This window comes from Eleutherodactylus coqui, chromosome 1 (genome assembly GCF_035609145.1).
Source record: "Eleutherodactylus coqui strain aEleCoq1 chromosome 1, aEleCoq1.hap1, whole genome shotgun sequence".
Lineage (NCBI taxonomy): Eukaryota > Metazoa > Chordata > Amphibia > Anura > Eleutherodactylidae > Eleutherodactylus > Eleutherodactylus coqui.
Window position 1 is genome coordinate 194,523,379 of NC_089837.1, and position 72,089 is coordinate 194,595,467.

The 72,089-nt window shown below is 42.0% G+C and overlaps 1 protein-coding gene across 1 annotated transcript; it reads left to right on the top strand.

Moving 5' to 3' along the window:
• Positions 1-7,738: 7,738 nt before the first annotated feature.
• LOC136573339 (hormonally up-regulated neu tumor-associated kinase homolog A-like) lies at positions 7,739-51,737 on the top strand. Its single transcript, XM_066574667.1, has 9 exons — positions 7,739-7,975; positions 12,891-13,183; positions 18,102-18,157; positions 21,463-21,601; positions 24,243-24,370; positions 43,092-43,221; positions 46,496-46,673; positions 50,091-50,280; positions 51,082-51,737. The coding sequence occupies exons 1-9, from the start codon at positions 7,739-7,741 to the stop codon at positions 51,735-51,737; spliced, it is 2,007 nt and encodes a 668-aa protein (XP_066430764.1).
• The last annotated feature ends 20,352 nt before the right edge of the window (positions 51,738-72,089 follow it).

A 72,089-nucleotide genomic window follows, 5' to 3' on the forward strand; every position in this document is an offset into this window, starting at 1 on the left:
CAGGTCCCACTATTAAGCCACAATAGCGGCAAGAGTGCCCCCCCCCCCTGCCAACAACTTTTACTTCTGAAAAGCCCTCATTAGCAATGCATACCTTAGCTAAGCACCACACTACCTCCAACAAAGCACAATCACTGCCTGCATGACACTCCGCTGCCACTTCTCCTGGGTTACATGCTGCCCAACCCCCCCCCTGCACGACCCAGTGTCCACAGCGCACACCAAATTGTACCTGCGCAGCCTTCAGCTGCCCTCATGCCACACCACCCTCATGTCTATTTATAAGTGCGTCTGCCATGAGGAGGAACCGCAGGCACACACTGCAGAGGGTTGGCATGGCTAGGCAGCGACCCTCTTTAAAAGGGGCGGGGCGATAGCCCACAATGCTGTACAGAAGCAATGAGAAATCCAATCCTGTGCCACCTCCATCTGGAGCTGCACACGTGGGCATAGCAATGGGGAACCTAGGTGCCACACACTATTCATTCTGTCAAGGTGTCTGCATGCCCCAGTCAGACCGCGGTTTTTTATAAATAGTCACAGGCAGGTACAACTCTGCAATGGGAATTCCGTGTGCACCCACAGCATGGGTGGCTCCCTGGAACCCACCGGCTGTACATAAATGTATCCCATTGCAGTGCCCATCACAGCTGAGGTAACGTCCGATTAAATGCAGGTGGGCTTCGGCCCACACTGCATGCCCCAGTCAGACTGGGGTTCTTTAGAAGTAGACACATGCCGTTACAACTTCGTGTGGACCGACAGCATGGGTGGGTGCCAGGAAGCCACCGGCGGTACATAAATATATCCCATTGCATTGCCCAGCACAGCTGAGGTAATGTCATGTTTAATGCAGGTGGGCTTCGGCCCACACTGCATGCCCCAGTCAGACTGGGGTTCTTTAGAAGTGGACACATGTAGTTACAACTCCGTGTGGACCGACAGCATGGGTGGCTCCCTGGAACCCACCGGCGGTACATAAATATATCCCATTGCAGTGCCCAGCACAGCTCATGTAACGTCAGCTGTAATGCAGGTGGGCAAAAAATTAATTGGATTACACTGTAGGCGAGGGCCCCAAAAAATTGGTGTACCAACAGTACTAATGTACCTCAGAAAAATTGCCCATGCCCAACCAAGAGGGCAGGTGAAACCCATTAATCGCTTTGGTTAATGTGGCTTAATTGATAACTAGGCCTGGAGGCAGCCCAGTTAAAATAAAAATTGGTTCAGGTGCAAGTTTCAACGCTTTAATGAGCATTAAAACGTATAAAAATTGTTTACAAAAATGATATGACTGAGCCTTGTGGGCCTAAGAAAAATTGCCCGTTCGGCGTGATTACGTCAGGTTTCAGGAGGAGGAGCAGGAGGAGGAGGATAAATATTATACACAGATTGATGAAGCTAAAAGGTCCCCGTTTTTGATGGTGATAGAGAACAATGCTTCCATCCGCGGGTGCAGCCTACGTATTGTTTAGGTATCGCTGCTGTCCGCTGGTGGAGAAGAGAAGTCTGGGGAAATCCAGGCTTTGTCCATCTTGATGAGTGTAAGCCTGTCGGCACTGTCGGTTGACAGGCGGGTACGCTTATCCGTGATGATTCCCCCAGCCGCACTAAACACCCTCTCTGACAAGACGCTAGCCGCAGGACAAGCAAGCACCTCCAGGGCATACAGCGCGAGTTCAGGCCACGTGTCCAGCTTCGACACCCAGTAGTTGTAGGGGGCAGAGGAGTCACGGAGGACGGTCGTGCGATCGGCTACGTACTCCCTCACCATCCTTTTACAGTGCTCCCGCTGACTCAGCCTTGACTGGGGAGCGGTGACACAGTCTTGCTGGGGAGCCAGAAAGCTGTCAAAGGCCTTAGAGAGTGTTCCCCTGCCTGTGCTGTACATGCTGCCTGATCTCTGCGCCTCCCCTGCTACCTGGCCCTCGGAACTGCGCCTTCGGCCACTAGTGCTGTCGGATGGGAATTTTACCATCAGTTTGTCCGCCAGGGTCCTGTGGTATAGCATCACTCTCGAACCCCTTTCCTCTTCGGGTATGAGAGTGGAAAGGTTCTCCTTATACCGTGGGTCGAGCAGTGTGTACACCCAGTAATCCGTAGTGGCCAGAATGCGTTGAACGCGAGGGTCTCGAGAAAGGCATCCTAACATGAAGTCAGCCATGTTTGCCAGGGTACCTGTACGCAACACATGGCTGTCCTCACTAGGAAGATCACTTTCAGGATCCTCCTCCTCCTCCTCCTCCTCCTCAGGCCATACACGCTGAAAGGATGACAGGCAAGCAGCATGGGTACCCTCACCAGTGGGCCAAGCTGTCTCTTCCCCCTCCTCCTCATCCTCCTCATGCCCCTCCTCCTCCTCCTCCTCAACGCGCTGAGATATAGACAGGCGGGTGCTCTGACTATCCAGCGACATACTGTCTTCCCCCGCCTCTGTTTCCGAGCGCAAAGCGTCTGCCTTTATGCTTTGCAGGGAACTTCTCAAGAGGCATAGCAGAGGAATGGTGATGCTAATGATTGCAGCATCGCCGCTCACCATCTGGGTAGACTCCTCAAAGTTTCCAAGGACCTGGCAGATGTCTGCCAACCAGGCCCACTCTTCTGTAAAGAATTGAGGAGGCTGACTCCCACTGCGCCGCCCATGTTGGAGTTGGTATTCCACTATAGCTCTACGCTGCTCATAGAGCCTGGCCAACATGTGGAGCGTAGAGTTCCACCGTGTGGGCACGTTGCACAGCAGTCGGTGCACTGGCAGATGAAACCGATGTTGCAGGGTGCGCAGGATGGCAGCGTCCATGTGGGACTTGCGGAAATGTGTGCAGAGCCGGCGCACCTTTCCGAGCCGGTCTGACAAGCGTGGGTAGCTTTTCAGAAAGCGCTGAACCACCAAATTAAAGACGTGGGCCAGGCATGGCACGTGCGTGAGGCTGCCGAGCTGCAGAGCCGCCACCAGGTTACGGCCGTTGTCACACACGACCATGCCCGGTTGGAGGCTCAGCGGCGCAAGCCAGCGGTCGGTCTGCTCTGTCAGACCCTGCAGCAGTTCGTGGGCCGTGTGCCTCTTCTCTCCTAAGCTGAGTAGTTTCAACACGGCCTGCTGACGCTTGCCCACCGCTGTGCTGCTACGCCGCGCGACACCGACTGCTGGCGACGTGCTGCTGCTGACACATCTTGATTGCGAGACAGAGGTTGCGTAGGAGGAGGAGGGTGGTTTAGTGGAGGAAGCATACACCGCCGCAGATACCACCACCGAGCTGGGGCCCGCAATTCTGGGGGTGGGTAGGACGTGAGCGGTCCCAGGCTCTGACTTTGTCCCAGCCTCCACTAAATTCACCCAATGTGCCATCAGGGAGATATAGTGGCCCTGCCCGCCTGTGCTTGTCCACGTGTCCGTTGTTAAGTGGACCTTGGCAGTAACCGCGTTGGTGAGGGCGCGTACAATGTTGCGGGAGACGTGGTCGTGCAGGGCTGGGACGGCACATCGGGAAAAGTAGTGGCGACTGGGAACTGAGTAGCGCGGGGCCGCCGCCGCCATCATACCTTTGAAAGCCTCCGTTTTCACAACCCTATACGGCAGCATCTCCAGGCTGATGAATTTGGCTATGTGCACGTTTAACGCTTGAGCGTGCGGGTGCGTGGCGGCGTACTTGCGCTTGCGCTCCAACACTTGCGCTAGCGACGGCTGGACGGTTCGCTGAGAGACATTGGTGGATGGGGCCGAGCACAGCGGAGGTGAGGGTGTGGGTGCAGGCCAGGAGACGGTAGTGCCTGTGTCCTGAGAGCGGGGTTGGATCTCAGTGGCAGGTTGGGGCACAGGGGGAGAGGCAGTGGTGCAAACCGGAGGCGGTGAACGGCCTTCGTCCCACCTTGTGGGGTGCTTGGCCATCATATGTCTGCGCTTGCTAGTGGTGGTGAGGCTGGTGGTGGTGGCTCCCCGGCTGATCTTGGCGCTACAAAGGTTGCACACCACTGTTCGTCGGTCGTCTGCACTCTCAGTGAAAAACTGCCAGACCTTTGAGCACCTCGGCCTCGGCAGGGTGGCATGGCGCGAGGGGGCGCTTTGGGAAATCCTCTGTGCGCTCCTCCCTCGGACTTACTCCAATTACTACTACCTGAGTGATAGACAACTGTGTGTCATCGTCATCGTCCTCCTCACCCACTGAAAGCTCTTGAGACAGTTGCTGGAAGTCCCCAGCCTCATCCCCCGGACCCCGGGAACTTTCCAAAGGTTGGGCATCGGTCACGACAAACTCCTCCAGTGGGAGAGGAACCATTGCTGGCCATTTTGGGCAGGGGCCCGAGAACAGTTCCTGGGAGTCTGCTTGCTCCTCAGAATGTGTCATTGTAATGGAGTGAGGAGGCTGGGAGGAAGGAGGAGCAGCAGCCAGAGGATTCAGAGTTATAGCAGTGGACGGCGCAGAACTCTGGGTGGTCGATAGATTGCTGGATGCACTTTCTGCCATCCACGACAGGACCTGCTCACACTGCTCATTTTCTAATAAAGGTCTACCGCGTGGACCTATTAATTGTGAGATGAATGTGGGGACGCCAGAAACGTGCCTCTCTCCTAATCCCGCAGCAGTCGGCTGCGATACACCTGGATCAGGAGCTCGGCCTGTGCCCACACCCTGACTTGGGCCTCCGCGTCCTCGACCGCGTCCACGTCCTCTAGGCCTACCCCTACCCCTCAGCATGGTGTATTACCAGTAGTGCAGAAACAGAACGCTGTAATTAAATGTGCCGCTTATTGGCCTGTGGTTGGAGGCTGACTTCACTTACGGAACGCACAGCAGAGGCAGGAAAGAATTTTGTGCAAGCCTGCTGTAACACTTAACTGGCTGCGTATGAATTAGGACAACTACCCCCAGCAGAGACCCAGTACACTTGTGGACAGGAATACAGCGGTGATGTAAGAGGCAACACAGAGGCAGGAAAGAATTTTGCGCAAGCCTGCTGTAACACTTAGCTGGCTGCGTATGAATTAGGACAACTACCCCCAGCAGAGACCCTGTACACTGAGGACGGTCACAGGCAGCCCAAATAGATTTTTTTTCCCAAATGTTTTTGGAAAGGCCCACTGCCCATATACACTAAATTTGTCTTCTGTCCCTGCCTCACCACTACTGGCCCTGGACAATGTAAAATTACTGCAGGATGCAATGCTCTGCACGGCCGATATACAAAAAAAAAAAAATGTGCAACAGTGCAAAAAGCAGCCTCCACACTACTGCACACGGTTAGATGTGGCCCTAAGAAGGACCGTTGGGGTTCTTGAAGCCTAAAATAACTCCTGACGCTCTCCCTATAGCAGCTCCGGCACCAGCAGCACTGTCCCTGATCTCTGTCAGAATGCATCTTTGGCGAGCCGCTGGAGGGGCCGATTTATATACTCGGGTGACACCTGATCTCGCCAGCCACTCACTGCAGGGGGGTGGTATAGGGCTTGAACGTCGCAGGGGGAAGTTGTAATGCCTTCCCTGTCTTTCTATTGGCCAGAAAAGCGCGCTAACGTCTCAGAGATGAAAGTGAAAGTAACTCTAACATCGCGTGGTACTCGTCTCGAGTAACGAGCATCTCGAACACGCTAATACTCGAACGAGTATCAAGCTCGGACGAGTACGTTCGCTCATCTCTAGTTACAACCAATCACTAGAAAAAAGCAATTGAAGTGCCCATCCGAATGGCATCACTTCTCACTAGCTGAGACGGGCTCAACAGAAGATCTCTGGACCATTTCAAAAGTTTTTGTAAAGCACAGTTGCAATTTAACTTGGTTTTGGCTAAGTTAAATAGTCAAAAGCACAATACGCAATGGAGTATAAATGAAACTCTTGATCAAGCTTTAAATTGTAAGGCAGGAAAATTGGAAAGTTAAAGTGTGTGTAAAAAAACAAGAAATACTGTTCTAGTATGAAATGTGCTTGATTCATTCACTTCCATAAAGAAACCTAAATTGACATTTTCAGACCCTAATGAAAATGTTTTAACAGGCCTTAACTTTATGTGCAATTTATATTATTGGTATATTCTTATGTTGCAAAGGAACCTCTGAGCTGCCTCCTGCACTAGTTCCATTGTGGGGCTGTAAAATCTGCACTTTGTATAATTTTCCCCTGAAAATTCACACAGTGAAGTCATTGTACAATAATAGCTCTTACACTTATGTGGCTGAACATGATATCACATACAGTATCACACACAGATACACAGTGAGTTGACAGTTATAGATGGAGGGATATCATGGTACTGCAATAATAAACTGATATTTCTACACAGGGGTAACAAAAAAGTGATGTCATACAAATGACCAAGTAACAGCACAGGAATATTAGGTAGTTTGATGTAAGAGTGGCAGAAATAAGGCCTGTGGCAAACGAGTATATTCTGCACGCATATATGCATCCATAATATGGATGGCCGTCCCTGCCTGAAACGCAATCCTAGGCAGGCGGCCGTGCTTTGTCCGTGTGAAATCACAGGCAGAAAACAAATCGTGGCATGCTCTATTTCTGTGCGGGTCTCGCAGAGGCCCACACCAAAATGTCAGTGGTGACAGGCCGGCTCCTCTCTGCGCATGCGCCGGCTGGCTGGCAGCCGGCGCATAGCAGAGAATGAAGACGCCGGGAACGGGGAAGCCGGAGGCCTCTGCAGCGGAACGGGTCCGCATCCCGCTGCGAGAATTCTCGCAGCGGGATCTGACCTGGCTGTCTGCAGGCGGCCTAAGACACATATATATTTTTAAAAGTATGTGTACCTAAGAAGGTGATAATAAACTGTATATTATTAAATAGTTAATATGATGAAAGTTACTTACAGGAAATGTGACATACTTTAGCACTTCATGGTTATGTGTCTATTATACAAACCAACTGTTCAGCATCTCCTTCCAACCACTGTTATTCTCTAGTAATGCAGAATTATAATGAGACTTCTACTATATTAGTAGGATAGAATTTTACAATATTGGGGGGTGGGAGAGTCAGGATTGGATTCTTCACGTTGCAATATTCAATGTATGTATGTTTTTAAATTCATGTACCTATTTGTAGATGCTCAAATGAGCAGAAACACTAGATTTTCTCCTTAGGGAGAGCACCTGGAAGGTGAGTGAGCAAGGAGACTTATAGGGCCACTCATGCTCCTCTGGGTAATATGCAAATAAGGGAGATGGAACAATACCATCACAGAGCCACCTATTGAAAGGCAGCATTCCTGCAAGTCAATGTTAGACTCTTTATACGAGCCTTGTAACAATTCCCAGTCATTGTTACAAGGCTTGTATAAAGAGTGTCTAACATAGACTTGCAGGAATGCTGCCTTTCAATAGGTGGCGCTGCAGGGGTATTGTTCCATCTCGCTTATTTGGAAATGAGCAGATAAACACTCAGTAAATTGATTGATTAAGTGATGTGCATTGGCTTCCAACGCATTTAACATTTGGTCCTCTTCTTGTGCTATGTGAAAATGTGCCATCCATTCACGTTAATAGTGGTGTTAGATGTCACTATAACATGCAGCCTCATGGCATTCACTGACTGTGTGTATCAGGTTTGTCTAATAATCTACAGCCTGGATATGCTTGAGCAAATCTACATGACTGTGTGCAGGGACCATTGCGGCGATGTCTCTGTTCCTCGTTAAAGGACTGATATGCTTTTTTGGAATTACTACAAATAGAAATGTGTCCTTCTTTTACAACTATACTGAAATAGTTGTACTCCACCTGAGGTTAAAGATGCCTGCTGACGGAAATGCTGTTTTGGATGGAACCACATTTGGCAGTTTATTGACCAAATGTGAACGATGCAGCACAGAAATGCAGCTAGTCGCTTGTCTCTCCCAGATGCCGCAAGAGTCTGTGAAGAGCTTTCCTCACACTAAACGAGTGGGGAATTACTTGGTTGGAAGAATGATTAATAAAGGTTCATTTGCGAAAGTGATGGAAGGTTTACATGTTCCCACAAGGCAAAAGGTACAGTATGGCAATACATTTTTTTCAGAATGGCAACATTATTGTCAGTATAGTGTACTATTGTACAGGGATCAATCATATGATAAGATCTCCTGCCTGGCGGTGAAATAATAACATAATGTTTGCAGGCATCGTACTCTGTTGTTGCAATATACATAATTAACTTACATTACAGAAGGTTATATATTGTTTGCTTTATTATAAATGCCACTTTTCTTACTTCTGTTCAGTTTTTGTTTTTTTTTGTCTTAATTATGTAACAGATATTGTTTGCATACAGCACAGACAGAAACAGTAAACTTTAATGATATTATAGATTACCATTGTAGTCAGTCTAGCTCTGTCAGGTACAACATAGTATAGCCATGCTAGTGTTTATAAGTGTATATATAGAGCATCATCATCGTATGAAAACCGTCAGATATGTAGGTTTTTTTTAAACATAATCTTTGAAATATTTTGGTTTAAATAGTATTTTGTTTTACCCTGTTGTAACATGCAGTACAGAAACAAGTGTTAAGGGAAGTATGCTAACAGTGCTAATGCAGGTGTAGGTCATGCCCTTAAGACAGGGGAAGGAAGAATCAGAGAGGTGTGAAGGTGCACTAATGGAAGGGTCACTAGCTCATGTAACAGTGGCATCAATATTTAAGAATGGTCAAGTGGGTAGTTGTGTTGCATGGCTTTATATGGATAACCCAGTATCCAGTATACTGTTACTTGTTAACTGGATAGATAGATTAGATTCAAATTAATCTTTAAATTTCTTAAATTTTGTCCAATTTTGAACCAATGTTTATGGAGTATATTAACTTTTTATTTGTAATCTTGGATCCAAAAATCAAGCAAAATTTTGGTAACTCTTCAAATGCCATCTAATATATTCATCATTGTTACTAACTGAGATGAGACTGGCCAAAGGAGTAAATAAGAATCATGGCATAAATGAGCCACATCCACATAAGAATCTGATAACAAATAGCCATCAAATCCTATTTAGTGTAAAGAGTTCATCAAGCTACATAGTTTGAGTGTCTTGGCAACTTACTTTGTGTTGAAAGGTTTTGCATCTGAGATCACAGGTCTGTCATAGTGGTTAACTGCATAATAAGCAATCGATCAATCCGGGTCAATGATTTTTCTGTTTATATTGAAATTCACAACGGGGGATCAGTCATGCATATTAAAGAATTTGTTCATGCTAAGCAACAAGAAGCAACCAATTAAGGCAAGGACACATGAGGCAATTAGAATTATTGTCTTAGCGCCCTGCTGCTGGTACATCTATCTTGTATATATATTTACAGATGGAACAAAGTTTAACTTGATTCTGATAACTTCCTGCAACAAGTTATCTTGTCTTCATCCATTAAAAGGCCCTGGTTAGAGATGAGTGAGTGTACTCGCTAAGGCAAACTACTCGAGTGAGTATTGCCTTTTGCGAGTACCTGCCTCTCGTCTCAAAAGATTTGGGTGCCAGTGGGGGGTGGGGAGCGGGGAGGAACGGGGGGAAGATCTCTCTCTCTCTCCCCACCGCTCCCCCTTGCCCACTCCCGCAACTCACCGCTCACCCCCGCCAGCACCCGAATCTTTTAAGACAAGCAGGCAGGTACTCGCAAAAGGCAATACTCGCTCGAGTAATTTGCCTTAGCGAGTACACTCGCTCATCTCTAGCCGTGTTATCTTATCTTAACACAACAAAACTCATTGTAAAGCAATTCAAAGTGTAAATGCATTGTAGCACAGAAAGTTATCCCAAAGTTAAAAGTCATGTTACACTCTGATGTACTGCATATATAAAGTGGATATAAAAAGTCTACATATCCCTGTTAAAATGCCATGTTTTTGTCAGGTTAAAAAAATCAGACAAAGATAAAACATTTCAGATTTATTTCCACCATCAATGTGACCCGTTATCTGTACAATTCCATTGAATAACAAAATGAGAGCAGAGTGTAAAAATAAAAATAATAAAAAAATAATGTGGTTGCATAAATGTGAACACTCTTATATTTGGCGATTTGGTTGTATTCAGCCAATCACATTTAAATTCATGATAATTAGTAGTCAGCACTCCGCTGCCATGATTTACAGGTATTCTGATTTAGCTCATATAAAGTTCAGCTGTTTTAGTAGGATTTTTCTGACAATGTCTTAAGGCCCAATTACACGGGATGATTATTATTCAGAGTTGTTCAAATTCCCGTGCTTCTGCGAGAATTTGAGCGATACTCGTCCCATGTAAATGCATGTAGATACTAAACAAGAATTGTTCAGTTGTTCTGTTCTGCATGCAGAAAACTGAGCGACTAGCCGTTCAGTGTAAACAGTAGTCGTTCAGTTCTGAATGGCTGTCTGCTTAAAGTGATGATTGGAGGCAGGCAGGGAAAGAATGCTCCCTGGGCCGCTCTACCTCCATGCTGGCAGCGTTGTGAGCGATGCCAGCGATACATGCTCCTATGCAATAGCACAGGACTGAGTTTCACTGAGACATGGTGTTGGGCATCGTTTGCCTGACAGCTCATCCCGTGTTAATGGGGCTTACAGCACATAAATGAGTCTGGTTGTTGAAAGATATCAGTTAGGGAAGGGAAACAATACATTTACAAAGCATTACATATACCATGGAACATAGTGAAGACAGTAATCAAGAAATGGATTAAATTTGAAACAACAGTGACATTACCAAGATCTGGACATCCCTTAAAACTTGATGATAAGTCAATTAAAAATTGGTCAGGGAGGCTGCCAAGAGGCCTACAGCAACATTAAAGGAGCTCCAGGAATTTCTGGCAAGTACTGTTTCTGTAGTGTATGTAACAACCATCTCCCGTATTCTTCATATGTCTGGGCTGTGGAGTAGGGTGGCAAGACAGAAGCCTTTTATAACAAAGATAAACATGCAAGCCTGGCTATGTTTTGTCAAAACCTAAATCAAATCTTCCAAAAGTATGTGGGAGAATATGTTATGGTCTGATGAGACCAATGTTGAACTTTTTGGCCATAATTCCAAAAGTATGTTTGGTGCTGTTAGGCCGGCTACCCATGTCTGCTGCTTTCTTACTTTTCTGGGCAGATGCGGGCATCGCTCTGCTCCTCCTATGTGAGTGGGTCATAGCCATGTGAGTTCCATCAGCACTGTAGGAGTTAATCCTCCCCAGTGCTCTCAGCCCAGCTGCAAGGTTATAGGCTATTACCCTTCTATTTAGCTGAGCTGGGGATCTTTCTTCTTGCCTGAATATTGGTGTACATTTATCTCATTCACATTGCAAAGGTCTTCAGCTTCTGACTCCTGTGTCTGCCTGATTCTTAGATTTACTATCTGGATTACGATTATACTCTGCCTGCCCCGACATTGGACCCAATTCTGATTGATGTTTAAACTGTTTTGCGGTGCGTTGCACCAGTGTCACTGACTCCCGTGGGTCAGCTGCCAACTACAATGGGACTACTCCAGGAGTGAAGTCCACATCCCTGTACAGGGGTTATAAGGTGGATACCAGGGAACCATCAGGATAACCCCATTAGGATTAGCCCAACCAAACTGGTTAGTTGGCACAGTGGGTCGACACTCGCTTCAATGGAAGCCGTCGGTGAGGAAAACAGCAGAGAATGGAGCATGCTGGGATTTTTCAGGAAGTAGCAGGTCTCCATAGGAGGCTATGGGCAGTATTTGCTGCAAAATCCAGGGGCAGCCACCGGTCCCTGGATTCCGCTAATCCAGTCCGCCTGTGTGCAGGAGCCCCAAGTCTCACTTACATTCCTGCTGCTCAAGACACTGCTGTGTCAGTCGGTGCAGGCTGTTCCTGCCCCTTCTTTCTGCTTTCAGTGTAGTGCTGCTGAGAGAAAGGGGAAGAGCAGCCTGCACTGACTGAGAGATAGCACATCAGCATCTGGAGCAGATAAAATGCAAGTGAAACTTGTGCAGATGAACATTCAGGAGAATGGGCCACAGAGAGGGGACCCCAGGGTGAGGCCATAAAGGGGACACTAGTCCTATAAGGGACTACAGAGGGGACACTATTCTTGTGGGAAGCTACGGAGGAGACACTAGTCCTATGGGGGCCTCTGTATTTAAACTTGCAGAATTATAATTATGGGGGGTCCAATTCTATGCTTTTCTATTGGGCCCCATAACGTCTATGTACATCTCTGCCAATTATATATAGCTCATTCTCAGTCTTAGCTCATTTGTAGCTACATGGGATAAAACAGTAGAATAGTTAGTTATCATTCTAGAAAGACTGTTTTATCATATTAATATGCAACATTCTTTTATAATATAGTTTAGGCCCCCCACACAGTTTTCCAGGAAATAACTAATATGCTTTTTCACTACCATTGACAACTTCCAAGTTTACAAATATTTTTAGTCTCCATACACTCCACCTCATTTAGCCATTGTATTCCAAAAACACAAAATATCCCTTTAGGTTTGTCCAATTTGAATATTTTGTAATTCTGCCATTGTATAGCAGAAAGGCAGTAAAATGGAAAATACTGAAATACTGTTGAGGATTTACAGCAAAACAGAATTTCCACTTCTCGTTTCCAGTTTTAGAAATGACATTTAGCATCTTTCCGGAATGATAAAATAATTTCTGAACTAACTAAATTCAGATTTCTAATCTAATGCTTTAAATTTCCAATGAATGAATCTGTTTTCAAATTGGTCCCAAAGGTGTATTTCCTGCATAGGCAGATCCCGTTTTCATGTGAGCAGTTTATAGAAGCATGGGAAATGAAAACAAAAAACCTTCATACTTGATTCCCAAGATTTCCAAGTCTAAAAAATATTTATGAGCTCCATAAAGATTTCAGGTCATTACTGCATTCATGTTCTTTCAAGACGAGCTAGAATATGCAATGACTAATATTTGCCTACTCTTTATGACGTATCTGCTCTGTACTAAAGGTTGCCATGAAAGTCATTGATAAAAAGAAAGCCAAGCAAGATTCATATGTTTTAAAGAACATGAAGAGAGAGCCTCGTATTCATCAAATGATAAAACATCCAAATATTGTACAACTTTATGAAACTCTTGAGACTGAGAACTCATACTATATGGTCATGGAACTGTGTCCAGGTGGAGATCTCATGGACAAAATTTGTGAAAGAAAAAAACTGGAAGAAGACGATGTAAAGAAATATACAAGACAGATTATGTCTGCCGTTGAACACCTTCACCGTCATGGTATAGTCCATAGGTACAATATTTTTTAATACTTACTGTATATTTCTTTAGTTGTATCTTAAAAATAAAAAACAGCAAGAGTTTCAGGAATAGTTATTTAAGGCATAGCCTGATGTCTCATTATTATATGTGGATTTTGTAGAAATATACATACAAAAATATAGACTGCAGAACTATCATGTAGCAAGTAGAGATGAACGAACTTACTCATTTAGGGCGTTTTTGCACTCGAGCACCGCTTTTTCCAAGTAACCGACTACTCGGGCGAAAAGATTCGGGGGGCGCGCGGGTGGTTGCAGAGGGGATGGGGGGGAGAGAGAGAGAGCTCCCCCCTGTTCGCCACTGCTACCCCCCGCTCCACCACGCCGCCCCCCGAGTCTTTTCGCCCAAGTAGTCAGTTACTCGGAAAAAGCGGTGCTCGAGTGCAAAAACGCCCTAAACGAGAAACGAGTACGCTCGCTCATCTCTAGTAGCAAGTAAAATAGTTGCTATGAGGTCTAGCAGTCAAAATGAACTCAGAAGTGAGGTTCAGTACGCAATCATTGTGCATGATGGAAGAGAAGAGATAAGAGTAGACAGTGGAAAATTCAATACAAATCCACAGTAGACCAGTGAAAAGAGGAAAAAAAATACAGAGAGGAAATGGTAGATAAAATAATCAAAATTTGTATATTCTGAAGTCACTTGCAGTTAAAGGCGGTTGTTGTCTAGTGGAGCCTCGTTACATGTTTTGCTATGGGGTGCCATATGTTACTTGTTATGTCTATGATAAAAGTCATCAAAATTCAACATTATATAATTCATAGTATGATGATAAACAGCAAATTTTGTAGACCAAGCATGGGGAAACTAAAGAGGTTGTTGAGAACTTCTGGGACTTCTATTATTGATGACCTATCCTCAGAATAAGTAATCAATAGTTGATTGGTAGGGATCTGGTTATCAGTCATTTCTCAGGGACCCCGACTGGCGGATCCTTGCCAACCGACTATTGATGACCTATTCTTTGAATAGGTCATCAATAATAAAAGACCCAAATGTCTCCGACAACCTGTTTAATGCTTAAAGGGTACGGAAGGATCACCTGGGGAAAAATGTATTCATTTATAGATGTATGGAAGTTTATTTCTTATCAGTGTGGAAAAAATCATGGCTTCCTCAAATGCATGCCATATTATGAAGGTATTCTCTCCTAGAAGCATTAAGGACCTGTACATCACTATGCAAGTGCATGCGGATCTGAACAATTTCTAATCAGTCAGATCAATATCACTGTGAATTAGTGTATAAGGGGTATGCTGATTTGATTTAGTTCTATCTTATATGACAGGAAATACATCTCTCACTTTTGGTCTGATAAACATCACAATCACTATATTTCTATAGTATACATTGTGATCTAGAAATAACTAAAACACAATTCTGTTATAGGGATGGTTTTATTTGCTAACATAAGAATCACTATGGGGTACTGGTTCTCTTTGTGGGAAGTGTAGGGAGTCTTACATGCAATGCTTCCTGGGGAAAAGTATACAAATTAGCTCTCTTCCAAAAGGAAGATAAATAGTCTCTGTTAAGCCCCATTTACACGGGACGAATGTCGGGCAAACGATGCCTGACACTCGTCCCCGCATGTACTTGCTCCAGTGCTGTTGCACAGGAGCGAATATCCTTGGCTCGCAGTGGGGCAGCTGGAGGTGATTTCTCTCCTTGTTCTCCCCCACCTCTCTCCATTCACTTAACACAGCGGCTGTTCAGTACTGAACGGCTGCTGTTTACACTGAACGATCATTGTTCAGGATTTTATGAAGCCTAAACGATGAGTGATGATTCTGAACAATGAGTGTAAACAGCAGCCATTCAGTACTGAATGGGCGCTGTGTTAAGTGAATGGAAAGGGGTGGGGGAGAGCAAGGAGTGAAATCTCCTCCAGCGGCCTTGGCCGCCTACTGGCTGCTCTGTCTGAGCCAGCAATACTCGCTGCTGTGTGACAGAACAGAAGCGAGTACATGCGGGGACAAGTGTTGGACATCGTTTGCTGACATTCGGGCCATGTAAATGGAGTTTTAAGGTAATTTTACATGGAACAAATATCATTCAAAAAATCAGGCAAATGAGTGAAAGTGAACAATAACACTGTTCAACAAATTTTTTCAAAATTTTCATAAACGAAAGTAATTGATATGCTTCTGTAAAATTAAGACATGCTGATTAACTGTTAAAACTGAAAATAGCTAGCACGTCTCATTTTCAGGTTATTAAACCCCTAAGTGACCAAGCTTTTTTTGCATTTTAAAAAATCGTAACGCCTTTATTTATCCATTGACGTAGCTGTATGAGGGCTTGATTTTTGTGAGACAAGTTGTATTTTTCAATAGTACTTTTTAATGTACCATATAATGTACTGAAAAATGTTTAAAAAGTTCTAAGTGGAGTAAAATGAAAAAAAAAACCTGAAATACCTTTATCTTTTGGTGCGTCTTGCTTCTACAGCCCACAAACTGCAACAAAAATGACATGATAACTTTATTCTGTGGGTCGGTACCATTACTACAATAACAAACTTGTGCAGTTTTTTTTTTTGCTGTACTACTTTTATTTTTTTTTCAGACATATTATTTTTTTAAAATTTTCTGCCGCCATCTTCTGTGCACAATAACTTTTTTTATTTTTTCTGTCCACATAGTTATGCAGGGGCTCATTTCTTGTGGGATGTCCTGTAATTTGCGTTAGTACCATTTTGGAATACATACAACTTTTTCATAGCTTTTTATTGCATTTTTTCTTGGAGACAGAATGACCAAAAAAGCGCATTTCTGGCGTATTTAATTTTTTTATCAAACGATGTTCACCATATGGGGTAAATAATGCATTACTTTGAAAGATCAGACTTTTACAGACACAGTGATACCAAACATGTATTTTTGTTTTATGATTTTCAGGGTGGCTTCACACGAGCATGTTTTTACGTGTACATAGGTGCGCACCTATGTACATGCAAAAACACGTGTGTATGAAGGTCCATGTATTGCCTTCAATTGAGCCGCAGCTGGTGCCGGCGGCTCCATTGAAGAAAATGGTCTGCTGGCACCCCTGAATTGTTTTTCTGGGAAGGGCTTTACATATAAGCCCTTCCCTAAAAAACAAGAATTTTAGTGTAAAAGAAAAAAAAATTACCTGTCTGCCACTGCCATGTCCCCATGGGGATAAAGAACACATCTGCCGCATGCGGCAGATGTTTCCTTCAACCCCGCGAGGAAAAAGAATTCCCTGCTGTACCTGCCACATCTGTGACAGATGCAGCAAAGGAATTCTTCATCCCTGTGGGGAATAAAGAATTCCCTACAACAGCTGTCACAGATGACAGCTGCTGTAGGGGATCCAGCTGCCAGAATTCTGTAATTGTTTTTCAGGAAAGGGCTTTAAATATAAGCCCTTCCCTGAAAAACAAGAAAAAATGTTGATTAAAATAAAAAAAAAGAATACTCACCTTTCTTCAGCTCCGGGGCTCAGCCGAGTCCAGACGGCTCTTCTCCCTGCACTGCTGTCAGTAGTATTCACCAGACGGGGATTTAATCCCCACCTGCTGAATGGGCTGCCTCTGATTGGCTGAGCACTGTGACCAATCAGAGGCAGCTGTCAGCTATTGAATGACAGCTGAGAGCTGCCTCTGATTGGTCCCTGTGCTCAGCCAATCAGAGGCAACACTCACCCATTCATGAATTCATGAATGGGTGAGTGCTGTCATTCAATAGCTGAGGCAATTACAGAATGCCAGCAACTGGATCCCCTACCACAGCTGTCATCTGTCACAGCTGTGGTAGGGAATTCTTTATTCCCCACAGGGATGAATAATTCCTTTGCTGCATCTGTCACAGATGTGGCAGGTGCAGCAGGGAATTCTTTTTTCCTCGCGGGAATGAAGGAAACAGCTTCTACCCCTACAACTGGGCCATCTTCTGGTTATATTAGTAATTTCTGAAATTTGTGAGGGAACAGAAGCCACAGATATTCAAGCCCAGTTTGTGGAAATAAAATGGTATCCACAAGCTCATCTGAGCCAAGGACTTGATGGATTACATTTGAGAGTTCTCTTTTGACATAGCTAAGACTGCTTGGAAGAATGTGGCTTCTAGCAGGTTGACCAGCAGAGAAAGAATTGTCATGCATGCCTGTCGACTTTGCAACATGAGGTACTGCTCAAGGTGCCCATATACTTGCACATTTTGTGGCAGTGTCTATTTGTATAAGCACTGTTGGAAGGCCAACATATATATGCTTGTGTGATATTTATTGTACTGTTGTCCAGCCTGTGCTGCACCACTTTTTTTTAATTTACACTGCAACAAAATATGGGAATGAATTTTCCTCTTGAAATGTATTCTGCCCCAATCGAATACAGTATTTATGTATGCCAACTTATACCATTTATACCGATGTTAATATTGGTCTGATTGGTCAGAAATGTGTGTAAATCCATGTTTATTAAAACCTTTATCAAAACTCAGCATCTGTGGGCAATACTGATCACTGAATACTGCGATGAAATTAGTCAATGTTATCTAAAAACAAATATCAAAACTCAGGATGCGCTCTCCAACAGAGATCATCTCTGTTGGAGAGCACATCCTGAATTTTTATATTTGTGTTTGGATCTTCTGTGACCTATCCATCTGAGGAGTGGCTAGCGGTGAATGAAGCATAACCTGGAGTATATCATGTTAGTCTAGCTGTTCTGCGCTTATCTCAACAACACAACATGAGCGCCTTTATTTTGATTCTATATATACCCCTTGTAGTATTACTATCCAAGTAAGCTCTGTGATCTTGTTTTGTCTTTTAGGAGTAGCTATGACTGTGTTCATTAGCCAACAAATCCTTTTCCAGTGTTCATTAATTTTTTAAATAATGATTTCTTTTGTCATACATAGGGATCTTAAAATTGAAAATTTCTTACTGGATGAACATAGGAACATTAAAATTGTAGGTAGGTAAAAGTGATCCTGAATTATTGTTTTTTATGTAGGACATCTACTGGCTAGTTTACAATAATAATTACATAGTAAATTATTTTAAATCCCCGCCTGCTGAATGGGCTGCCTCTGATTGGCTGAGCACTGTGACCAATCAGAGGCAGCTCTCAGCTATTGAATGACAGCTGAGAGCTGCCTCTGATTGGTCCCTGCGCTCAGCCAATCAGAGGCAGCACTTACCCATTCATGAATTCATGAATGGGTGAGTGCTGTCATTCAATAGCTGAGGCAATTACAGGATGCTGGCAGCTGGATTGCCTACCGCAGCTGTCATCTGTGACAGCTGTGGTAGGGAATTCTTTTTTCCCCACAGGGATGAAGAATTCCTTTGCTGCATCTATCACAGATGTGGCAGGTGCAGCAGGGAATTCTTTTTCCTCATGGGGATGAAGGAAACATCTGCTGCATGCGGCAGATGTGTTCTTCATCTCCGTGGGGACATGGCAGCGGCAGACAGGTAAGGTTTTTTTTGTTTTTTTTTCCGCTAAAATTCTTGTTGTTCAGGGAAGAGCTTATATGTAAAGCCCTTCCCTGAAAAACAATTCAGGGGTCCCGGCAGACCATTGTCTTCAATGGAGCCACTGACAGTAGCCACGGCTTCATTGCAGACAATGTGTGCATTCCCTGTGGTGCACGCATGTCCTATCTTTATAGGTACCTACCTGTACAACACGGACGTGTAAACACACCATAGGGAATGCATTCGTTTAAATAGAAGCGTGTTTATGTGCGGGCGTATGCATGCACAAAAACACGCTGGTGTGAAGCCACCCTGATTCTTTTATTTAGTCTAACCAATGACCTGTAAAAACAAAGTTCATTAATTACAACTTACTGGCAGCATTTTCACCACATGGAAATACATTTATATGTTACATTAACCTACCCATATAATGTTCAGTCAGCACGCGGTGTGTAACAGTTATTGCAAAATAGTTGCGCATCCAACAGTGCTTACACAAATAGACACAAGATACATAGTGTCTTGCTATAAATAATTAATCTTCATTATTGAACTACATAATTGGAATATATTAAGCTTGTTTATTTAACCCCTTAAGGTCTCGGCCCCTCCTTTTTTTTATCTCCAGTTCTCCGGTTTCCCCTCCCCACTTTTTTTAAAAAACATAACTCCTTTATTTTTCCGTCAATGTTGCTGTCTGAAAGCTTGTTTTTTGGTGGGATGAATCATATTTTGCAATTTAATGTATCATATAATATACTGAAAAACGTAAAAATTTCTAAGTGGAATGAAATGGGAAAAATAAACCCCACTACTTGCTTAATGATTGACAACTCCCTTCCATATTCATTAACAAGGGGAGGAATTGAGGAAAACCAAGAGCAAAAGCACAGGATAAGTCTGAGTAAAGTAAACTGCTAATTGGATGGTCTCGGGCTCGTTTGCATTCAGCGAGTAGGGCAGAAGAATAAAGATTTCTCTGTGATGGAAGCTCTGCCAAAAAAACCATGGTATGATGCCATTCTACTGCACATCTAAGCACTGATCTGGCAGCGCTAATAGTAGGATTAATTTCACAGTCTATAACTTTTCAATATATATGTTGTCCTGAGGATGGAGATTGTTTTATTTTTTCCCCAAACCGTGTTGAGAGGCCAATGATGTTCTGCCACATGGATTTTGAAGTTTACAGGTTCTTTTACTGAATCAGAGTCAACCTGCAAGACGTTTTTCTTTCCCTCCTCCCCACTGAGTAAGTGATCATTAGTTAATTACCAACCATTGCTGACCATCTATATCACCCCTAATGAATGCTCCTGAGTGCCGTGTCTGTTTTCCTCCTTTTATATCTATAGAAATCAAGGAAGGGTGCATTACTAGGACTAACAGACTACAATAGCTGAAAACTGTGCAAACCATTAGAATCTGTCACATTCTGCCATGTATAAATAAACAGCATTGCCTACCATATACGCAGATGGAATTTAGGATGGAGTAAGCACATAATGACTTTTAAGTGCTCATTTGCACAAAGATTTGTGGCCATATACTCACTACAGCTGAATTGAACAACCTTCCAATTACTAAGAATGCTGTGGAGCTATCCTATTTGCATACATAGAGCTAGAGAAAGGTGAAAGAGATTACTGTTGGTGATGCCAGGGAGTACCCCCCTCCCCTCGGTCTTTACTGTGCTCAGGGCACATGCCCCAGTTGCCCCAGCAGCTATGCCCCTATCTTGTAATACTGCAGTACCAAATGTGGTCAAAGGAAGAACAACCAGCAGTAGGATTATGGGTGCTCAAGATTTAAGGATGAGCGTGAAAAGCAAAAGCTAGCCAATCCGGTATGATCTGTGTAACCACTGCCTGTGATAACCCATGTACACTGCTGAAAATGCCTACAATGGGCACATGAGAATTGGAACTGGAGCGATGGAAGAAGGTGACCTGATTAATCACATTTTTTTACATCATATGGATGACCAGGTGAATGTGCAAATCTTATCTGGATAAGAGATGACACCAAGATGCACTCTGCATTATGGGAAGAAGGCAAATCAGCATGGGCAATGTAATGCTCTGGTCAACTTTCTGTTGAGAAACCTTAGGTTCTTCCATTCATATGGATGCTACTTCCTACCATCTACCTACACATTTTTGCTGACCAAATACACCTTTTTGTAGTAATCCCTATTGTGAGTGGCCTATTTCACAATTATAATGCCCTCTGACAGACTACAAAAATTGTTTAGGAATGGATGGAGGAACACGACAAAGTATGGACCTCCAAATTCCCCAGATCTCAATCTGATTGAGCATCTGTGGGATGTTTTAGGAAAATGAGTCCAAACTGTGGAGGCCCTACCTTGTGACTTACAAGGCTTAAAGGACCTTGGTGCCAGATACCATAAGACACCCTCAGAGGTCATGTGGACTACATGCTTCAATGGGTCAGAGCTGTTTTCCATTAGAGAAACCTACACAATATTAAAGGTGATTTTAACGTTATGGGTGACTGTTGTATGTTTAATGTTTTATCTTCAGATCTGGGAACATTCACTCTACATATTCAGATGCATATATTCAAAAAGGTTTTTAATTGTCACAGATGAAATTGCTTTTGCAATCATGTCTTTATTAGGGAATTCCACGCCATACATATAAGTACAACTCATATAATATTTCATAGTTCAGATAGCTGACAATATAGTTATGATTATGCTACTGTACTCTTGTATATGTTATGTTTTGTGGTCTTTGTATTTAGGTTTTTTCATTTGCTTTGTTAATACAGATTTCGGGTTAAGTAATACAATCCAGTACAATGGCCTTTCCCATGAGCTCCTAAATACACAATGTGGAAGTCCTGCTTATGCTGCCCCAGAACTATTAGCCAATAAAAAGTATGGTCCAAAGGTTGATGTCTGGTCAATGTGAGTAAACAGAAATAGTTATATATGGTTGTCATCGTTCAAGTTAAGAAACTGTATACAGCTACAATAAAAATTATAACAAAGACCAGGAAGCAGAGATTGTTAATGATATTAATGAAATGAAAATTAATATCCACATTTTAATAACTTGTCGATTTAAAGTTCCACATTCTACGCTAATTTTTTATCAAACCTTCTCAATAGTTGAAGCTCTGTTTTAGTGATACAGGACCCCAAGATCCCAGCATAGCAATAGAGTAAAATTATAGATATCAGGATCAGCGGATGTAGAGCCACTGTGCTACACACACTTGTTTGGCTTTGGGTCAAATCCTGTTGCTTGAGACAACCTGGTCTTCACCCTTAACCCTTTGCAATCCAATTTTGGATTCAGGGTTTCCTAGGGAACTTTCTCTTTCTGCCATTATACAATGGCGCCATCTGCTGGCTAGAGCCAATACTGCGGTTTGAGACATGCCGGAGAGGCCCCCGACAACAGAGCGGCCAGTAATCTACAGTAAGAATACCCTGCCGGACGTCTTCTGACATTGGAGCTGTACAGGCTTCAATCAGAATGTCTTTAGACATCAGACAGTGGATTGGAAAGGATTAAACCTCACCAATTGGAATGTGGGCTTCACTATGGGGTCCCCATGCCATTACTCAGGAAGTGGTCTCAGTACTGTGGCAGCAGATGCTACTATAGGCCTAGGTGTGTACCTTAGGGTCTGAACAGCAGCATAGTCAGACAGTCTGGATCAAGGTAGGTGGTCCACTTAAGCACAAGGATCAAGCTAAAGATCGGGTCACGGAGAATAGGTTCAGTATTGTAACACAGGCCAGAGGTCAGTTACGGTGAACAGGTTCATCACAGTAAAGCACGCCAGAGGACAGGTCATGGAGAACAAGTACAGGATGGTAAAGCAATCCAGAGGGGAGGTAGGCTGTGGTCAGAAGCTTAGTTAGTAAAACAAGCCAGGGTTGGGAGCAGAGACACAAAGATAGTCAGGGATAACCAAAGTCAGGGAACCACAGAATAAGAATTTAATAGCACCATGAGCAAGACCAAAATTACCACAATACTTATGCACCCACCAAAGGGGGGCAATTCCTGATATATCCCGGGCTCATAGACTATTGGCTGGGGAACCTTTTGATTGATGCATACTGGCCCTTTTAGAGCATCACTGAAAGTGTGCATGCGCCCTTTAGGCCACTGACAGTCTCAGTTCAGACACTGGAGAGGGATGTCTTGCAGAGAGGGGGCAGTGAGTGCACTCCATGGTTGCCAGGACAGGTAAGTCAATTTCCAATGCCGCAAACAATAAGCAATAAAATTCTGGCTGTTTTCAGTCACCATTAAGGAGTACTTAGGCAATTACAGTACTGCATGTTTTATTGAGTTTAAAGTATACACAGTATGCAGTAAATCCCTGAGTTCTCTCTAGTAGTGGCTGAAGAATTATTCTATAATTTCCAACTTATACTACTACTAGTAATTATTAGGAAATTATAGTACTAGTTTTTATGGTGGCGCCACACAGCTGTACTACATAGTACATCCATTATGATCCCCACACATTACACACAAAGCTCTACTACATGTATCCTGATTCACGCACATCAAACACACAGTTGTGGTATGTTCATGCTAATTTCCAGACATCACCAGCTCAGCAGACTCCTGGATACAGTGATGAGCCCTTGGTCATGTGATCCCTGACTCCACCCACACAGGTGATCACATGACAGTGACGTCATTACAGGTCCTGGTAGTTTATGTTGGCGTATCCAGTATACAGTACTTTCTACCAAACTCCATAATGGCTCCTGGCACAGTAGTGACATCACCCCAGGTCCTTCAGCCCGCCGTATGTCTATCGTGGCAGTAGGTCAGTGTCTCCTGTCAGGACCGCTGAGTTGTGTCTGACATAATAATTACTTAGTTGTATTCTCATTTTATTGTTCTTGTCCTCCCTTTCCAAGAGCCCTAACTTTGTTGTTCTTCTGTCGGTTAGGCCCTGTGTTTTATATATGTTGTAGGACCTGCAATGATGTCACCAGGGGGTGGAATGATGATGTCATCAGGGGTGGTGCATGAGAAGCACCCACACACAAACATACATACTCACGGTCAAGTGGTCGTTAGTAGTTTGATAAAGATGTGATAACAAATTAATCAGCACAGAATTTTTAACTGATTTAAAAAAGTTCAAACACAAACATTACTCAGGAGGGGACATTCACTTTAGTTCTACATATGTATTAGACCTTTGATGTTACAAATAGGTGTTTTTACAAATATAAAACGTTGTATAGCAATAATTGAAGAACATTGCTGCAGCGTTGGAAGGCCCTTATGTAAGTATTTATCAGGGCTATGATACTAGGCTTATGCAGAAATTGACAAACCTACCCACCCCCTATTACACTGCCCCATTGTCATACTTTTTCAAACACTGAATAATTAAAAGCTAAATTTAAAAATAATTTTGTTTCTATTATTTTCTGTGATGATCTTTTTAGAACATCCGTACTGACTTTTGATGAATTTATTACCTAATCTGTGATACTTCAATTACAATTAGTTGCATAATTGCCATCTGTATCGCTGCTATATTCTTCTTTTGCTCTGTTCTAGAGGAGTCTGTGTGTTTGCAATGTTAACTGGGACCCTTCCTTTTGCTGTGGAACCGTTTAATATTAAACAACTTCTTCAAAAAATGAAAAATGGAGACATTACCCCAATTCCACCTGACATTTCTAAAGGTATTGTATATTTTTTTATACAAGTATGGGATAAAGGATTGACTAAGCTATTCTTTACAAAAACTATGATACTTTTCACATGTTCATGCCGTATAAGATTTTTCCCAATGGTATATTTGACATGAGACTTATATGGATGTGATTTCAGATTTTAATTCTTTAATTTTGATTGAGTAGTAAATTTTAAGCTCATTTTACTTACTTAATTCTCAGCACTGTTTGGTCTTTTCAGTGTTTATTAAGCTGAAGAGAAATGATTGCTGCCTAAAACGATAAACTGTTACATGGTCTAACTGTAAGGTCTATTTTATCTGCACTGTTAAAAAGTTCCTTACAAAACAAATTTAAAATATGACTAAATTATAGACTGTACTTGTCGAGATTAAAGTTTACCGTTCAATCACATTCAGATTTCTTTGTTGAGGCATACTGTAGAATATGATAAGAAAAAAAGCCAGTGATGTACCTACAACAGTGGCAGACTGAATCACTGTAATAGGAAACAGGGGGCATCCCTGAATTTTATGTCTTGCTCCCCTTTTTGCTTTGGATTTCAACATACAGTGTAGATAATATTAATAAAAATATTTCAAAAATCTGCATTTTTATTGTTGTTTTGCCTTGCATCTCAATCCAGAACTTTCAAATAAAAAACAATACACTTAATATAACAAAGAAGCATGTTCTGACAGAAAGCTTATTAAAAATGTTTAGCGAATTACCCTTTCACCAATTTAAATTTTAACTCATTTGCACATAAAATGAACAAATTTGTTGCAGTGATTTCAGTCATACAGGCATTGTGTGCCTAAGCGGAGAGATATATTCTTCAATCAGTTGCTGCTTGTTATCACTCTTTTTCATTTCTGACTTTACAATTGCCCATATGTTCTCTATTGGATTCATAACTAGCATATTAATTGGCTAGCATAACACTTTAATGCCATGATCCTCAAGAAAATCTGTCACTTCACAACCCTTGTGATAAGGGGCACCACTAGGACATTAAGATGAATTCTCCAGTCGCTGTAAATCCATTCTTCTGTGCCCAATCACACAGCTGAGGGATCAGACAGTGCTCCAATATGGACTTGTATTGCTGCTGCTTTACATCACCCTGAACAATGTAGAGCCTGCCTGTCCCAAAGATATCATAGCACTATATAGCATGACCTAAGTTAGGTGCTTATTCAAAGAGCTTCAAACAATCTATATGGTTTTCTATTATAGGAAAATTAGAAAATGCTGTATTGTATAGTCCATCCACTCAGGAACTATCATAATAGCCCAACTATTGTTTGCGTATTAGTTAATAAAGTTAATGTATTTGATTAACTTTACAATTTAGCTTCATGTTTAAACTCAAACATAGTTTATTGGTGATAACAAAACTTTTACATAAAATTTATAAAATTGTCATTTGGTAAACCAGTAAATGACCAACTGAGGGAAGTAATTATAAAATTACATAAAAAGGGAAACTTTGTATATGCCATTTCAAAAACATTGGATATATCTCACTTGACAATTCAAAACAGATTCAACTGTTGTTGGGAAGAAAGTGGTCCGCCTATCAAAATTTTCTTCCCAAGATAAAAGAGCGTTGCACAGAATTGTTAAGAATAGAGATGAGCGAGCATACTCGTCCGAGCTTGATGCTCGTTCGAGTATTAGGGTGCTCAAGATGCTCGTTACTCGAGACGAGCACCACGCGGTACTCATCTGGATTAAACGAGCACTGACCATTGAATTCAATGGAGCCGGCAATACAGCCGGCTGCATTGAAAGCAATGGGCTGCCGGCGATCGAGGGATGAATTGTCGGGAAGGGCTTAACCCCTTGAGTGGCGGGTTTCCTACCACCCTGTCGTGCCCACCAGGGCAGGTTTTTTAAAATGGTCTAATCATTGAATTTCAACTAATTTTGCTGTTGCGTCTCAAGAGCCATAACTTTTTCATTTTTCCATTGACATGGCCATGTGAGGGCTTGTTTTTTGTGGGACAAGTTGTGATTTTTTAAACAGGGGGGAGGAAAAAAAGAAATGGGGAAAAATGAAAAAAAGGGGCCATGTCATTAAGGGGTTAAATAATGTATTAACTTCCTTCTCTGGGTCATTACGACGCATGGATACCACATGTGTGATTGTATTTTTGATTTTTTACAAAGTAAAGGGAGACAAGTGTTTTTATAATTTTTTTATAATTTTTTAACTTTTTTTTTTAATTTTTTTTATTTTATTTTATTTTTTTTGTCCCTTTAGGGGACTTCTACAGGGACCCATCAGGACCCCTGATCACATTCCGGGGGTCCGATGGTGACAACCCTTTACATGCTGCAGTGACAGCCCTTTACATGCTGCAGTCACTGCAGCATGTAAAGGGTTAACACAGCAGAGATCGGAGGTTTTCCCCTGATCTCTGCTGTAAGAGCAGGTACCTAGCTGTCCTCTCACAGCCAAACACCAAGCTCTCCCTGCCACAGAGACCATCGGCTTGCTTCTGACAAGCCGATGGTCTCTATGGCAACCTGTAAACAAACCAGTGCAGGAGGTTGCCGACATATCTGCAATGTCTTCTGCTGGTTTTTCAAAGCCCTTGCTTTGTTCTCTGTGGGTCTGTGCAGGCAGAGCTCACTGTCACAGCTTGTGGCATTGTGCTCTGCAGCTCCCATAGTGATACATAGCCCGGAAATCTTCCGGGCTATGTCACTATGAGCAGTGGAGCTCGTCCCGGATTTCCGGGCGTGCCACTCAAGGGGTTAAATATATAAGCCCTTCCCTGCAATTCATCCAGAAATGTGTAAAAATAAAAAAATATATATATACTCACCTTGTCCCGGCAGACGGAGTTCAGCGCTGCTGGCCTGCAGTGGGTGTGAAGGGGGTGTGAGTCAGACATGCCCCTGATTGGCTCAGCGCTGAGCCAATCAGAGGCAAATCTCACTCACACCCATTCATGAATTCATGAATGGGTGAGTGAGTGTTGCCTCTGATTGGCTCAGCGCAGCTCTCAGCTGAATGACAGCAGTTCAGCACCACAGTGCAGGGGACAGCAGGAGAACACGTGTCTGTGCCCTGGCAGCTGAAGGGAGGTGAGCATCTATTTTTTTTGTTTTTTAAATCGCTTTTAATTCATTTCCAGGGAATGGCTTATATGTAAAGTCCTTTCCTGGAAAAGAATTCAGGTGTGCCAGCGGACCATTGTCTTCAATGGAGTCGTCGGCAGCAGCAGCGGCTCCATTAAAGAGAATGACTGCATTTTTATTCTTTTTTACACTAAAATCTTTCTTTTTCAGGTAAGGGGTTATGTTTTTAAGCCCTTCTCGAAAATTCATCCCGCGCTCGCCAGCAGCCCATTGCTTTCAATGGAGCCGGCTGTATTGCCGGCTCCATTGAATTCAATGGGCTAACATCGTTCTTCTCTGCCACAGCTGTTACAGCTGTGGCAGAGGAGAACGATCGTTATGCTGACAGTGCGGGGGGGGGGGGGGGGTCTCACTCTTGCCACTATTGTGGCTTAATAGTGAGACCTTGGAGCCCGAAATGCAGCCCTGCATGTTGCTCCTCGCCTGCCCTATCCATTTCTGTGTTTTTTACATGACTTTGGTGATTTGCTAAGATTTTCACAAATGAAAACCTTAGCGGAGCACCAGTCATATACAAAAATGCTCGAGTCGCCCATTGACTTCAATGGGGTTCGTTACTCGAAACGAACTCTCGAGCATCACTGAAAGTTCGACTCGAGTAACGAGCACCCGAGCATTTTGGTGCTCGCTCATCTCTAGTTAAGAAGAATCAGTGAGCATCAGTTGCTACAATGTCAATGGAGTGGAATTCCACTACTGGCAGGAAGGTGAGTAACATAACATGCAATAAAGATATGCCATACATAGACTAGTTTTTGGTTTCTACAAGGCAAAGGAAAAATCACTTGTAACAAGCCTGTAAAAAACAACAAGCCTGCAAAAAAGAAACATCTGGCATGGACTAAGGAGAACCAAAACTGGGTGCCTCTTCAGTGAAATTCGATAATATGGATGGTGAGTCGAGATTTAATCTCTGCATTAGCAATGAGCACAAATGAGCAATTTGAACTTCTGAAAAAGGTTTTCACCAAGAAAGCCTAACTTGGACACTGAAATTTCCGTATAGACCCAATGCTTAGCAATGGGATCGGTCACATGGCCGTTTTTTATGCGGATGTGCCGATGATTATATGACACAACGATTTGCAGAACACATGTAACTGCGTTCTGCGCAAATCGGTGTTCTTGTATATGCGCTCAATGAGGCTGGCGTCAGCAGCTCCGACCCCATTGAGAACATATACTAAAGATTGTTTTCTGCCACAGCTATAACAACTGTGGCAGAGAAGAACAATGTTTTCCCATTGAAGTCAATGGAGCCGGCAATACAGCCGGCTCCATTGAAAGCAATGGGCTGCCAGCAAGCGTTGTATTAATTTTCAGGGAAGGTCTTAAAATATAAGCCCTTCCCGGAAAACCATGCAAAAAAAGTGTAAAAAATAAAAAAAACATATATTCACCTTTTTGTAGCTGCCGGAGTTCAGCCGTGTCCAGCCGGTAGCTCTCCTGAACTGCTTTCTGTAGTATTCAGCAGAAGTATAGGCAGGCAGACCCCAGTAAAATTTCTGTAGTAACAGTATAGGCCAACCTCTGAAACATTGGGGTACCATGAGCGTAGGCGAAGGCCGGAAAAATTAGTTGGATAAGAGTGTAGGCGTGGGCCAGAAAAATAAGTGTACCAAGAGTACGAGTGTACCTCTGAAAAATGTATCAACCGAGAGTGCAGGTGAAACCCATAAATATTTTTTGAAAGATACAGCTCACTGTTGCTTAATTTGTAACAGAGCCTGGAGGCAGCCCTGTTGAAATAATTGGTTCATGTTAAAGTATCACTACTTTTGAAACTTTGAAAAATTGTAAAAACATTGGTAGATGAGCCTTTTGGGCCGCAGAAAAATTCGTCGTTCAGCACCATGATATGTTGTTTCTGGAGGAGGACTAATGTCAGAGACAGATTGACAAAGCTAAATGCGCCGTTTTCCCGGTGATAGAGAAGAGTGCTTTTATCTGCGGTTGCAGCAAAAAGAATCTTTAGGTTCCGCTGCTCTCCGCCGGTGGAGAAGAGAAGTCTGGGGAAATCCAGGCTTTGTTCATCTTTATAAGTGTAAGCATGTCGGCACTGGCAGTTGACAGGCGGGTATGCTTGTCCATGATGATTCCCCCAGCTGCACTAAACACCCTCTCTGACAAGACGCTAGCGGCAGGGCAAGCCAGCACCTCCAGGGCATACAGCGCAAGTTCGTGCCACGTGTCCAGCTTTGACACCCAATAGTTGTATGGAGCAGAGGCATCACGGAGGACAGTGGTGCGATCGGCTACGTACTCCCTCACCATCTTTTTACAGTGCTCCCTCCAACTCAGCCTTGACTGGGGAGTGGTGACGCCGTCTTGCTGGGGAGCCATAAAGCTGGCAAAGGCCTTGGAGAGTGTTCCCCTGCCTGCGCTAAACATGCTGCCTGATCTCCGCGCTTCTCCTGCTACTTGGCCCTCGGAACTGTGCCTTCTGCCGCTAGCGCTGTCAGATAGGAAGTTTAGCATCACTTTGTCCACCAGGGCCCTGTGGTATTGCATCACTCTCGTACCCCTTTCCTCTTCAGGAATGAGAGTGGAAAGGTTCTCCCTATACCGTGGGTTGAGAAGGGTGTACACCCAGTAATCTGTGTTGGCCAGAATGCGTCTAACATGAGGGTCATGAGTGAGGCAGCCTAACATGAAGTCAGCCATGTGTGCCAGGGTGCCAGTACGTAAACATGGCTGTCCCCACTAGGAAGAGCACTTTCAGGCTCCTCCTCCTCCACAGGCCATACACGCTGAACAGTTGAGAGGCAAGCAGCATGGGAACCCTCTGGAGTGTTTCCTGCTGTCTCTTCCCCCTCCTCCTCCTGCTCCTCCCCCTCCTCTTCCAAAACGCGCTGAGATATAGACATGAGGGTGGTCTGGCTATCCAGTGACATACTGTTATTCCCCCGTCTCCTATTCCGACCGCAAAGCGTCAGCCTTTATGCCTTGCAGCGAACTGCTCAGCAGGCATAGCATCGGGATGGTTACGCTAATGATTGCAGCGTCGCCACTTACCATCTGGGTAGACTCCTCAAAGTTTCCGAGGACCTGTCTGCCATCCAGGCCCACTCCTCGGTAAAGAATTGGGGAGGCTGACTCCCACTCCGCCGCCCATGTTGGAGTTGGTATTCCACTATTGCTCTACGCTGCTCATAGAGCCTGGCCAACATGTGCAGTGTAGAATTCCACCGTGTGGGCACGTCGTACAGCAGTCGGTGCTCTGGCAGATTAAACCGATGTTGCAGGGACCTCGGGGTGGCAGCGTCCATGGTGGACTTGCGGAAATGTGCGCAGACGCGGCGCACCTTGCCGAGCAGGTCAGACAAGCGCGGGTAGTTTTTCAGAAACCGCTGAACCACCAGATTGAAGACGTGGGCCAGGCATGGCACGTGTGTGAGGCTGCCGAGCTGCAGAGCCACCACCAGGTTACGGCCGTTGTCACACACAACCATTCCCGGTTGGAGGCTCAGCGGCGAAAGCCAGAGGTCGGTCTGCTCTGTCAGACCCTGCAACAGTTCGGGGGCTGTGTGCCTCTTGTCACCTAGGCTGAGTAGTTTCAGCACGGCCTGCTGATGCTTGCCCACCGCTGTGCTGCCGCGCCGTGCCACACCGACTGCTGGCGACGTGCTGCTCACATTTCTTAATTGAGAGGTAGAGGTTGCGTAGGAGATGGAGGAGGGGGAGTGTTTAGAGGAGGTGGCATAGACCACTGCAGATACCAGAACCGAGGAAGGACCTGCTATTCTGGGTGTGGGTAGGACGAGTGCAATCCCAGGCTCTGACTCAGTCCCAGCCTCCACCAAATTCACCCAGTGTGCCGTCAGGGAGATATAGTGGCCCTGCCTGCCAGTACACGTGTCCGTGGTTAAGTGGACCTTCCCAGTAACCGCGTTGGTGAGGGCAAGATTGATGTTGCGGGAGACGTGCTGGTGTAGGGCTGGGACGGGACACCGGGAAAAATAGTGGCAACTGGGGATCGAGTAGCGTGGGACTGCCACCGCCATCATGTTTTTAAAAGCCTTCGTTTCCACAAGTCTGTATGGCAGCATCTCCAGGCAGATCAATTTGGCAATGTGCACGTTTAAAGCTTAAAGGGGTTGTCTCGCGAAAGCAAGTGGGGTTAAGTACTTCTGTATGGCCATATTAATGCACTTTGTAATATACATCGTGCATTAAATATGAGCCATACAGAAGTTATTCACTTACCTGCTCCGTTGCTGGCGTCCCCGTCTCCATGGCTCCGTCTAATTTCGGTGTCTTCTTGCTTTTTTAGACGCGCTTGCGCAGATGGGTCTTCTCCCTTCGGCTCGCCTCGGCAGCAGCGGCGTTTTGGCTCCGCCCCTTGTATGCGTCATCGCGTAGCTCCGCCCCGTCACATGTGCCGATTCCAGCCAATCAGGAGGCTGGAATCGGCACATGTGACGGGGGCGGAGCTATGCGATGCCGCGTACAAGGGGGCAGAGCCAAAACGCCGCTGCTGCCGAGCCGAGCTGAAGGGAGAAGACCCATCTGCGCAAGCGCGTCTAAAAAAGCAAGAAGACACCGAAATTAGTCGGAGCCATGGAGACAGGGACGCCAGCAACGGAGCAGGTAAGTGAATAACTTCTGTATGGCTCATATTTAATGCACAATGTATATTACAAAGTGCATTAATATGGCCATACAGAAGTACTTAACCCCACTTGCTTTCGCGAGACAACCCCTTTAAGCGTGCGGGTGCGTGGCGGCGTATTTGCGCTTGCGCTAGCGACAGCTGGGCGCTGCGCTGAGAGACATTGCTGGATGGGGTCGAGGACAGTGGAGATGAGGGTGTGGGTGCAGGCCGGAAGGCGCTCATGCCTGTGTCCTGAGAGGGGGGTTGGATCTGAGTGGCAGGTTGGGGCACAGGGGGAGAGGCAATGGTGCGACCCGGAGGCGGGGAACGGCCTTCGTCCCACCTTGTGGGGTGCTTGGCCATCATATGCCTGCGCATGCTGGTGGTGGTGAGGCTGGTAGTGGTGGCTCCCCGGCTGATCTTGGCGCGACACAGGTTGAACACCACTGTTCGTTGGTCATCCGCGCTCTCACTGAAAAACATCCACACCTTTGAACACCAAGGCCTCTGCATGGTAGCTTGGCGCGAGGGGGTGCTTTGGGAAACAGTTGGGGGATTCTTCGCTCTGGCCCTGCCTCTAGCCCTGGACACCCCACTGCCTCTTCCAACCTGCCCTCTGCTGCACTTGCCTCCCCATCTGAAGACTTGTCCTCAGTTGGCTTAGCAAACCAGGTGGGGTCAGTCACCTCATCATCCAGCGGCTTTTCCTCTGAATCCGAATCCTCTGTGCGCTCCTCCCTTGGACTTACTGCCCTTACTACTACCTCACTGATAGAAAACTGTGTCTCATCATCATCGTCCTCCTCACCCACTGAAAGCTCTTGAGACAGTTGCCGGAAGTCCTCAGCCTCATCACCCGGACCCCAGGAACTTTCCAAAGGTTGGGCATCGGTCACGACAAACTCCTCAGGTGAGAGAGGAACCATTTTTCCCAATCAAGGCAGGTGCCCGAGAACAGTTCCTGGGAGTCTGTCTGCTCATCAGAATGTGTCATTTTCATGGAGTGAGGAGGCTGGGAGGAAGGAGGAGCAGCAGCGAGAGGATTCAGAGTTGCAGCAGTGGACGGCGTAGAAGACTGGGTGGTCGATACATTGCTGGATGCATTTTCTGCCATCCAGGACAGGACCTGCTCACACTGCTCTGTTTGTAATAAAGGTCTACGACATGGACCGATAAATTGTGATATGAAACTGGGGACCTCAGAAACTTTGCTCTCTCCTAATCCCGCAGCAGCTGGCTGTGATTCACCTGGACCAGGAACTCGGCCTGTGCCCACACCCTCACTTGGACCTCGGCGTCCTCGCCCGCGTCCACGTCCTCTAGCCCTACCCCTACCCCTCAGCATGGTGGATTACAAATAAAGCAGACACAGAGCGGTGTAAATAATTATGGAATTATTGGCGTACAATTTGAGGCTGACAGCGGTCTTGTAACGCTAACTCCAGGCAGAAGCAAAGAATACAGAAGACTGCAAATAGGCCTAGCTGTGCAATACTGATGCACTGCAACTCCCACCAGACACCCAGTAAATTTCAGACGGTCAGAGGTAGCCCAACGAAGGAGCTTTTATTTTAATTTTTTTTAAAAAGACTACAGGCTATATAGCGTGTATATGACTTTCCCTCTATCAGTGGCTGTGGCCATATGCTGTGCGTGAAGTTGACGGCAGACACAGAGCGATGTAAATAATTATGAAATTATTGGCGTACAGTTGGAGGCTGACAGCGGTAATGTAACGCAAACTGCAGCCCGAAAAAAAATATACTAAAGGCTGCAAAAAAGTCTGGCTCTGCAATAGTGATGCACTACAACTCCCAGCAGCCATGCAGTAAAATGCACACGGTCACAGGTAGCCCTAAGAAGGACCGTTGGGATTCTTGTAGACAGGATTCTACACTACCACTGTCCCTGTCTCACCAGCACTGTCCCTATACTCTGTATAATTGACTTCAGACTAAGAACGCTATAGCTGTAATAGCCTGCACAGCCCGAGATGGAAAAAAAAAAATGTTTGTGCAAAACTGCTCCCAGCAGCGACAACAGTAATGCACATGGTCAGATGTGGCCCTAAGAAGGACCGTTGGGGTTCTTGAAGACAGGAACCTACACTAACACTATCCCTGAATGAGCATCAGCACTTTCCCTGAATTCTGCCAGCATGTGTCTGAGGCGAGGCGCGGGCGGGACCGCTTTAAATACTCGTCGGTCACTTGATCTCACCAGCCACTCACTGCAGGGGGGTGGGATAGGGCTGGAACGTCACAGGAGGAAGTTGTAATGCCTTCCCTGCATTTCTATTGGCCAGAAAATGGCACTAAACATGCAGGGAAGGAAATGGAATTGACTGGAGTACCGCGTGGTGCTCGTCTCGAGTAACGAGCATCTCGAGTACCCTAATACTCGAATGAGCATCAAGCTCGGACGAGTATGCTCGCTCATCTCTAGTAGTAAAATAAACTGAGAAGTCCTTGCATAGTAACATAATGTGTAAGGCTGAAAAAAAAAGACGTATGTGTATCTAGTTCAGCCTATGACCCCCCAATATTGATCCGGGGGAAGGAAAAAAAATCATGAGGTAGAAGCCAATTTTCCTCATTTTAGGGGAAAAAATTCCTTCCAAGTCTGGCAATCAGAATAAATCCTGGGACCAACGATCCTTCTGAAGTTATCAGTAGCACATAATAGTGATACACTCAAGAAAGGCATCCAGGCCCCTCTTGAACTCTTTTAGTAAGTTCGCTATCCCCACTTTTTCAGACAAAGAGTTCCATAGCCTCACTGCTTTTACAGTAAAGAATGTTGGTGTAGAAACCTTCTTTCCTCTAGACATAGCAGGTGCCCCCTTGTTACAGTCACAGTCCTGGGTATAAATAGATCATGAAAGAAATCTCTCTACTGTCCGCTGATATATTTATACATACAGTAATTAACTCCTACGCCAGAACTGCGACAGGTTCCAGTGCTGCAGCCCTGCTGCGGTCCAGGCATTTGTTGTGACAGTTGACCTTACTGAAAGTCAGATGATTCCTGCAGCAAATCAGAAGCTTCAGCATCACATACCCGAACTGCTAGCGTTATGGCACTCAGGATGTGAGCACTGATGCCAGGAGAACGAGTGGTGACACTGCAGCCTCTGATTGGTTGCAGTGGTCATCTGACTTCTGGTGAAATTAGCTGTCACAACAAACGCCGCAACAACAATGGGGCTGCTGTGCTGGATCTCATCGGTGGAGAGGTAAGTACTCTACAGTTTGTTATTTTACTACAGTTAGCTCTATTGAAGGGATGTTACTGGCCAACTGGACAGTTACTATACCAGCTCCTTTAATTACTATAAAGATGAGAATTCTGGTGTTGTAGTAAGGGCTTATATTCCCGTCACTGAACTCATACTAAGTTTCTTAGACACGAGTACATGGACTGTGTTATTAAAAGGGACATAGTGTGTCCATGGGAACAGTTTTTTAAGAGACTGTATTAGAGTGTTAACCCTTTAAGAGAAAGCTGGTTATTTTGTTCCAAAATCTGTTTCTTTGAAATGGTACAGATAAATTATCGAGTGTTATTTCCATTGTTCAAGAAGTAATACTGTTATTATGTATTGTGCATAAATTCTTGGTATTCCAATTTTTTAGTTAGCCGTAGTTAGTGACAAGGTATTTAAAGATACAAGTTTAATTTCTTAACCATTATTGCAATATTATTATTGTTCATTTCTGCTCCTTTGTTTATAAATAAATATTGTAAACTTTTGTTACTCCATCTGCTGCATTGTATTCTGAATTCTGCATCGCTATACCAACACCTGCTACACTCATATATAGTTATTGGTCTTGTTTTCCCCTTGAGTCTCATGGCCTGATCTGAGAGAACCATCCATAACACAATCATTTGACCTCATTTATCAAGACTGTCCTTTTTATCCATAACAGTTAATCAGAGCTCAGGTTTGAAGCTGAGATAAATGTGGTCCAATGTTCTTGAGGGCAACCTACACAGCCCTCTGTTATGGAGAAGCCATAACATACACAAGGCATGTAAATATGGTTCTTCGGCAATGGGCATAGTGATCTGCAGTTTTTAAAAAGGGTAGTAGATAACACACTGATGGGCGTTGGTGAGTGACCTGTGGTAGAGAGAGAGAGAACCCCTTGTTGCTGAGCACAGTGGGGATTATGTCAGTGGCCCAGTCATGGGTGCTGTAAACGAGCAGGTGTGAGCAGAGTTCTCTGTGTCATGAGTCTTCGCAGGTAGAGCATCTGAAGAACAGGGACTCCCCATAAGAGATGAGTGAGGTATATATATATATATATATATATATATATATCTTTGTGCCCTGAAAATTGCATGAGGCCTATTACGGTAATTGTGACTAGATGGGAAAGTATGACCATCACCACACTGTCTGTTAAAACCCTGTTTAACCCCTTAGTGACCAAGCCTGTTTGCGCCTTAATGACCAGGCCAAATTTTGCAAATCTGACACGTGTCAATTTAACATGGAAAAACACCAGAAAGGTTTTGCATATCCAAGCGATTCTGACATTGTTTTTTCGCCACATGTTGTGCTTCATTTAGGCGGAAAAAATAGACCGATAGAAATTGTGTTTATTTATTAAAAGCGCCAAAATTGGGAAAATTTTGAAAAAATCGTCATTTTTTCACATTTCCAACTGCAATATCTTAAATATGTGCAAACATAATATAAAAATTTTTGCTAAGATTTATATTTCCACCCGTTTACTTTATTTTGGGCGCACATTGGAAAAACTTTCGTTTTTTTTTAACTATTTAGGAGACGTACAAATTTAACATTACTTTTTAGCATTTTGAGGAACACTTTGTTTTCCTATACCAAGCCGAGATTGGAAAGGCTCATGAGTGTCAGAATAATAGATACCCCCCCCAAATGACCTCATTTTAAAAACTACACCCCTTAATGTATTCACTGAGGGGTGTCATGAGTATTTTGACCCCACAGTTTTTTTTCAGGAATTAATTCAATTTAGAGGAGAAAAAGTAAAATTTCATATTTTTGCAAATCTGTCATTTTAAAGACATATTTTTTTCCTATAGTTTACATGAAAATCAGGATTTACACCCCAAAATGGATACCCCTATTTCTCCCGTGTTCAGAAATATACCCATTGTGGCCCTATTGTTATATCTGAGTCCACAACGGGGCCCAAAATGAAAGGAGTAGTCAGTGTCTTTCAAAACAGAAATTTTGCTTGAAGTCCTTTTAGGCCCCATAGCACACATGTAGAGTTCTTGAGCGCCCAAAACCATAGAAAACCCCCACAAATGACCCCATTTTGAAAACTAGACCCCTTAAGGAATTTATCTAGGGGTGTACTGCATATTTTGACCCCACAGTTTTTGAATGAATTCAAACCCAGCAAAAGGAAAAAATTGTGATTTTCGTTTTTTCAGCAATTCTGTCATTTTAAAAACAGCTTTTTTTGTACAGCACACATATGAAGGAAGACTTGCACCCAAAAATGGATAACCCTGTTTGTCCCGTGTTCAGAGACATACCCATTGTGGCCCTAATCTTATGTCTGGATACACAACGGAGCCCAAAATGAAAGGAGCGACCGGTGGCTTTCGGAACACAAATTTTGCTTGAAGTCCTTTTAGGCCCCATTGCCCACTTGTAGAGTTCTTGAGCGCCAAAACCATAGAGAACCCCCACAAATGACCCCATTTTGAAAACTAGACTCCTTAACGAATTTATCTAGGGGTGTACTGCGCCTTTTGACCCCACAGTTTTTGAATAAATTCAAGCAAAGCAAAAGGAAAAAATTTGGATTTTTGTTTTTTTGGCAATTCTGTCATTTTAAAAACAGCTTTTTTTGTACAGCACACATATGAAGGAAGACTTACACCCCAAAATGGATACCCCTGTTTGTGCTGTTTTCAGAAATATACCCATTGTGGCCCTAATCTTATGTCCGCATGCACAACGGGGCCCAAAATAAAAGGAGTAATCGGTGGCTTTCAGAACATAGATTTTGCTTGAAGTCCTTTTAGGCCCCATTGCCCACTTGTAGAGTTCTTGAGCGCCCAAAACCATATAGAACCCCCACAAATGACCCCATTTTGAAAACTAGACCCCTTAACGAATTTATCTAGGGATGTACTGCATATTTTGACCCCACAGTTTTTGAATAAATTTAAGCAAAGCAAAAGGAAAAAAATAGGATTTTCATTTTTTGGGCTATTGTGTCAATTTAAAAACAGTTTTTTTTGTACAGCACACATATAAATGAAGGCTTTCACCCCAAAATGGATACCCCTGTTTGTCCCGTGTTCAGAAACATACCCATTGTGGCCCAATAGACTTACAGGACCCATGGCTAGGCCTACAATGAAAGGAATACCCGTTGGATTTCAGGATACCACTGAATAAATTTCAGGCCCCATTGCCCACTTATAGAGCCATTGAGCGGCCAAAACTATAAAGAACCCCCTCAAATGACCCCATTTTGAAAACTAGACCCCTTAACGAATTCATCTAGGGGTGTACTGCGTATTTTGACCCCACAGTATTTGAATGAATCTAAGCAAAGCAGAAGGAAAAAGTTACGATTTTCAATTTTTTTGGCAATTTTTTCAATTTAAAAACAGTTTTTTTGTACAGTGCACATAGGAATGAAGACGTTCACCCCAAAATGGATACCCCCGTTTGTCCCGAGGTCAGAAACATACCCATTGTGGCCCTAATCTACTTACAGGACGCATGGCAAGGCCTATAAAGGACGGAACACCTGTTGGATTTTAGGGCACAACTGAATAAATTCCAGGCCCCATTGCTTATTTGTACAGAATAAAGATTGACTCCCTAAAAATTCCCCCCCTCCCCCTCCGCGCCCTTTTTGGCGTTCGCAAATCTTAGATAAAAGTAAAAATGTGAACTGTGTAGTATTTCCGAAGACGGGTAATTACGGAGGCTGGTTGGAATGGGCCCATGGGGCAATAAAACCGGGTATCCCCCCCCCCCCCTCCTCTCATGCTTTTTGGGGGTATTTCATGACCTCAGTGGCGGGTATGGGGTGTAAAAAGTGGCGTTCCGTGAGTCTCCGTAAGCTTGATGAGGTGCGGCGGTCTCACACAGAAGGCGCTCAACAAGGTGCTCCTGGAACTGCAGGAAAGCGAGCGTTCCCGGGGCTTCTTGTAAAATACGTATCACAGGTAGCGGTCTGAATAACGCCGGGCTCACGCGGGTGCAGGCGGAATCCGCTTGCGGAGGCCCACAGCGGATCCCATCTGTGAGCCCGGCTGTGACCCTGCGTATGGCTGCGTAATGTACTGTGCTAACTGCGTACTCACACAGGCGGTCATGCACAGTACACCTTTGTTTGTATTTCCCGCACCATCGCTTAGCGATGACGCGGGTACCCGCAGCCCGTATACAATGTAGTTGCGTATGGACTGCGGGTATATCCGCGACCATGGAGCACAATGGGCTCTATGTTGCCGATATCCGCAGTAAAATAGAACCTGCTGCGTTCTCTTTTCTGCGAGTGGATTACGCAATTCTGACCCACTAATGTGAGCGGAATTGTGTAATCCAATGCGATTGATCTGCGTATTACCACGGATCAGACGCATGCGGAATCCGTCATTCCTATCCGGTCATGTGAGACCGGCCTAAGGTAGATCGCTACCTTTTTATCACGTGACCGGCGACGGCTCAACGAGGCCACCCGTCACTGCTCCAGGCTCTCTGTGACCGTTGGTCGCTGGGAGCAAGGAGATTTTAAATTTCCTGGGCTCCCTGACTCCTGCGCATGTGTCCGGCTTTTTGCCGGCAATCGCATGTGCAGAATCCTGGAAGGTCCACGGAGGAAGATCGCGTCGGGATTCAAATACGCAGGCCTCTGGTAAAAAGTTTCATCTCCTCTCACCGATCGCATCAGTGAGGGGAGATGAAACTTCAAATTTTTTTTTTTACTTTTACGTGATCGCCATTATTGGATAATGGCGAACACGTGACCAGGAACCGCTCACCGCGGACCCCATTAAATCTCCATGCTCTTGGCTACGTTTTGTAGCCAGGAGCAGGGAGAATTTAAATTATCCTGGCAATCCACAGCTTTTGCGCATGCGCCCGCCATTTTGGCGACCGGCGCGTGTGCAGAAGCTGTGGTAAGGTCCGCGGATAAATCTGGGGGCCTTAGGTACGTACTTTCATCCTCCCTCACGGATATGATCCATGAGGGGAGATGAAACGTACGCTTTTTAAACTTTTAAAAACTTTTTTAAACTTTTTTTTTTTTTTAACTTTTTTACACTTTTTTCTCACTTTACATGATCACTGTCATCCATTGGCTGACAGTGATCATGTCCTCGGTATAATCTCTCTGCTCCTAGCTACACATGGCAGCCAGAAGCAGAGGGATTTTAAATTTCCCGGGGCTCGAGCCCGTCTGTTCACGCGCCCGATGTCAATCATCGGGCGCGCATGCGCAGACGGGGATTCGGGTCCTGGGACATCGGGACACCGCTGAGGACTGGGGGTGAGTATTTTCACCTCCCCTCATGGATCCGATCCATGAGGGGAGGTGAAACTGACTTTTTTAAAACTTTTTTTTAACTTTTTCGCGATCGCCGCTAACCATTGGATAACGGCGATCGCGGTACCGGGGACCGCTCACCGCAGTCCCCGCTGACATCTCCTGCCTCCCGGCTACCTACAGGAGCCGGGAGCCAGGAGATTTTAAATCTCCCGCGCCGCCGGGCCTTCTGCGCATGCGGCTGACGTAATGCCGCCTGGCGCGCATGCGCAGAAGACCGGCTTCGGGCCCCGGAGCGGCAGGAGAGCGGGGAGCAGCGTGCCAGACCTCGGTGAGTAATTTCAGCTGCTCCGATGGATCCGATCCATCAGAGCAGCTGAATCTTTAACTTTTATGTACTTTTATTTACTTTTTTTGCGATCGGCGCTATCCATTGCATAGCGCCGATCGCAATGCCGGGGGGGGCTCCGAACAGCCCGGGATGACAGCTCCATGCTGTCAGCTACCTGCGGACACCGACAGCATGGAGCTGTCACGTCCACAGCCCGAGGGGCACTATTCTCTGCAGGAAGCATGTTTTTACGTCCTCAGAGAATGGAGCCCACTTCGGGAGGACGTAAAAACACTATGGGCTGGTCGTTAAGGGGTTAAGTTATGCCCCTACATGAGAACTATTGTGTTTGTCTGCCTCTTGGTAGCTATAACCATTAAGCACCTGCACAAGTTGTGTAGTATGCAGAATTTCAAAATATCTGCTACATTTAGAATTACAACAGCAAAAGGATATTGGAGATGTCAAAGGTATAGGGCCTTTTGTATTGCTATCATTCCAGACACACTACACAGCCAGATGTTAATTTTATTAAAAGAAACAGATCTAAGGAATATTTTACAACACAGTATTGGAGACAGTTTTGAAGTTTGTGTAAGAAATGAATAAGATAACATGTTTATCATCGTGTCACCATTGTATGACTTTTTTTAAAGATTCCAACACTAGTTAAAAACTTACATCCCAAATTATCAGTTTTACTATACTCGGGCTTTCAATAAAAAAAAAATCTTGTCTATTGCTACAAAGTAGGTGAGTGATATTTATTGTATTGTTACCAAGCCTGTGCAGCTCTGAAGTACAACATACAAATCAAACTATACAAGCAGTCATCAATAAATCATATGCAAGTGAGAACTTTTTGGTGGCACATAGGTGAAGAAAACCTCATCTTAGGCTTTCAACAACAATAATAGCAATTATAATTATCCAATACAGTGCTGTCTACAAATGGGTATCTCTGACTTGACTAATAACCCAAGATATGCATCAAGGCCTTTCAAGAGTCATTTTACATGTTATAACCATGAGGCAGTCATCCCAGCAGAGACTACCCTGAATACAATGCATTTACCCCTATCATTGCGCGGTTCTCCCCCTTTCTTCCTGATTATTGACAACTTTCTTTCCTTCTTGACCCCAACATTTGAGCACATAAGTTATATTCTAACAAATCTTCTGTATATGGTATTCAGTGTTGATAGATGGGTAAAATCATGATACAGAATATGGCTATCATAGTTTTCCTCGTGGAGTGCCTCCTGGAAAAATATGGATAAGATATTGAATAGTATTTTAATCTTGGGGTTTTGCATATGCTCAACCAGCCTCTCCCTCATGCCATGGGAGGGAGGTCAAAGGTGCAGCTTTGAAAGCCTTTAAGACTCTAGGGGCACAGACCCAAAATGGTCAGACTCCAAGGGGCTGTATCTTCTGTACAGGACTATCCAGATATTCTTATGTGGCCCTGGAGAATCAGAAGGGTCTGTGTCCAGTTGGTGAGCAGAACCTGGGTGGTTAACCTAGTACAACAGTCAGTGGTTGCAGCTAAGTGTTTTTGGGGCATTCAAGACCTTGTGTGGGTGTGGTTTAGGCTCAATCTTGCAATGAGTGGTGTCTGTAATAAGTCAACCCTGTGGTCTGCCCCTGCATTATCTGTCCTGATAATATCATGTCAGTATATACTTGTATACTAGTGCCCTACTTTAACCTCCAGTGCTTCAGAAGGGGCTTGAGAAATTTCAGTGCTCTCAAACTCTAGTCGAGGCACTAAGGCAACACTTTCACTACCTGTATTCTCCAGTGATTAGAATATACAGCAGCTTTTATGTAATCTCCAGGATAACCCCCAATTAGTGGCACCTCCTCTCTACAATGGTGGCTCAGTTACACAGGCTTGCCAATCAGCTATTTCTCTTCTCTATCCAGGCAACTAAATAGCACAGTGAGAGTTACAGAAACACTGTAAATTATTTTAAAACAGCTATTAAGAGCATTGCCCAACTTTTATATGAAAATGATTCATGAGTGAATTTTTTCAATGCAACAAACTGGTTGTCAGTATAAACTCCTTTCAACATTTTGCTTGTAATTTTTGTAATAACTAATTAGTGTGTTTTTCTTGCTGTCTAGGTGCTGTTCATTTAATACACACTCTTCTCCAGCCAGATCCCCAAAAACGTCCAAATATCAAGGAAGCCATAAAAGATAGATGGCTCAATGACTCATGGAAACTGTTAAGCTCTATTTCATATAAAAACAGGTAATAATTTAATTTTCTTAGACATATTGGTATGAAATCTCCTTGTGTCTCATGGAAAAAGTAAGTGAACCCTTTGGAGTTACCTAAATTTCTGCAATGATTACTAACAAAATGTGATCTGTTTGTTATTGACGTCACAATTATAGACAAACACACTCTAACTTTAAACTAATGACATAAAAATAGTAGTACAGTCTATGTCTATTATTGAGCACATTGAGTAAACGTCCATAATGCAGAGAGAAAAAATAAGTGACCATTTGAATTTATTAACATGTACGAATCTTTTTAACAGCAATCACCTCCACCACATATTTCCTGTAGTTGTAGATGAGGTTTCCACAATGTTGAGGAGGAATCTTGGAGCATTCTTCCATCAAAGCTGTTTCAGTTCAACAGTATTTCTGGGATGTCTTGCATGCACTATCATCTTCAGGCCATGCCACAGCATTTTGATGAAGTAAAGGTCTAGACTCTGACTTGGCCATTCCAAAGCACAAATCCTCTTTTTCAACCATTCTTTAGTTGTATACTTTGGGTCATTGTTTTATTGCATTACCCAGTATCTCTTCAGCTTGAAGTCATTGACTGCTGCCCTTACTGTTTCTAGTGAAATGATATGATAGACCTTAAAATTCATTGTTTCTTCAATAATGGCAAGATCTTTAGGTCCTGAGGCAGCAAACAATCTTCTGTAGGTCTTTTGCTATTACGCATGGATCCTTGAGGATTGCCTGTTGTTCTCTTGGAGTGATCTTATCAAGTCATCTCAAAGTTGTTTGCATTAAGGCATGGTCCACACTTACTAATGTTTCTTGAGAAGAACAGGTTATGTGTGTCCTAATTTAAAAAGTACTTCTGAAGCCCAAACTTCCTATCTCATCTCTTTAACTGAAACAGCTTTTTCAAATTAGCTCTTGGAGAAGTGACTACCATAGAGGTTCACTTACTTTTTTGCCCTGCACTGCAGGTATTTACTCAATGTATTTAGTTAAAAACATGAATTAGTAATCAGTGCAGAGATTTAGGTAATTCCAAAGGATGCACTTACGTTTTCTTGTAACTATTTCAGGGTATTTTTACTCTAAAATTGTGATTTGCCTCTTTGTTTGTTCATTGTCATTAGCTTGATTCCATCAGTTCGTAATGACCCATGTTGGAAAAAATCTTTGTTGTCATGATGATCATTTTTATCAATTTTTCAAACCATTTTCTTAGCTATCATTTTTTTTACACACTCCTCAAAAGCTTATTGCAAAGAATGGGTCCATGAAGGCTTCTGGCTTCATAAGTTATTTTATCAATAAACATGTACACAGTAAGATCAGGCATACGTCTAGATGTGAAAAGAGCCGGACAGCGCTATTTTCTTACAAACATTTACTTTGTTCATATAAGCTAAGCCTGCTTCATTGGTTAATGTGTCTACGTTGCTTCGGTCAAAAAATAAGTAGGAATAACGGGAATAGACAAATGTGTCCCTGAAGAAATGGGTCAAGTTAACCTGTCTATATGCAACAAAACAGTGAAGCAGTAAATTACTGGTTCAGTCACTTTTATTTATTTACAATGCTCTGCATGGGCTACCAATAAATTCCCACTTTTAGTAGCCTTAGAGAACCTCAACAAACTAGCCTTGAGCCATCAAAATATTTACAGGTTGTTAGAGACTCAGCTAACTTGTATGTCCTTCATTCACTGAATAACTCATTATCTGGAAAGTTAAGGAGATAAAAAAAATATCTCCACTGCATTTTAATGTGACATTTTCCTACACATAATTTATATGGAATAATAAAACATGCCCAGGTGAGTGTTTTTATCCTGTATTTGAGAGTTGTAAATGTGGGCACAGGAAATGTTAGCAACCTGATTGTGGTCTGCTGCTGTTTATCATCATGTACAGTGCTAAATGATGGAGAACAGATTCCCTACCAGCTTTCGGAGGCCTTTAGAAAGTATTATTTTGTGAGCACGGCACTATTTCTTGTATTTGCACATTTACACTTTGGAAGTCATGAGTTCAACAGCAGGTGTTATGAGATGATAATAACCATAGAAAAGAGTCATGTTGCTTAAATGTTTGGATTTAAATGCAGGAAATCGTAAAAACCATGTTGTTTTCATAACACCTTGTTACTCGCAAAGCGTGATATAATAAAAGACACAAAGTAAAACTGAATGGCTGTGCTTTAGAGGATTGCTTGAGGTGGCAAGGGCAACATTAGTCGAAAAGAAAGAAAATAAAACAACTCTAGGAATAAGGAGAAAGCACAGGGAACAATAATAACTTGATTGTTATCATTACCACCTAGCAATCCCAATTATTTTCTAACCTTTGCAGGAAACATAGTAAAATGGGGGATTATATTTAGCAGAAATAAATATAATTTAATTACCCCTAACTAAACCTTCCATTGCCCATTGTAGCCGTTGATTTTCAATAGGATTAAAAAGAAAGATTTATGAACAACTGAATGCATCATTTCATCCTTCTTATTCTAACAGATAAAACCTAATGACACATATTGACTTTTTCTACATATTTTGCAGTACTCTTGAAATGGATACAGAAAATCAAAATGTATATACAGTATACTAATGGTATTCATAATTGTAATAGCAACAATACGCATATTTAGCAATATTGTATAGAAATCCAGTGGCTACATAATGCTTGTACTAATGGATATACCTAGACATCACCAGGCACATTAGAAATGGAGCCAGGTTTGATGTTTAAATTAGACTTGCACCTGATATAATACTGTTAATTAGACTTTGACTGCTAGTAAAGCTCCGTAAATTCGAGTTCATATCATATCTGACTACACACATTAGACTCAGCACCAGACATGGATTTAAATATTATTCTTCACACTTGATTTGGCTCTGTAAACTATATTGATTTTTGGACATGGTTTGAATTTTCGTTTTGGCATTAGATCAAGTTCTGTAATACTAGGTAGCACTCTATTACATTTTAAACTCAATACAGCTTGAAATATTAGAAATATGTCCAAATAGAGCTTAACAATTCATACTTAATAATAGAAAGGTCTTTATAATGATTGCCGTTTTGCCAGTTTGGCGGTAGTTATAGCTCACATTTATGTTCTTGAAACTAATTGTGGTTCTGGAAATTATTTTTTCTCATGCGTAATCCTGTTACATTATTGTCTTTACCAAAAAAGGATGTACATATGACTGTGATTGTGTTTATCCTACCAATTTTAACATTTAATTTCCTTAATGATGTGTTTGTGTACAACAGACTTCGTCCTGATGAGTTAAATTCCATTGTTTTGAAATATATGAGTTCCGCAATGAATGTCAAAATTTCTGAAATGACCAATATTCTAGTAAATAACAAACCATCGCCAATATTGGCATCTTATTGTTTACTTCTGAAAAAAATCAACACGCATGAAATGGAGTTTGAAATCTTACAGGTAAAATACTTTTTGTACATATTTAAAGAATGAAGTGGTTTATATTGATCATAAACATGTCACATTCTGTTTTTCACATTTACTTACAAATCATTTTCATAACAATTTGCACTAATTTCTTGAATAATCAAGACTTCTCATGATCAGTTTTACCGATCCAAGAAAACTATATCTGATTGTCACTTAAAGGGATGCTCTGGTTCTGAAACATTATTGTGACATTCTGAGATGGCCATAAGATAGACCCTAATTTTTTACTACCTTATGTCATCAATTGGCTGAAACAAGGAACATTTACAAAGAAAATGCTGTGTCTTAGGCCTGGCCTCTATGATTATTTATTACATGAAAAACTCAAATCTTTCTATGGAAACTCTGTAGTGGTTTATTTCTCTTCTGGTGATGCTACAGAGGATATATGAAAGGAACTGTCCAAAGCAGAGAACCGCTGTAAGGACCAAGGCAGGGGCAGCCTAAATACTGTCTTTGTAGATACACACTAAATAGTTGCTTGTTCCCTAATATGTTCATAAAATATTTTTACCACTTATTTATAAACTTCCCTGGCAAAATGTGGTGATTATGTATCAAATACAAATTAAAAAAAAAAAAAGATAAATCATACAACTAATGTACATGCTTTATTTATAACCTTACTACCTTAGTGCGCTTGTTTAAAAAATACAGTCATGAATAAAAAATTGTAGTGACTTGGAAATCTGTTTCATTTAATATTTTGTTACGTATATAGGGTGATCATAATTAAAGTAGAGGTGTTCAGGGGTCTTTAGCAGAAAAAAGTTTGGGCAAGAACCCAGTAAAAGCTGGTGTATATATTCAGTGGGGTATAGGCCTTAGATTCCTAAAAGAATGAAAATAGTACCAAATGTTGCCACCAGGGTTATATATGCTGCTGTTAAAGAGTAAGACATATGAGTACATCACAATTAATGGCTAGGAACCATCCATTGTGGCTTGAAACAGGGTTATGTTTACTATAGGATGGCTCAGAGATTTGTCATGTTTGAAAAACCTATAGACATGGTTCAATGTGTACTCCTTGCACATGTTCAATGAATTTGTTACCACCTCATTGATAATAAAGTTTAATCAGAAAGGCACATTCAGGAAATGTGAAAGTCATAGCACTGCAATTATACTGTACCAATCTGAATAACAGATTGACAGAATTCTTTCACCAGCTGCATTATATACGCCATAGCATTCGTGCATAGCACCACACATTCCCCTGGTGGCAACATTTGATACTATTTTTTTTCTCCTGGAAATCTAAGCCCCATACCCCACTGAGCATACACATCAACTTTAATTGGATTCTGTTCTATAGTTTTTTTCACTAGAGAACTCTGAACACCTCTAGCTTCATTATGATCGCCCTGTGCATATGTACTGTAGAGTATGCTTTGAAGTGGAAATAACGATGGCTGACTTTTTGGTAGGCAATACAGGCCAGTGCAAATCTTTCTCCTTCTACAGTACAATGTTCAGACTCCATGGACAAGTATAGCACTGATCAAAGACAACTTTTGACATATATATTCTTTATGATACGTAATATTCCATGACTGGTGCCACTACGTTTAACATGAAATTCAGTTTGCGTTATGTATAATAGTATAGAATACTGTAATTTTAAGTAGATTATTGGACATAAAGTTGTAATAAAAACAACATAAACAGTTAGCTATGCCTTCTTCAAAAACCTCAAAAATTTTTCTTCACTATTAGGCCTCCGTCACACGGGCGCATCGGCACCCGTACACCGGCGCTGATGCGCCCGTGTGACTGACACCAGCAGACGGACGTACCTGCAGACGGCCGTCTCTCTGCAGCGCTGGAGGAAAGAACATGTGACCGGCTTCATTGCCGGTCATGTGTTCTTTCCTCCAGCGCTGCAGAGAGACGGCCGTCTTTAGGTACGGCCATCTCCTTCCTGCAGTCACACGGGTGCATCGGCGCTGGTGTACGGGTGCCGATGCGCCCGTGTGACTGAGGCTTTAGGGTATATTTACACGAGTGCTTTTTTATTCAGATATGAAACATCAGACAAAATCAAGTGTAGATCTATAATAAAGGCTATCTGATTTTATTATTATTTATTTCTATAGCGCCAGCATATTCTGCAGGACTTTACAAATCAGAGGGTACATGAAATAGGGGATTTGTTTCATTTAAGGCAGTTAATATTCAACAGTTGTAATAATCTATTGAAGATTGGCAAGACCTTTGGAACCCCTTATACTATAGAGTACATGCCATAATGTTTCATGACTGGCTGTCCCTATGTTTAACATGAAATGCAATGAATGCACAGCTCTTTTTGAGGGTACAATATACTGTATCGTTTTTTTAACGGTCTCTAAGTTTGTAGTCTTCATAAAGAGCCCAGTATTATCTTCCTGTTTTGCCCCTCTTCCTTTGTGTATTATTACCCTTTCATGCTATCTGCTTCTTAAATTTAATGTATCCTCCATGACCACAATTCCCAAACCTTTATTTTTTTTTCCCTTAGAACTAATCAACAAATACTTTGCAATTAACTTAATACAGTTTATTGTATGTAAAGTTATTTTTTATTTGGCACTATTACTATCAAGCCACCTTCACACATGCGGGTTCCACTGCAGAATTTCCACTTGCGTAATTGTTTTGTAAATTCTGCAGCATTTACAGTACAAGCCATGTGGAGGGGATTTAAAAAATCTTCTTCACATGGTGCTGATATTTTCCGCAACAGATTCTGAATCCACAGCATGTCTATTTATGCTGCGGAATCGTGCTGCAGAATTCAACCTTGAAGTAAAAATGCCGCCAAATCCACAACATTTAGGTGCAGATTTGGCTACCCTGGAATGGTATTCTGTTGCAAAATGCCTGCAGCGATTCCACCATGTGAGGGGGCAGACTAAGCATTCACTAGGTGTCTCTTTCTAGGGGCAATTATAAATAGAAATAAGTAAGAGATCACTTATCATATAGCCACCACCCAAAAAATAGTCATAGAGGCAGTAAAGTATAGATAAAATGGGGAAGAGCATTTGATCAATAATCTGCATGGTTACAGTAACTGAATTAACATTTTGCCTAATGGAAGCCTGACCTAATTTTCATCAGAAATTGTTCTGACTGTTCAATATAAAATAATAACTTTTTTTTTTGAAACACGCCTAAAACCAAAAATGTTCAAGTCATTTTTTCATTCTTCATTACTATCTTCAACAGTTAGAACTATTTGGATAAAAAATTAGAAATGCAGTTGACAAGTTTGAGATACTAATCAGATCCATTAACATTCTAGATTAATGCAGAAGAGACTTCTTTAAGATTTTCTCTTCTCAACATATTTAAAATAAAATTTAAACTGCAAGACCAAAGATTGTTTCTCTTTATTCACAGAATGACATACCGGATGAAAAATATAGCAGAGAACTTTGCAATTGTGCTGAAAAACAAGACAATATAAAACTTGCTGAAAATATATTAAAAAATATAAGCAAAACGGTCAAGAAAAGTTGTGTTTTGTGTGAACCAATCCAAGAAGATGAAATTGCAATACGTTTAGATAATCAAGAAAATCTTCAGAAAGGTACATTCTATAACAATTTAATCCACAATTTCTGCCCTTTTTAGTAACATAGTATGTTAGGCTGAATGAAGGTAATGTCCATGTAGTTCAGCCTGTTTCAACAATCCCCCCCCCCATGTTGGTCCAGAGGAAGGCAAAAAAAAAAACAACTAGCCAATTTAGCTCATTTGGAGGAAAAAAATTCCTGCCTGACTCCATAATGGCAGCCAGAGTAATTTCTGGATCAACATTCGAGATCAACAACCCCGCTGGTCACCTAATGTCTATATAACAGCACTCTAGAAAGACATCTAGTCCCCTCTTAAACTCCTCTATGGATTTTGCCATCACCACATCCTTAGGCAGAGAGTTCCACAGTCTCACTGCTCTTACGGTAAAGAACCCCTTTCTGTGTTGGTGATGAAACGTGCTTTCTTCTAGACTTAGAAGATTCCCTCTTGTTACCGTCACAGTCCTGGGTATAAACAGATCATGGGAGAGATCCTTGTATTGTCCCCTAATGTATTTATACATAGTTTTTTTTAAGTAAAAAGGATTAGAGATCTGTCATACAACATGATATTTCATCAGGATATGTCATTTAATCTCAAGCAAACCTTTATACATTTCAACATTTACACATTTGACACAATTGTATCAAAGGTCCGGCTGCTTGATTACATCCTAGGTACATTCTTTTACTTTTGAAATGTCACCTGGTGACTTAATATAATGAAATTCATATAAATCCATATTTTTTAAAAAACAACATCTCACATTTTAGCTTAAAGAAAATAAAACTTTTTTTCATTTCAATTACAGCATCTAAATTTGCTGAGAAAGAGATGATTTATTTGGAGCCACCAGATTATCCAAAGCAACAGAAGATTGATACAAGCACAAGATTAACTCCTTTAAGTAACAAAGACTTGAATCAGCAAGAAGCCCATCACGAAGATATCACAAACTTGGCAGAAAGCCAGAATTCTGAGCTAAGTAAAACAGATCAGCCTGCCAAACTCCGAAATCACCAGGTGCATGATCCATCTACTTCTTATATTGTTAAAGCAAAGTCTATGCCAGTAAACAGACATGATAACGAACCTCTCACTTCCCAAAAGAAAGGAGTGAGACTCAAAGACCAAAAATCGGCTGTTGTTAATGTTCCTTTTGTTTGCCATCAACATCCAGACAGAGAAATATTATCCGAAACATCACATCAGTCCACTCTACCTCAACTTAGGCAACCCGGACTGAGAGACACTTTAACAAAAAAGGTTGCTTGGGCTACATCATCACAAAATACAAAAACTATTTCTATGCCAAGTAGCATAAATTCCATAAGACCCCCGGTTTTCCCAATGTTGGATAGTCTCAAGACTAAAAGGATCATGGTTCAACTGGTTCCAGTTCATAAGACTACAAAACAGAACCTTCCTTTGTTACTGTCATGTCAAAAAAGGTTAGAGAAAAAGTAGGACATTTTAAGATCAAACCCTTTTAGAGTTACACTGACATAAGTGATAAGTATATCAATTAAATCATTCAACTAAATATACTCCGAGTTGGTTAATAGAATCTTTAGTTATGTCCTCAGCGTAGATAGTTGATTAAATGGGTGTATGTCTTCCAGTGACAGGTGATCTATGGCTTGATGTGTTATCTGATTCAATGCAAGTATGTTCAGGCAATACAAAGTATAACGTTTAGACTTAGAATTGCTTTGCTTATGAATAATAATCCAGTTTGATTTACTGGGTGGATGGAATGTAGGTTCATAGACAAGATGGCAGGTTGACAAGATGGCTGTTCACTCGAGTACTTTTCCTACTAAATGGTTGAAACCGAAAATTGTTTGAATTATAAACCACATTTATTTAGTCCACTACATGTTGACTGCAAAATATGTAATTGCCATTTTTTAATTATGCCACCCTAAATATTACCATGTCCAGTTCATTGGCACTAGTATATTTTGTGAGCTTAATTGAAGGGCTTGAGGAAAGATTGATCAAAGTTTTACAACTCATCAAGCCTAAAGTATATAATAAAATAAAATTCTGAATACTGTAATACCTACGTGGAACATTACTAAAGCTGAAACCATGACCGAAAGTTACATAATAAAAATAAAATGTTTTTTATCTTTCCCTTACTCATCATCTGGAACATTGGCCGATTGTAGCAAATTGTCATAGTAATCCTGGTATTCCATTGGCACAAACTGTTTTAGAGCCTCCAATTCATTGTATTTGTCCACATGTAATGAGGTCAGAATAGAATACTGATTATTCACTGTTCTACCATTTTTTGAATGTTTGTGAATTTTGAGAAAGTCCAATGTCCACTGTACACATTCCAATGCTGCACAGTATGGGGCGCTACAGATGTCATCTTCCATTCTCTTGTTTTTGAATGTGAAAAGGACACAGGCACAGGCACAATGGATGTAAAAATTCGGTGTAATTTTTAATGATTTCCAGCAACTGTGTTTTCTTTGCACGGCTCAAGAATAGACTATGATCGTAATTTTCATTTGTCTGCCTTCACTAATGCATTCTACAACATTAATCTACAAAATTGCAAAAAAGTGGACTTTGATTTTTTTTTTTCTTGAGTTATTCAATTGCTATGGCATTAAACCATGTAAACAAAGAAAGCATATATAGTAAGAGGTTACAAAATTATGCACGTTCAATACGGGGAAGGGGGTAATGTCTGTTTCACCAGCTACAATAGCATTTTCCTAGTAGTGTTATAGGGGCCGATTTAGGACAACTGTCTAAACTAAAAACTGTCTTAGTTGTCCATAACAACTAATCATAACGCAACTTTCATTTTACCAGAGCAGAATACAAAATGAATGCTGTGCTGTGATTGGTTGCTAGGGGGAAACTAAGGCAGTTTTTCTTTTAGTCAGTTTCATAAATATTCCCCAAAGTGTTCTCTTCTACCTTATCAATAACTCATCAGTCAATATACTATGAACTAGTATATTGTCCATGGTAATATTAAATTAGTTTTTTCCATGTGGATCAACTGTACATTTATAATCCCTGGTGGTCCAGTTGAGTTGGTATAGTAGATTATATATCATCTTCTGTTTGAGAAGATGTAAGTTATATGTTCTTATGAATAGGGGTAAAGGGCATTGATACATTTCTTGGTGTCCAGTGGAAAAAGGAGTAATATTCTTTGTTTTTTATGAAAGGGGGTAATTTCGAAATTAAGTGTTTATGGAATAAAAAGCAGTAGGTATTAAAAATAGGACTGTCAGCTAGAACAGTCCGCTAGACCAGCGGGAAATGGAGGGTAGGTGGGGATGTACAAGTAGCTTCATCTAACTATGTGTCTTGTGGAATATTAATCTGAAATACAGTAATTCTATTAATATGATACAATACAACAATTAAAATATAATCAGGACTTATTATAAAAGCCTTGTGCTAGAATGAATAAATTGACAGCTGCTAGGATAGTGGTTTGACAATCTACAATTTGTTTTAACAATATTCTAGTGTCTCAAGGAGAGGATATTGGATTTGTGAATGTAATAGAAGAAAATAAGCACAGTAAGCCCATCTTTCTTGTAGTACTGTATATTTCTAATGAAAGATACTACTTAGGGCTCAGTCAGACGGGCGTTTTTTTCGCGCGATTTGCGTATGCGCATGCGTTCGGCGATTTTATAAAACCATTGCTTTGCAATGGTATCGGACACATGAGCGCTTTTTATGCGCTCGTCCGATAAATTATAGAACAGAAATCGCAGATCGCACCTATCTGCGATCTGCGATTCCTGTTCTCTTCTCTATATGCGCTCAATGGGGCCGGCGGCAGCAGCACCGACCCCATTGAGAACATAAAGTATACAAATCATTCTCCTCTGCCACAGCTGTAACAGCTGTGGCAGAGAAGAATAATGTTTGCCCATTGAATTCAATGGAGCTGGCAATACAGCCGGCTCCATTGAAAGCAATGGGCTGCCGGCGATCGCACGATGAATTTTCGGGAAGGGCTTAAAAATATAAGCCCTTCCCGGAAATTCATCCAGAAATGTGTAAAAACAAAAAAAATATATATACTCACCTGGTCCCGGCAGACGGAGTTTAGCCGCGGCCGGCCAGCAGTTCTCCTTAACTGCTCTGAGTAGTATTCAGCAGCCGGGGATTTAAAATCCCCGCCTGCTGAATGAGCTGCCTCTGATTGGTCACAGCCTCACCAATCAGAGGCAGCTCTCACTTACCCATTCATGAATTCATGAATGGGTGAGTGAGTGCTGCCTCTGATTGGCTCAGCGCAGGGACCAATCAGGGGCAGCTCTCAGCTGTCATTCAGCTAAAGATAGAGAATCTTGTTTCTTTTCAATTTTTTTTATAAGTAAGCCATAGCAATATAATAAGTAATCCATCATAGAAAAAATGGAGAGAAAGAAGATACAACCCCACTACCTACGACTCAGAATAAAGTAAAAAGACATACCCTCCATGCTCCCCCAACTTCAGTTCCACCCTCTCTACTACACTAATTTTCATTTATCATTTTCTATTGATTCCTCTGAATCAATAAAAGGGGGTAGTAGGCTGAACTGGATGGACACAAGTCTCTTTTTTGGCCTTACATAATATGTTACTATGTAATCAAATTCACATAGGTTATGCTTTCAATGAAATGTAATATATTCCAAGAGCATAGCTCAGTTTGTGCTTCTGGTCCACTCCACAAGCATGGGGACTATGTTATCTATTTTCTCAATTAGATTTAAATATGAATCAGATCACCTTTTCCCTTTAAGTTTTAGGAAATGCAGTGAATGTTAAGTTCTGTAACCATCTTGTATAGTCTTCAGGGGGTACAACACAATATGTGCAAGATGAAAAAAACTATGATTAAATTTAACTCCACAGTTCCCCACGAACAGAAATAAATTGTGTGTCAGATAAATCTCTAATATCTGGATTCCATTTAGTTTGAAAAGTAAATAAAGATTCATTAGTACCCCCTTTAACCACAATTTTGTATAATTTTTGACATTAGACTCTTGTATTGTGACAGTAATCTACCAATAAAAAGAAAGTGCATCTCAACTTAATAATCCTTAAATATGCTAAATGTTAGCATATTAATACTCAAACTTGTTCTGGAGGTTCTGAAAAGTGCTGAGATCTCCATTTCTATAAAATGAATTAAAAATCATTAACAATCACTAGACAAGATTTTACTTGTTTTACTAAAATTTTAAGTTTTTACTAAAATTTACTCTTGTTCATGTTATAAAATTCAAGCAAAGGTAGAGAATTTTTAATATAATGCTCTTTCACTCCTGCCAAATCTGATCATCTGATCAGCTTCTACGAGGAGGTAAATTTTAGACTGAATCCGGAAGAGTTATTGGATGTCACATATCGATTTTTCCAAAGCATTTGATACTGTGCCCATAAAATGTTGGTATATATAATGAGAATGCTTGGTCTGGGTGAGAATGTAAGTGGGTAAGTAACTGGTCAGTGATAGAAAGCAGATTTCGCAGTAGCAGGGGGAACACCTGGATAATTCTTTATTTCGTCACAGTGAGGGTTCTCAGGTAACTCTAAAACGTAACTTTTAATTACAGTCTTACATAAAAAGGATTCTGTTTAGTCAAAGTCCTAGCTTACAGACACACAAACAAAAAATGTTAAAATGTCTAACCCCTAGCAACTTCTGGGGAAAGAACAGCCAATGAGCCACCCTTGAAAAAAGTGTATAGTTACACAGTATCGGGAAATCAGGAATTCCCGATACTTCTCAAGTTTAATATCGTATACAACTTGAGACAGAGTATTTAAGTTTGGCTCAATGGAACTAGCTAGATTGTTCCCATCATAGTGAACAGATAGTACAGCTATTCAATGAAGATGAATGCTGTCAATTTCATCAACAGGCCGTGGTTGTGTCTCTTGGTTGGGATGAGATACACTTTTTTCGACTAGCCGTAAAAAGTGTATCTCATCCCAACCAAGAGACACAACCACGGCCTGTTGATGAAATTGACAGCATTCATCTTCATTGAATAGCTGTACTATCTGTTCACTATGATGGGAACAATCTAGCTAGTTCCATTGAGCCAAACTTAAATACTCTGTCTCAAGTTGTATACGATATTAAACTTGAGAAGTATCGGGAATTCCTGATTTCCCGATACTGTGTAACTATACACTTTTTTCAAGGGTGGCTCATTGGCTGTTCTTTCCCCAGAAGTTGCTAGGGGTTAGACATTTTAACATTTTTTGTTTGTGTGTCTGTAAGCTAGGACTTTGACTAAACAGAATCCTTTTTATGTAAGACTGTAATTAAAAGTTACGTTTTAGAGTTACCTGAGAACCCTCACAGTGATAGAAAGCAGAGGATGGTTATTAATGGCACATACTGTGATTGGGTCACCATTACCTACTAGTGGGGTACCACAGGGGTCAGTTTTGAGCCTTATTCTATTCAATATATTTATTAGTGACCTGGTGGAAGGATTGTGCAGTAAAAAAGTCAATATTTGCAGATGATACAAATCTATGTAAAGTAATTTAAACACAACAGAGGACAATATACAGTTGCAAATGGATCTGAATAAGCTAGAGGCTTGGACAGAAAAGTGGCAAATGAGGTTTAACACTGATAAATGTGAGGTTATGCACATGGGCAGGGAATTTGCCTGCCACTATTACACAGTAAATGGGAAAACACTGGGTAACACTGACATGCAAAGGAACTTGGGGATTTTTATTAACTGTGAACTTAACTTGAGCAACCAATGTTAGGCAGCTGCTGCCCATGCAAATAGGATCATGGGGTGCATCTAAAGAGTTCTAGGGGCACATGACGAGAACATTGTTCACCCTCTTTAGAAATTACTGGGCAGACCACACATGGAATACTGTTACAATTTTCAACACCAGTATGCTTTTTGTAGGCACTTTATTTTGTCAGCAGAAAGCAGTGTTGGTTCTGATGGAGAGAAAAATCATTTATTGTCTGTTCAATCACCTGCCTATAATACTCTGATCATTCTAACTATGACATACAGTACAGAGATTGTAGTTAAAGTATCCAGCATTCGACAACAGCACAACTTTGGGTGCCGCACAGTACTATATGTTTATAGCGTCTGCATATGCTTACTGATCTACTTTAGAAACATACCAATTTAAACATGTAATTGTATATTTTGTCCACATTGATGAACTCCAGCTAAGTGATAACAAGTAAAAGCAAAAAGTGCTAAGTCAGTCTGTTCAATTCTGCTCTGACCATACTGTTTAATAATTCACAAAGAACCTGACATTCAATAGCCTTTTCAATGTTCAGATTAGTTCTAGTATGAAGTAGTGTAGAGAGATTGAAATAAGTGAACTGTCTCCATGTGTCTCCTATTACCTGCCTTTAACAAAGCAAAAACTCCATCAAATTATAAATAAATATGGAAACAAAATGGAAAAAAGCAGCACAGGCTTGTAATATACAAACAACCAAATGAGTCCCATATTTTGCAATGTATGGATACTGTATAGGCATCATAAATAGAGACATTAGAGGTCACATCATTCTGCTTTCAACTTGACTATTTTTATCAGAGGGAGCATCAGAGGGCAAAGCAATCTTCTAAAATTTGTAGTTGTAATATATTAAAAATTACATAAAAAGAAGAAATTTCTATCCTAATTATTCATAAAAAGTCAAATGGAAACTGTCTGTTCCCAGTGCTGAAATATCAAATAATGCGATACTTTAATGAGAACCAGCCGAGAGACGCATTTAGCTGCCAATTGGCTATAATGCAACCTGCAGCAGAGGAGATGTTTCAACCTTACGTCTTCCATCTCTTGCTGAATGTTGCAGTTCTGCAGAACTCTTTAGAGGATGGAAGAGGTTTCTTTTCTTCCATAGGGGTCAGGCAAGTTTTTTGTCTGCTTGCTAGCAGTGACTGCCCACTTTGGGATCATCAATCAGTTATATCAGCCTTTCAGAGATTGATATCCTATTTACAGCAGTGGGCCACTATTAAAAACAGTAAGAACTGTATGTGACGACCTTGCTCTCCAATAGTATGTCTTTGGCAAACCCTCACATCGACTTTTTTAGTAGACCTCAAGCAGTCCATTAGAAAATCAAGTGAATAACTATTGCAGTCTCATTTATATAATATAGTAAAGGGTATTGCCCAAACCTTGCACACAAGGTCCCTATGCAGCTACACATATATTATATTCATCCCTTAACTCTTGATTATCAGTTTCATCCCTGGTCCATTGAGTTAATGCACAATTTACTGCAGTTACATGTAAATATAACTAAATCTGTCAGGAGAAAAAACTTCCCATATAAGGTAGGTCAAAGGTTCAAGCCAGGGGCTCCCACCGTGCCCAGAAAAACTAATGAGCAGCATACAGTGCCAGAGCCACAATATCCCACTACCGATCTCAAGATCTCACAGCTTTGACTTAATGGGTGATGTCTAAAATATTTATATTGTAGTTATGAGTGTAATCTGTAGTTATTGAGGGGTTATCAGTGCAACAGTGGACATGCAGGGAGGCCCTGGCTAAAAGTTTAGACTAGAGTTGAGCGAACATACTCTGCCGAGCTTGATGCTCGTTCGAGTATTAGCGTACTCGATGGTGCTCGTTACTCGAAGGAGCATCAAGCCGTGTTCTACCCCACTCCAGTTTTTGGCTCCTCCCCACGGTGACATGCCTGTTTTGCCCCCTCCCCCTGCAGTGTGCGTCATTGGCAAATTTTTTGGCAGGCAGTCAGGCAGGGGGAAGAGAGAGAGAGACCTAGAAGAAAAAAAAAGGTCAGCACCCGGCATCCCACATACAAAAATTCTCGAGTCTCCAATTGTAGTCAATGGGGTTCGTTACTCGAGTGGAGCTCTCGAATTTTATGAAAAGCTGGACTTGAGTAACGCGGACTCGCGCATTTGGGTGCTCGCTCATCTCTAGTTCAGACCCAACTCCTTTGGGTGAATTAAGTCATTTGCATAAAATACCAACAAAGGTAAGCAGCTTTTTTAATAGGGCATATTAAATAAAATTATTTCTGCTTTGGGGGCTATTATATTTTAATATAAAACACATAGTAATAGACAGGTGATAGTTCCTAGTCTCCCCTCTGTTGCAGGAGCAGAGAAAGGGGATTCAAGCAATGAGTGACCTGTCACATAATGGACAACAACCTCATTGAATGGACCCCACTTAGTTATAATAATGTCTGTTGGGTTCTGTCATAGTGCCTTCTGTTATTTTACTGTAAAAAATAGCACTGTAGGCATTCACTGGCTTTGGTGGAAACAGAAAGTGGATTCCAGCAGAGAATTGGAAAGACCTTTTTTTATGATTTTTACATTATGTATGTGTGTGTTCGTGGGGGGCACACTGAATCTTTGCCCTCCATAAAGTAATGCCAAATTACAGCTCTGTTTTGTTCAAGCAGAAGAAAAGCACATGGCGTTTATAGAAAAAACACAGCACTTGGGGCAATTTCTGGGCATTTTTGTCACTTTTTTTGTCCAAATAAATGCTGTAGCTAGACACTACAAGTAGTGCATTTTTGTGGCGATTATCCTCACCTCTGGTGATCTTTTGGGTTCCATAATATTTTTTTTCAAAAGACAGCATGCTCTAGATATGGTGATTTTCTTTTCCATTTTCCCACAGACTTCTCTATAGAGAAAAAAAGGCCTGAAAAATACATGTTTGTATAAACATCTTAAGAAAAAACATGACCCATCAACATAGCTACATGAGGGCTTGTTTTTTGTGGGTCGAGTTGTATTTTTAAATAGATATTATGTATAATATAATGTACTCAAAAACCTTTGGAAAAATTCTAAGTGGAGTGAAATAAAATAAAATCCACCATCTTTGGGTGCACCTTGTTTCTAAATTATCTGATAACTATATTCTGTGGGTCCGTCTGATTACGATACCAAATTTGTATAGGCTTTTTTTCTGCTGAACTACTTTTATTTATTTTATAATTAGTTTCTGTCACCATTTTCTGATCACCATAACTTTTTTTAAATTGATGTTAGAGAGTCACATTGGCCTCGTGGTGACCCCCTAACATCAACTTAGAGACCATAAGACTTTCACATCCCTTGTCACTAGACTAATTTAGTATTTACTGTTATGCTCATCCCTCTCTGGTATTAATCACATCATGTCTGTGCCCTCTTATCCTGTTCTGGAGTTAGTTTCAAGTGAAATTAATCACACCATGTTTGTATTCTCCCATGTGATCATGTGTATATGTTTTTATATAAATATGTCTTTAGATCTATACCTTTATGCCTGAGGAAGAACCCTGCATAGGTTTGAAAGCTCGCTATAACATCATGCATTTTTGTTAGCCATTGAAAGGTATCATATCTACAAAATTACTTGGTTTCTCTTGCTGGGAACAATCACACTTTGCTCTACAGGCTAACACGGTACCAAACTTTTTTCGCTTAGATATGAAACACTTATGTAGTGATATTATAATTTCTTTTAAAATATTTTCATGAATCGGTCATTAAGCAATGATTACACATTCTGTGCATGCATGCCCTTCAGAAGGAAGTAAGATAGTTTACCTATTTCCGTAAATTTACTTTGGCAATATTGTTATGTGTTACCCCCAAAAATCTTACATTTTATTATTTTTTTTCCTGGTAAAGTCACAAGAGCTCATAAAACAAGCTAAAACACCTGCAGTCAAAGAAAGAAAACCTAAGTATACTTTATTATTTATGTAAAACTAAGACATTTCTTAGCATTTATTCCCTAATGGGTAGTTCACACGTTTGACTAAAATTAACCAGCAGCAATTGTTAGAAGCCAACAAATGATCTCAAACTTCCTTAAACTGCAAATTATTAAACATTGGAAAATACTGGGTGATTTTTTTATTATAATATCAATGCTGTTTAATATCATTCATTTAATTCAACATTTCATTTTTTTCATAAGCATTACTTAAATATGTAAATAGATTGTAAAACACAAAACAAAACAATAAAATATATCAATACAAATAATTGAACAATGTAACTATTATTATTTATATAGATTTTATAATTGATTACTAGGATTATTAATTAGCATTTCTAGACTTGATAGTTGTACAGACAAAGGCTCTTAGGGTTTAGTTACAAATTTGAGCCACTATAACAAGTGTTCCAGACTATAATATTAATTGTTCCAGACTTCAGCAAGTGTTATCCTATGAGGTGGAATATTCCTGTTATGGCAACTGGTCATGACCAGCAGCCTCTACCTCTTTCTGCCATCAGCTATGGGAAATGGTAAGTGCGCTATGTTGTTTGTGGCAGACACCGTGTTTCTTGAAAATAAGAGCTGCTCAGGAATTGGTTACTACAGGCAAGAAAGACAGTTTTTCTTTTCAGCACTTGTCATAAATTTGCAGGACACAGAGCATTATCACAGTGCTAGTCATGTGACCTGGAGGAAAGAAAAAAATGTAGAATACATCGGTGGATCAGATAAACTGCAAATCTGGATTCTTCACAGCAGAGGTCTGTGATATTGTGTGCTTCTTTAAGTCCTGTAAGATGTTAAGTGTAAGCTCCAAGGATCAGACTTGTGCTTCCAGTACATCTCACATATGGACTATCTGACTGATCTCTGGATTATTTGGAGGGCAGCATCTTGAATTCATTGTCATATTCCTCAGATCATTCGTGAGCAATTTTTGCAGCGTGGCACTTAACATTATTCTGCTAAAAGAGGCCACTGCCATTAGGGAATACCGTTGCCATGAATGGGTGTAGTTGGTCTGTAGCAATATTTAGGTAGGTGGTACATGTCAAAGTAACATTCACATGAATGCCAGGACCCAAGGTTTTCCAGCAGAACATTGCACAGAGAATTACTGTTACATTCATGTGGGCAAGTGAGCACCAGGCCCACACGAACATTACCAGAAATAGGGACTGCCAACAGGACCCAAACACTCACCTTGCATACCAGCACACATAACAGTTGGAAATGCTATGAAAGTACAAGGTATTGGTTCATGGATTGGCCTAGTCACTTAACCCCGCAAGCCACTACAAGGCTCCTCTTTGTCTTGTAGGTCCCTACACTAGCAAGAGAACTGACTCCAAGCTGCAGGGAGAATGGCAGGACTCTACCTGTAACCAAGGCGATCACCTCGATAAAGGCGGCCTCTTGCTGGAACCTCTGACCTGACTATCCCTGAAGGGTTAATACACGGAACTAGACAGACTGACACACAGGACACAAAACACACAGCAAGCTGCACGGACAAGGAAACCAGACACCAAACACACAGCAAGCTTCACAGGCAACTGCAGGACAGAGAAAACTGACAGAAAATAAATGTAAGAGCAGATGCAGATTTGCAGGAAGCCTCATACAAACAGGAGGTCAGAAAACAGACCAAAGACAGAGAGGCAGACAGGGCACAGATAAGATAGCAAGCTACAAAGGAAACATGACTGTTCACCGGAAAAACCAAACCATAGAGTGAAGAGATACCAGCTTCCTCTTGCAGAGGGCGGATATTAATTTGCAAATAGACTGGTGGTGATTGGTTAGTAGGAGAACACCACACCCAGCCAACTCAATTATGCCTCACCTGTGGGGCTGTGCTGCTAGAAACCTATCTGGTACAACAGATCCCAGTTAGCACAACCCTTACAGTACCTCTCACTTAAAGAGGGGCCTCTGGGGATACAGGTGCCTAACAATTACACTGGCTTGTCTTCTCCCAAGAGTGCATCCTGAGGCCACCTATTCATCAGGTAGGTGACACACATGCATCTAGCCATCCACATGATATAAAGAAAACTGGATTCATTAGACTATGCCATCTTCTTCTATTGTTACATGGTTGACTTCGGATGCTCACATGCCCAATGTAAGTACTTTCGTCAGTGGACAGAGGTCAACATGAACACTCTCCATGAATATTTTCAGCTATGCAACCATGTATCCAACAAGCTGCCAAGCACTGTGTGTTCTGAAACATATTATAGCCAGCATTAACATTCAGCAATTTATGCTGCAGTATAGCTCTTCAGTAAGATTAGACCAGATGGGCTAGTCTTTGTTCATTACCCTCATCAATGAGCCTTGGGTACTCATAACACAACCCCTAGTTCACAAGTTGTCCTTCTGTAGACTATTTTTGCTAGGACCCCCTCCCCCCCAAGGCCTGTTGTTTTGGAGATGCTCTTACCCAGTCATATAGTCATTACAATTTAAGCTTTGTTATTCAGATCCTAAAGCTTGCCTTTTTTTTCTTTCTTCCAACACATCAACTTCAAAAACTAACTATTCACCCACTGCCTACTATATCCCACCCATTAACAGGTACAATTATCAAGAGATGATCATAGAATCATAGAATGGTAGAGTTGAAAGGGACCTCCAGGGTCATCTGGTCCAACCTCCTGCTCAGTGCAGGATTTACTAAATCATCCCAGACAGATATTTGTCCAGCCTTTGTTTGAACACTTCCATTGAGGGAGAACTCACCACCTCCCGTGGTAACCTGTTCCACTTATAGATCACCCTCACTGTCAGAATGTTTTTTCTAATATCTAATTTGTGTCTCCTCCCTTTCAGTTTCATCCCATTGCTTCTAGTCTTTCCTTGTGCAAATGAGAGTAGGGCTGATCCCTCTGCAGTGTGACAACCCTTCAGATATTTGTAGAGTGCTATTAACTCTCCTCTCAGCCTTCTTGTTTGCAAGCTAAAGATTCCCAGATCCTTTAACCGTTCCTCATAGGACATGATTTGCCGACCGCTTACCATCTTGGTAACTCTTCTCTGAACTTGCTCCAGTTTGTCTATGTCTTTTTTAAATTGGGTGCCCAGAACTGGACACAGTATTCCAGATGAGGTCTGACTAAGGAAGAGTAGAGGGGGATAATGACCTCATGTGATCTAGGCTCTATGCTTCTCTTAATACATCCCAGAATTGTGTTTGCCTTTTTGGCTGCTGCATCACATGGTTGACTCATGTTCAGTCCGTTAGTATACCCAAGTCTTTTTCACATGTGCTGCTGCTTAGCTCAATTCCTCCCATTCCGTATGTGCTTTTTAAATTTTTCTTGCCCAGATGTAGGACTTTGCATTTCTCCTTGTTGAATACCATTCTGTTAGTCGCTGCCCACTGTGCAAGCTTTTCTAGATGTTTTTGAATACTCTCTCTCTTCCCTAGTGTTAGCTAATCCTCCTAGCTTTGTGTCATCAGCACATTTGATCAGTTTCCCATCAATTCCCTTTTCCAGATCATTTATAAAAATGTTGAACAACACTGGGCCTAGGAAAGAGCCTTGTGGTACCCCACTTGATACATTCTTCCACTTGGATGTGGAGCCATTTACCACTCTTTGAGTATGATCACTCAGCCAGTTCTGAATCCACCTAACAGTTGCCCTGTCAATCCCATATTTGGTCATTTTTTCAATAAATATAGTATGAGATACTTTGTCAAATGCTTTACTAAGGTCAAGAAAAACTATATCCACCGTATTTCCCTGATCAAGCCAGTCAATGATACTATCATAGAAATAAATTAGATTAGTCTGGCATTACTTGTTTGTTACAAACCCATGCTGGCTCTGGTTGATTACTCCATTTTCATCCAAGTACTTGCATACATGCTGTTTAATAATTTGTTCAAAGATCTTTCCCGGTATAGAAGTCAGGCTCACAGGCCTGTAGTTTCCTGAATTCACCTTCTTCCCTTTTTTGAAGATAGGGACAACTTTTGCCCTTTTCCAATCTTCTGGGACTTCTCCTGTTCTCCAGGAATTTTCAAAGATTATAGCAAGTGGTTCAGCAATTACCTCCGCTGCTTCCTTTAGTATCCTGGGATGTAATTCATCTGGACCTTGAGACTTTAATTCATTTAAGTGAGCTAAGTTTTCCCTCACCATCTCTCTGCTTACAGATAGCCTGCGTTCTTTTATTCCCCCGATAGCACAGGGAAGATCAGTGGATGTTCCATCTACATTCTGAGAGAAAACAGATACAAAAGAGGAATTTAAAAGTTCGGCCTTCTCAACATCATTCTTAACCAATTCACCATTTTTATCTTGTAAGCATCCAATAGCATCTTTGACTTTTCTTTTGCTTTTGACATACCCCCCCAAATCCTTTTTATTGCTTTTGGCCTCTGTTGCAAGCCTCAATTTATTATTAGCTTTAGCTTTTCTAACACTTGGCCTACATGCTGGTGGCAGCATGTGAGCGGTTGAGCATAGGCGGCAGCGTGTGAGCGGTTGCGCATAGGCAGCAGCGTGTGAGCAGTTGCGCATAGGCGGCAGCGTGTGAGCAGTTGCGCATTGGCGGCAGCGTGTGAGTGGTTGCGCATAGGCGGCAGCGTATGAGCGGTTGCGCAAGTCTATCTTCACTACTTCCACAAGTAAATTGTAGATCCCCATTAGGATGAGCTCCATGCTTGGCAATGTCATCCAATGTGCTACTTGTGCAATGTATACATTCCTTAATCAGCCGATCGAGGGTGCATACTGTTGCGCAAGATGGGTGCACATCGCATATTTAGAAGCCCAAATCCTGGATCTAAATGTGCAACTGGCAACACTGAGAGCCATTGACATCATCGAAAGGAGTTTGGTGCTCACTGAGCAGACACTCCCTGGGGTAGAGGTGGGGGAGGATGGTAGTACGGAAGAGCAGGGGGAGCAGGCAGCCAGCTGGGTGACAGATAGAAGGAGGGGTAGAGGGAAGAGAACCAGGAAGGCTAGTCCTGAACTGGCACAACCCAACAAGTCTGCAACGTTGGCAGATGAGGGGGATGCCATTACAGAGCCAGCACCGCTGCAGCACGACATGCCCTCTGAATGCCAGTGAGATGACTGCTCCAGTGAGATGGGGACGGGGAGCGCAGGGCAGGTCCTAGTAGAGGGGGACTCAATTATAAGGGGGACAGATAGGGCAATCTGCCATAAAGACCGGGATCGTTGAAAGTCTTCCTGGCGCTCGAGAAGGGGGGTCGAGCAGGGGATGGGGTTAGTACAGTTAGAACTGACAGATCAGCCAATAGTACCATTAGCAACAAAATGAATTTAAACAACAAAAAAACTGTATCAATTGTATGACCACGAATGCAAGAAGTCTGATCGTGAGTGGGTGAGCTTGAAGCGAGAATGGCAGATAAAAACTATAATATAGTCGGAATAACAGAAACATGGCTTGATGAAAAGTGCGATTGGGTGGTAAATTTACAGGGTTACAATCTCTTCAGAAGAGACCGTGGAAACCAGAAAGGGGGAGGGGTATGTCTGTACGTTAAATCGTACTTATTGCCGAGGCTACGGGAAGATATATGTGTAGGAGATGAACATGTGGAATCTCTGTGGGTAGAAATACAGGGAGAAAAAAAATAACAAAATCCTGATAGGGGTTTTCTATAGACCACCAAAAGCAACAGAAGAAACTGAAACCTTACTATTAAGGCAGATAGAAGAGGTGTCAAACTGCAACAAAGTAATTATCATGGGGGACTTTAATTATCCAGATATAATATGGGAAAATGAAACCTGCAAATCTCATAGGGGTGATAAGTTCTTGAGAACAATTAAAGATAACTACCATATCCAACTTGTGCGGGAACCAACGAGAGGGAGGGCCATTGTGGACTTAGTACTAACAAAGCAGACCAAATAAAGGGGGTACGGGTTGAGGGGCACTTAGGGAACAGTGATCACAATATAATCAACTTCCAGCTGTTATTCAATAAGAAGCCTTATCAGGGAGCGACAAATAAACTAAACTTTAGTAAAGCAAAATTTGATCAGCTTAGAACTACTATCGGTAACATTATTGGGACAACATCCTCAAAAATAACAGTACAGAGGACAAATGGGAAAAGTTCAAAAGGATCCTAATCCCCTCATGTGAGCACTTTATTCCCTTTAAAAATAAAAGAACTTCAAGTAAAAGGAAACCATTGTGGCTCGACAAGACGGTAAGAGAAGCAATAAATGAAAAAAAGAAAGCGTTCAAAATCCTAAAGCAAAAGGCAGCAAAGCAGCACTAAAATCATTCAGGGAAAAAAACAAAATATGCAAAGATAAGATCAAAATTGCTAAGGAGGAGGCAGAAAGACTGATCACTAAAGAGAGCAAAAACAATCCAAAACTAATTTTCAACTATATTAAGAGCAAAAGGATTTGCACTGAGAGCACTGGCCCTTTAACAAATAATGCAGGAGAAATCATTAAAGATGATGAAGGGAAGGCAAACCTATTACATAGTTTCTTTTCAAGCGTATTCACAAATGAAAAGGAAATGCCACATGATATGCAGGGGAATAAAATGAACCCCCCACAAAATATCTCATACCTAATGCAGGAGGAGGTGCGGAACCGGTTAAAATCGATAAATCGCCAGGCCCAGATGGAATACACCCAAGGGTACTAAAGTAACTAAGTGATGTGATAGCTAGGCCGCTTTATCTAATATTTGTGGATACTATCAAGACCAGGGTTGTACCATTGGATTGGCGCATTGCCAACGTGGTTCCAATTTACAAAAAGGGGTCCAAAAGTGTGCCTGGTAACTACAGGCCGGTAAGTCTCACTTCAGTAACTGGAAAAATATTCAAGGGTTTTCTGAGAGACGCCATCGAAGAATACCTCAAGGAGAACAACGGAATAACTCCTTACCAGCATGGGTTCTTGTCAGACCAATCTGATCAGCTTCTATGATAAAGTAAGCTCTAGGCTGGACCTGGGAGAGTCTATTGATCTCGTATATCTGGACTTCTCTAAAGCATTTGACACCGTGCCGCATAATAGGCTGATATATAAAATGAGGCAGCTCGGATTGGGCGAAAACGTGTGTATTTGGGTAAAGAATTGGCTCAGAGATAGAAAGCAGAGGATGGTAATAAATGGTTCCTACTCTGATTGGACCACTGTTGCTAGTGGGGTGCCACACGGTTCAGTATTAGGCCCCATTCTCTTTAATATATTTATCAACGACCTGATAAAGTACAGGTAAAATATCAATATTTGCAGATGACACAAAATTATACAATATTATTAATGCAACGGAGGGCAAGGTATGGCTACAAACAGACCTAGATAAACTGGGGGCTTGGGCAGAAAAATGGCAAATGAAGTTCAATGTTGAAAAATGTAATGTTATGCACATGGGCAGGAGAAACGGATGCCACCAATATACACTAAATGGGGTACTGCTAGGGAAAAGTGATATGGAAAAAGACCTGGGGGTACTAGTGGATTGTGCATTAAAAGAGGTATAGGGACGAGAACATTATCCTCCCACTATATAAGGCACTTCTTAGGATCACCAGATGGAATACTGCGCACAGTTCTGGTCACATGTGCTCAGGAAAGATGTTACAGTGCTGGAGGGGGTTCAAAGAAGGGCAACTAAACTAATACATGGAATGAAGGAACTGGAATACCCAGATAGGCTATCCAAACTGGGATTATTTACCCTGGAAAAAAGATGGCTAAGGGGTAATCAAATAACTATGTGTAAACACATGAGGCGACAATACAAGGATCTCTCCCATGATCTGTTTATACCCAGGACTGCGACGGTAACAAGAGGGCATCCGCTACGTCTAGAAGAAAGCAGGTTTCATCGCCAACACAGAAAAGGGTTCTTTACTGTAAGAGCAGTGAGACTGTGGAACTCTCTGCCTGAGGAAGTGGTGATGGCAAAAACGATAGAGGAGTTTAAAAGGGGACTTGATGTCTTTCTAGAGCGGAAGGATATTACAGGATATAAATCTTAGGTTAATTGTTAATCTGGGTATACAGGCAGGTTGAAACTATTAGGGGTTGATCCAGGGATTAGTCTGATTGCCATTAGGGAGTCGGGAAGGAATTTTTCCCCCAAAAGGGCTAATTGGCTCCTGGCTCTTGGTTTTTTTTGCCTTCCTCTGGATCAACAACATAGGAGGATACACAGGCTGAACTAGATGGACATTGTCTTCATTCAGCCTTACATACTATGTTACTATGTTACAGTTTCTGCACACCCCATTATATTCTTCTTTAGATATTTCCCCCTCTTTCCATTTGATAAACATATTCTTCTTTGTTTTTAATATGTGTGCAAGTTCTGTGTTCAGCTACCTGCATGGTGAGAGGAGGATGCATCTATATGCACTCCTCAGTCAGTAAGTAACGGCCATTTTTCTGTGATTGTTTTTAATTCTTGATTTTCCGTTCTGTGATGCATTTATATTAGTGTAGGGACCCACTACAACGCAAGGAACCGTGAAGTGGTTAGTGGGCTCATGTATCTTGGCCAACATCCAAACAATGCCTTGCATTTATTATCTATGATTCACATGCAGTTTGGCATTAAGACTCCAGGGGGAGCCCAGGGTGGCAGTACCAATGTGGTTCACTGAAGGAAATGCAGGGCAACCCGCCGAATTATTATGGCGTCATTAATAGGTTGCTGGTCTGCATGGTGAACTACATATATAAGAATGGTCTGGCACCCTGTATCCACTATGTGTGGGAGTGTATACCAATTATCCACCCCCCTCATTATCAAGAGGCAGTGTGAGTGGTTGTTATATCGGTGTCCTGTACAGGTGTTATTGGCTCCTCCATTTGGTAGTCAGCTACCTGCATGGTGAGAGGAGGATGCATCTATATGCACTCCTCAGTCAGTAAGTAATGGCCATTTTCTGTGATTGTTTTAAATTTTTTATTTCCCCTTCTGTGATGCAAAAACGATAGAGCAGTTTAAAAGGGGACTTGATGTCTTTCTAGAGCGGAAGGATATTACAGGATATAAATCTTAGGTTAATTGTTAATCCGGGTATACAGGCAGGTAGAAACTATTAGGGGTTGATCCAGGGAACAGTCTGATTGCCATTATGGAGTAGGGAAGGAATTTTTCCCCCAAAAGGGCTAATTGGCTCCTGGCTCTTGGGGTTTTTTGCCTTCCTCTGGATCAACAACATAGGAGGATAAACAGGCTGGACTAGATGGACATTGTCTTCATTCAGTCTTACATACTATGTTACTATGTTACAGTTTCTGCACACCCCATTATATTCTTCTTTAGATATTTCCCCCTCTTTCCATTTGATAAACATATTCTTCTTTGTTTTTAATATGTGTGCAAGTTCTGTGTTCATCCATCCTGGTTCCTTTAAATGCTTCCCATTCTTCCTTCTTTTAGGGACTGTTAACGATTGTGCTTTGAGAATCTCATTTCACAATATTTCCCAACTTTCTTGGGCATTTCTGTCCTTAAGAACATCCAGCCATTGGATTCTTCCTACCCGCTTTCTGAGTTTATTGAAATCTGCCTTTCTGAAATCCAACCTTGAGGTCTGAGTTTTCTCAGGTGTTCCTGCCTCCTAAGGACCCAGCCACCCTTACTTCATCAACCATTTCCTTCCTGTTGGTAAGAATTAGGTCCAAGATAGCAGATCCCCTTGTTTTCTCTTCGACCTTTTGGAAGATAAAGTTGTCAGCAAGAGCGGATAAGAATTTCCCAACTAATGTCTAGATAGTTAAAATCTCCCATAATTACTATGTCATGCTTTTTGGAGAGCTTGGCCATCTGATGTAGAAAGAGTTCATCAACATCTTCTGCTTGTCCAGGTGGCCTATAGTAAATGCCTACAATGGTGTCCATTCTGTTGTTCTCTCCTTGTATTCTTACCCAAACGCTTTCTACAGAACTATCAGGCTCTGAAGCTTGAATCTCTGTGGAGATGAATGTTTTCCTAACATACAACTCAATACCTTGTCCCCCTTTTTCGGTCTGTTTCTTATAAATAAGTTGTATCCTTCAAGCCTTGTGTTCCAATCATGTGTATCATTCCACCAAATTTCCGTGATTCCTATGACATGAAATCTCTTCCTGTGTTAGAAGCTCCAATTCTCCTTGTTTGTTTCCCATGCTCTGTGCACTTATGTAAAAACATTTTAGTTTGTGATCGGTGTCTTTTGCTCCTCTACTTTCCTTCTGAATTTTTTGTTGTTGTTCTTTCTTTAGACTTCTAATAGCAAGCTTCTCAAATGTATTAATTAGCTGTATAACTTTACCTGGCCTTTCACTTCCCTTCCCAAATTGTTCTAGTTTAAAGCTCTCCTAATGAGTGAAGCAAGGCGCCCACCAAAAATGTGCTTACCTGTTTTTGTAAGGTGCAACCCGTCTCTAGCAAGCAGTCCATCATATAGGTAATTCACTCCATGGTCTAGGAATCCAAATCTTTGCTGACGGCACCATCGGCTGTAGCCAGTTGTTCACTTCTAGAATCCTGTTCCATCTTCTTATTCCATGGCCATCCACTGGGAGGATGGATATGAAGACCACCTGTGCTCCTAGTTCCTTCACCTTCTTTCCGAGGTCTTCAAAGTCTCTGCAGATAGTTGCAAGGTCCTTTTTTGCAATTTCATTTGTCCCTACATGTATTAGTAGGAATGGGTGGTGTTCTGTAGGACTTAAGAGTCTTGACAGCCTATCAGACACATCTTTGATTTGTGCACCTGGAAAACAAAACACCTCTCGTGAGGTTATGTCAGGTCTACAGACAGTTGCCTCTGTTCCTCTCAATAGGGAATCCCCTACAACCACCACTCTCCTCTTCTTCTTCTTCTTCTTCTTCTTCTTCACAACAGCACTTCTTTTTCTCCATTCAAGAGCACTCCGTGCACTTCCTACACAGTTCTTTGTGGGTAGAGTCATTTCTTGCTCTACATCTTTCTCTTCTGCTTTGTTTTCTGTGGGTAGAGTCATTTCTTGCTGTACCTCTTTCTCCTCTGCTCCACTCTTTGTGGGTGGTGT

Bases quoted from the DNA above. Each gene is read 5' to 3' on its own strand.
- LOC136573339 (XM_066574667.1), top strand. From the start codon at position 7,739: ATGCCTGCTGACGGAAATGCTGTTTTGGATGGAACCACATTTGGCAGT. The intron at 18,158-21,462 runs GTAGGTAAAAGT...TTGTTAATACAG, and splicing joins TAGGAACATTAAAATTGTAG to ATTTCGGGTTAAGTAATACA. The intron at 50,281-51,081 runs GTACATTCTATA...TTTCAATTACAG, and splicing joins TCAAGAAAATCTTCAGAAAG to CATCTAAATTTGCTGAGAAA.